The sequence below is a fragment of the Megalobrama amblycephala genome, linkage group LG9 (assembly GCF_018812025.1).
Source record: "Megalobrama amblycephala isolate DHTTF-2021 linkage group LG9, ASM1881202v1, whole genome shotgun sequence".
In the NCBI taxonomy this organism is placed as follows: Eukaryota; Metazoa; Chordata; class Actinopteri; order Cypriniformes; family Xenocyprididae; genus Megalobrama; species Megalobrama amblycephala.
In genome coordinates, this window is record NC_063052.1 from 23575007 (window position 1) to 23647095 (window position 72089).

At 36.7% G+C, this 72089-nt stretch overlaps 1 protein-coding gene across 4 annotated transcripts; it reads left to right on the plus strand.

Moving 5' to 3' along the window:
- Positions 1-8818: 8818 nt before the first annotated feature.
- Positions 8819-60704, plus strand: topaz1 (testis and ovary specific TOPAZ 1). 4 transcript variants are annotated; one of them, XM_048202207.1, is made up of 21 exons: positions 8819-8962; positions 9419-9605; positions 10058-10136; positions 11720-14120; positions 14300-14370; positions 17779-17840; positions 18803-18914; positions 19065-19117; positions 19254-19340; positions 19459-19522; positions 29291-29442; positions 43110-43202; positions 44151-44266; positions 44357-44423; positions 44588-44759; positions 50259-50359; positions 50442-50607; positions 50705-50857; positions 57266-57469; positions 58165-58342; positions 59928-60704. In XM_048202207.1, exons 2-21 carry the CDS (start codon positions 9459-9461, stop codon positions 60136-60138), a joined length of 4689 nt encoding a protein of 1562 aa, XP_048058164.1. In that variant the 5' UTR covers positions 8819-8962; positions 9419-9458; the 3' UTR covers positions 60139-60704. The 4 variants fall into 4 exon arrangements, with proteins under 4 accessions (XP_048058164.1, XP_048058166.1, XP_048058163.1 ...); XM_048202209.1 differs by having other exon boundaries at positions 12221-14120; XM_048202206.1 differs by lacking the exons at positions 8819-8962; positions 10058-10136 and having other exon boundaries at positions 8973-9605.
- The last annotated feature ends 11385 nt before the right edge of the window (positions 60705-72089 follow it).

Consider the following 72089-nt stretch of genomic DNA (forward strand, 5'->3'; position numbering starts at 1 on the left):
AAGTTACAACGTATGTCAATCAAGAAGATAACGTAACGTCTGTGATAAACAACACGAGTATAAAAGACTGATGAGCTGATTGCCTCTTCGGATACTGATACGTCAGTACCCCCGACGCTAGAAGCCCAGAGCTGAGGACAAGAAACCCCAAGCTGAAGATGGGAAGCCCAGCGCTGACTACACCTTTGACTCAAGAGTGATTACTGTATTTTGTACTTTAATGATGAAGTTTTATTTGCCTTTACATTTTTTATTATAAAAGTAACCAATTAAAAGAAATTTAATTGATTACAAAAGCTGCCTACCTTAGCTTGATTTATAGTGTTTTAAGACTTTGAATAAGAACGTACCACAGAGGAGTCTTCTGACCAAATTATAAGTAATTTAAAATGCTTATAATTTAGGCCAGACTCGACTTACTTTACCTAACCTGAGAATAATAAATAATAAGGTTAAAAGGTGTTAAGATCAAAATACACACCGTAAAACAAACTTTAGTGGCCGCTGGCTGATGTCGCGTGTGACGGGTAGGCCGTAAAGGCCTCCTGTGGAGCATGCTGACCTTTGACAGCAAATAACACTGCCACGAGCTGATGCCACGTGCCTGCTGGGATTATAGGCCCACGGGGCCTTTCCTTAGCGCATGATGGCATATGTTGTACTCCTCTTGCTTAAAGAGTAGAAGGTACTTCACCGAGTGCACTGCTCGTTGGTTTGTGTTGGACGGGCTGTCTCGTGGGCACTTGCAGCTGTTATGTCTTGGTGTTTGCTCCACCTTGATATGCAATAGGGTGTGGCCCTACAGGCCATCCTGGGCTACCGCCGTCTGCATTCAGTTCTAGTTCTCTAGTGAACTCTGATTATGTTGTAGGCCCTTTTCCCGGCCTCCATGACTATGTGCCCGCTTTACGGTCTGTCTGTTAGGTTGAGCTTTGTACTTCCCTTCGGGGTTAACTGCGTAATTGTGCTTAGCTCCCTAAGCTGGTATGGTTGTAGACTTCTATGAAGTCTCCCGTTAGACCGGCCCCCAGGCTGGTTTGTGCTCCCCTGGGTCAGGGGTCTTCAGCGCACAGCCTCCTCAGCACCTTGTTAACGGCTGAGTAGATCCTTGGATGAGTGGTTGTACTCCCCTCATACGAGGGTCCAGAGCGTTTAGCTGAGTTCCGCTCTCCAGGATGCCCATCTCTGCGTGTGGGTTTGAGTTGCTTACTGCCCTTTCGCAGTCGCTCTTTCCTGCTCTCCTCTCTGGAGTTTGCGCTTGGAGATTCTGTATATCAGACAAGGTTGGCTGGGCCGGATTTAACTTCGCTGGATCTGGCTAGGCCTCCTTGGTGGCAGCGGGATGGATTTCCCCCCCCGAGTGACTGGCCGAGGTTCCTGTGGTTCCTTGGCCACATTCCCTTAAAGGGACCACCCCTTCTCGGGCTGTTGGTTCCAGATGCTCGAGCAGCCTTGGTAGGCTTTTTTTCGGAAGGCCTCTTTTAGGCTCAGCTTGGGCTGTTGGCTGTAGGGAATGCTGTCACTGACAGCCTTGGAGTTCTGCCCCCGGTTTTTCCCTGGAACTGCCGGATGTGTGTCCAGACATTTGGACTGGCATTCTCCTCTAGCATGGCGGCGTGGGTATATCGTTCCCCTAGCGCAGTCAGCGCAGAGTAGAAGTTCCCTTTCGAAAGGGAACGTCTTGGAGTAACCATGGTTCCCTGAGAACAGGGAACGAGACTCTGCGCTTTCATGCCATGCTGCAGGATGCCTGCTACAGTCGCTCAAAGACAAGAAGATGCCGGCTGTTTCCCCAGGCGCTCCCTTTATACGTCACGGTTCGCGCCGTTTGACGTGATAGGCTGTCGCCGGCCAATAGGATTGGAGTGTGGTGATTTTTGCCATTTCGAGCACGGGTCACGGAGGACGTTCCCCTAGCGCAGTCAGCGCAGTCTCTCGTTCCCTGTTCTCAGGGAACCATGGTTACATACGTAACCTGAGACGTTACCTTCAGTGACACTAAAACTCTGTAAACTTGATTTTTTTCTCACAGTAATTTTAATTTTGGGTGAACTATGCAAACATTTGGATTGAAGCAGCAAACATTCAGTGTAAGAGTAAACAAATGACATAACATTATTTAATATTTGAATCACAGCTTATATAGTGTTTTGACATCGACAACCCAAGTGCATTTTACCTCAAACTTGCGACTAGTTAACTTGCTGCAGTAGCAATCGCTTCTCGGGTCGACATTAACACGCTGACAAAGTTATATTCAGAATTAAAAATATTTTTATACCACTTTTTAATGTGTGTTTGTGTAAAGGTGTTCACGAGATACCAACCTTTAGCGAACTTGCTTTCAAAGTCGAACACTCGTTCTCATGGAGACGCGGTGTGCACTGAGGGGAGGGGCTGTGTGTGTGTGTGTGTGTGTGCGCGTGTATGTGAGAGACACAGGGAAAGGAAACGCAGCTAAACGCTATTTGCTCTATGAAAGACATTGATAAAGACGAAAACTAAGGACATTTAATCTATAATTTTATTTTATTTTAGTTAGTTTTGCAAAACACACATTACAGTTTTAGTTAGTTATCGTTTTTTTGTAATGCCTCGTTTTTATTTTGATTTCAGTTAACGACAATGTTTTTTCCCACCTAGTTTTCGTTTTTTCGTTCGTTTTCGTTAACGATTATAACCTTGATCTGATGATGGCACATACCCCTGCTGGTTTCACATTTTTAGACTTTTTTAGGCCACCAATCTAAATAGTATCTATATTCTTTTAAAAATTGCAATAATTGCAAAGGACACTGCTGAACTGTCAATCCTATGCAAATAGAAAAAATGTGTTGAGTTATCAAAACAACTGTATTTACAATATGTATTTAAATAAATTGTAAAAAATATATATTAAAAAAATAAACTTATTATAATAAATATAAATAGATACAACAGGCAAAGAGGCAGATATTAAACATATGGATAAGACTAATGGTTGTTCTAACAATTAACTCCGGGATGTGTGTCCCTATATGTTTGAAAGCAACTTATTATTAATTAAATGTCGCTATGATTCTAAAATGTGCATTTGATGGACACTTTACTTTCCCATGAGGCCACAGTAGAGGATTTATGAATGGAAGAGAAGCGACGCAACTGATGCTGGTAGGTCACGTGATAATGACAACATATTATATTTATACTAGTACACACATTCATACTATATAGAACATACTTTTTAACAGTCGAGAAGTTCAAATTCATGATTTCAGACGCACAGATGGTCTTATTATTGGGAGATATCAGGGTCCGTGGCTCTACCTTTGGAAAAAGCATAATGGCTAACTTGGACCATGTGTGCCTTGATAACAAACCACATTACAGCATTGACATCATTGAATTTCGAGTTTTGCGACAGTCAATCACTATTTGTGGATACCATAGGAATGAATGAGAAGTGCCGTAAACTGAACCATACCTGCCGCACAATTGTCCATCACTTCTCTTAAAAAACATACAATTATAACAATTTTTTTGGTGTAAACTCTAAAAAATATATTAATTCAAAACAAACATTTAAGAGCAAACATGTTCAAGATTAGCCAATGGGCTGTTGATTCATTAAATAATAAGCAATTTCCTCACAAAAAGTGATTTATTAAGTGTAGTGAGGCCTCTCCTCCATTGACATTCATTTAAAAAAAAGGCTTCTTGTCTCCTTCCCTGTGTACCGCGGTGTTAGCAGGCATACGGTTTCAGGCTTGCCTTCAAGTGGCTTTGCACTCAATGGCTAGACAATCTCAGTCCTTTTAAGACAAGTCAGTTCACTCGGCGGCCATCTTTGAAAAGCCTCTCGGGCATCCAAGTCTTGTCCAAGTGCAGCTCTTAACTTTTTGAATGGGGAAACTCTTCAAACTGTTCACTAAGCTTATTAATAAATTTCATATTTGAAAACACCAATGAAATCTAACAACAGCTATTTTCTTATGTTCAAATATCATTTGAAGAGTCTGAGCTATCTATAGCTTTCTATAGCAACTGGAGCTTCTAATGGCAGTTACACGATGGCATGTCCGAATCCACTTTTGCTAGTTTAACGACGGGAAAAATGGTCATCGTGCCTGGCGCATGGTCTAAAAGGGTTGTCCCTATTCTCTTAATGAGTAATGGGTATGTTTTGGCTGTAACGTGAAATAAACCAATCAGAGTCTCATATCCCATTCCCTTTAAAAGCCAGTTGCACTCACTCCATGGTGTATTCATTATTTACACAGCAGAATTTGCAAGCAGAAAAACTGAATGCTTCTCTAGTGAGGAAATTCATCTAAAAATGTAAATTCAACAGGTATGATATATGACCAGTAAGAGAAAAACACTGTACATGAGAAGACAATCTGGACTGCCGCAGGTTAGTTGGGAAATATATGTATTTATTATTCCTATTGCACATTTGGAAGGGAACATTTCAGCAGGTTGAAGATATGAGATGTAAGCCTAAACATCCTCAGTTACAAAATGCATGCTACACATGAACATACTCCTGCTTATTATTTTAGAAGAAGGATCTTTATCCCACCGTATTTGTCTTAGCCATGCTTCCCTCAATTCTTTTAGTGTCGGGAAATTTGACTGAGGTAAGGGTGCCATTGTTTAGAATTAGAGCAGCTGGATATGCTGCAGTAACACAGTAAACCATAGTAAACATTAGTATTGATTGCGTTGCAATGGGACCTGAAGTAGCGATACGCTTCACTTACCGGATAAGTGTGATAAAGGTCTATCAATTGAAAAACTGAAAATTGGTATTTGAAAAGAAACATACTTTTGTCCAATCTTTAGTTACATTTTCAAAACTCTAAACACAATTACCACAACATCTGTCTGTTGTGACCATACCATTAACAGAATTTATGTCGTTTTCACACAAAATGCACTCAAATAACACATTTCTAAAATGCTTAACCCCTTAAGCCTGTAGTGTCCTGCAGGCGAAAAAAAAAAATCATAATCAAATTACTAAGCAAACAATGACAGGAATAACACAAAATACTGTAGGTATCATTTTAAAGCTTAGAAACTCAGGTTTTTAATGCATCCAACCATTTTGTTCAACTCTTAACGAGTGCTGAGTTATCCCACTAAAATGGAGTGTACCACCAGCGGGCACCACCTAGCTACAAAAAAAAAATTAAAAATCATATTTTTCAAAACTCCTGCCTAAATCACCACAAAATAGGTGTCATTCGAAAGCTTAGAGTCTGAACGGAGAGCCAAGATGGCAGCAAGATAGGAGGTGGTGTTTCTGAAGTGTCGTCAGGAAAGTTTTTAGGTTAGACGGTATTACAACCAACATAGCTCACATATTTTAAATGAATGAACAAATAAACAAGATTGTTGATTAATCTCTCATTTTGAGACAAATTTATAGGCAGAAGAAAAAACAAACAAGCTCCAGTTGCTACCGTGTCAGTACCTGCACCTGAGTCACAAATGGATCCTGTTCAAAGTGCATGTACCTTGTCATCCGAGTACCAAAACACATCGAAGAGTGAAGAGACAACAAACAACTACTCCTCTTCCTGACACCCCCATAAAACCCAGTCTGAAAAAGTCTAAGAGAGAGTATAGTGAGCGTGATGACACTGAAATTTTGGCGGCCATTCGCAATTTTCGCAATGAGATATTCCAGAAAATTTCAACTACTGACAAGACAACTGCGCTACAGCACAGCAAATTGAAACTTCGTACATCAGCTTGTTACTGAGGTGACTACTCAGTAACAAGCTGATGTATTACTAAGCACAGCACTTAAAGCAGTTCCTTCCAATCTAACTCAACTTGTTAAATGTCATCTAACTTTTAGTAAGAGTGACACAAAAGAACCTGATATGATCTTAGATGCAAAAAATTTAATAATAAGCATTCGACAAATTCTTCAAAATAAAACGTGTAAAGGTCCTAAAGGCAAATTTTATTGGGCATCTCTTATTGAATTTATAGACTGGAAGGAAGCCTGGGTGCTACCTCATAAATACTGCATTCCAAATAAGACCAAAGAAGTTCATTTTAAGATATTAAATAAAATATATCCTGTGAATGATACTGTGGCAAAATATATGGAGGTTGACAGTTCTTGCTCATTTTGTGGGAATAAGGATGAAACACTGATCCATTTATTTTTCCAATGCGAAAAAACTCAAAACTTTTGGAATAGTTTATATCTTCATAAAGGTAAGCACCTTGATTCTTCCAAATCCTTTCAGTTTAAAGATATAATTTGTTACTATAAAGGTACAACTAATACTCCAATCAATGAATTACATGTTATTTTTTTTATTTTGTTTGGAATTTTTTTTATTCAGAAGCAAAAATTCTCTAACCCGCAGCCTACTTTTTCACATTTCTTAACTGAAATTGATGCATCTCTCAAATCACTTAGGTTGATTAAAAACAAGAACAGTGGCAGATTTTTGAAATCTTATGACGATTTGTTTGGTAATGTCACTGATGCATAATGTTTACTCTGTATGTGTTTATCATGTTTTTTTTTTTTTCTCTTCCTTCCTCTTATTTAGTTTGTGGAACTTTACATGAAGATTTTATGTTATATTTCATTTCTGTAGAGGTTCTGTCTGTTTTGTCCTTTATGTCTGTTCATTGTTTGATGTTTTATAATAATAATAATAATAATAATAATAAAATGAATGTAGCCAATTTGATTAACTCCTAAGTAGTCTACAGCTCAGTTATTTGCTGAAAAAAAAAATGTAAACATAATGGTTATTGTAGTTCTAGACTAAATGTGAACATGCAGTTACTCATCTTACTTGCACGAAAACATTCAGTATTCCTCAGAATAAATAAAAACAGTGAAATGCAATCTCAGATTTGAATGCAATCTCAGAAATTAAATATATTAAATTAAACAAATATACTTTAAGTATTTAATCTTACTTTATTAACAAATTTCTTTGCTGCTGACCTTCAATGATCCATTTTAACCATAATAATAAGCAAAAATTACTTTAGATTAAATTTAGAAATAAGAGTGTTGAACTTCCTTCTTCAATCCAGAAATGGCAGCACAGCTTCTTTTTTTTTTTCTTTTTTTTGTTATTATTAAACATTACTTTTTGTAAAAAGGAACTAAGTAATACAATTAGTTACTTTTTTAGGGAGTAGCGCAATATTGTAATGCATTACTTTTAAAAGAAACTTTCCCCAACACTGTTTACAAATGCTTAAACATGCATGAAGAAGGAAGAAGAAGGAAGAACAATGTGTGCTGGATTGTGCATCTCTATGCTTTTCTCCCTTACACATGTGGAACCTATGAAAGCTTATTTCTGCTTGAATAGAAAATGAAAAGTTTTTTTCCCTCTCAATTCATAGTTTATATCTCACAATTCTGAGAAAAAAAGTCAGAATTGTGAGACGTAAACTCACAATTGCAAGAAAAAAAAAAAATTTGAATTGTGAGATAAAAAGTCACCTTTATCAATTACAATTAGCTTTTATACTTTTTTATTTTGTGGCAAAAAAAAAGCTTCCTTAGTAACCAACGACCATGTATGTTGGATTTGTTGTTGATCAATGGCAGCAATTTCATGTTTTGATTTCAGTAAAAGATTAATGTAAAGCTTTTACTACAATTCCAGTACCACTGTTCCAGAATGTGGTCTGCATAGGGCACTAACTACCAAGGGAACACCATCCCACCCTCAACTGGGGCATCATCAACACTCCACCCCACCCCCAGAAAGCAATTTCAACCAAGGGGGCAACTGAAGTTCTGCATAGGGGACCCATTTGATCAGTGGCTGCCCTGAGTAATTCTGTTACTTTCTTCTTCTTCTTTTCTACTGTACATTCTATAAAGTAATGCCTCATTTACTTTTAGATAGTATGTTACTATGTTGCCAAGAATGCACACATTCAACACTCCACCAAAAATGTAGAATGGCTTACATGTAAGCATTCTACTTTTACTGCAGTAAAAGGAAACTGAATTATAAAAAAAAATGGATTTCATATTTTCTGCAGGTAGAACTGAAACATGTCAAGTAATGCAGTTTTCGTAATGCCATCAACTGTATTTTGACTCATTGATTGACTATGTTCATGTTGGATAGAAAACTAGTGCTAGTGTTTTGACAGAATGACTTGATTTTAAATCAGGTTTGCTATATGTAGAATAAGGGTTTTAGCATTCTGAAATGTAAAGTTTGTATTCATTTAACAAAATGTGTCCGAATTCGCTCTCTCGTTTTCAGTCACTCTTTCAAGTGGTCTATATTAGAGAAATGTAGGGAAGAGTGAATGAGGTTAATAGGGGATGATTTGTAACACAGCGATTTTTTTTAATTAATTGATTTAACAAATGCTTACAGTACACAAAGGTGAATAAACAAGCCAATAGGAAAAGTCAGGGGTTCAGGGATGGCCAAACATTACATAACATTTGACTCCAGAAAATGGTAAGAAAGAAAGAAAGAAAGAAAGAAAGAAAGAAAGAAAGAAAGAAAGAAAGAAAGAAAGAAAGAAATAGAACACTTACATATAATAAAAAAGTGTGAGCATACATAATGAGTTTTGGTAGCTTTTTTAAAGGAGGTGGATTAAAAAAAATCCAAACATCTTTTTGAAAGTGAGAAAAATGGGGGATAACTTTTATAGTCTTACATTTGTGGATAAAATGTTTTGCAAGCAAAATAATTAAATAACAAAGAAAACAAACATTTTCAAAAGTGGAAATCCTAGACAAAACATCCTTAAAAATAAATCTCAAAGTCTTTATGAAGTTTACAGTTAACTGACAATATCTTGCCACAGCAATGGTTTGCCTGAGCCGCACTAAACCACGCGGTGGCAGTATTCATCGAACACTCTAACATCAATTGCGCATGTCTTAAGTTGGAATTGGAAGTGGGAGGGTGTTTTTATTGTTTTAGTAATAATCGCACAGTGACACGGACAGGTATTGAGGAACATACATTTCATTAATATTGTCTTTTAAAAAAAAAAAAAACAGGTTTTGACGTGCATCTGTTAATAGGTCTCTACCAGCTTTATCGCGATTAATGCACGTCTAGCTGGAAACAGCGAATTTAAAGCGAACAGTCCCCGTGTGCCTTAAATCAACAATTTGAGCTCAGAATAAATTGTAATATGCTGATTTTTAACTGCATTGAGGATATAAAGAATTGAGTTCATTTATGCGTGACAAGTTTAGTTAGCACACAAATGCACGTTTTTTGTTAACCTTAGTTATTCGCAGTTGGCTGTAGTAATGCTTCCATGCAACGGCGTTTCGAGGATCAAATTAAAGAGGGATTCGTTTAAGCAAAATAACAAATTAGAACCGAATAAACGGCGATGGACTGGACCTAAAACTGTGTCTGGTTTAAATCCACTTGCCGATCGTGGCATACAGGTACAAGGCCAAGACAGCTCTCCAGCTCCGGAGGCAGCAGATGTCGTTTCCTCAGAACGAAACGCCCAGGAAATCTGCGCCACCGCCTCTGCCGACCCCGTTCCACCGTCCAATTTTGACGGGCAAGCGAGCTCCAAACAAGACGCTCATGCTGAACATGACGACTGCCGAGGGCGTTATAATCAAGGTACTTTCCCATCCAGAGTCAGTGACTTTAGTAACTGTGGAGGTGGAATCACTAAAGCTCAAGTTACCTGTACAAGGAGTCCGCCAGCGTCCAAAAAAGCGCTGAAAAGATTGTCCGAACATAAAAAAGATTTTTTTTACCGTTTGCGGTTAGCTTTGTGCTTTGCAAGGAAAAAACAGCTAAGTGGCGGGAAGCGTGTGATACACAGGCCAACGGGAACGCCATGTCGCGCGCTGACATTTATAAACAGTGAAGTGTCGGTTGAGTCAGATAATATTTCTATTAAATCCACAGTCTGTGGGGAAGCAGTAGATAAAACTCCACCTGCCCAGCTAAATCCAAAATACGATCAAAAACCTGGCAGTCCAGATTACTTAAGGCAAGAAAAACCTCGTCGAGGAAGGAAACCGAGGAAACTCTTTATTGATCATTTTGGTGGGTCTGATGGACAGGTGAAAACTACCATCAAGACGGAAGTCCGGAGAGCCCATGCAAGTAAAGCCAGACCCACTATATCTGGACGAACACCAAGTAAGGGTCAAGACATCCTTGTACACACAAGTAAAGGTCAATACTGGAAGTAATTTAGTTAAGAATTTCCAGACCTCATGTTTCACAGGCAGAAAAGTCAGTTGGGTTAACTACATCCCTTCAAGAGGCAGAGATAAGCAACAGATTTGTTATAAGTGCATTGATTTATATCCATCTGAAAAAAAAAAAAAAAAAATCAAATTCTCTCACCATTTACTCACCCTCATGATGTCCCAGATGTATATGACTTTGTTTTTCTTTTAAGATGAACACAGTTGAATATTTCTAGCAAAATAATCAGTCTCTGCGAGTTCATATATAGCAAGTGGATATAAACCCAAAAGTTTACACTTAAAAAAACACACTAAGGATCACAACAGTGATCCATATAATCCTAGAGGATTAATCAATGTCTTCTGAAGTGAAACGATAGATGTGTAAGAAAAAAAAATTAAACCTTCACTTCCTTATAGACTATCATATGCATGTTTGAGTTAATGTAAGTTTCAGCACGCTGAGAAGCATTATATAAGCATGTATTAAAGGTCCTCTGCTTCCGTGTTATTTCTCGTGCGAGTTCCACAATGCACTTATATCACCCTTCACAATGTGCTAACATAGCGCTACACGACGCGGTTATGAACCCATGTATGACAGTTATGCTGGGTACACACTAAAAGATTTTTAAAAAGTCTTACAAGATTTTCAAAATGTGAGAGACCACAAACATGAGGACAAAAAAATCCTAGATTTAACCGTTTTGCTCCTATAGTGTGTGGCAAAAGTGACAAAGACAGCACACACCATACACGAACAGATTTTGAACCAAAGTCCCAACTGTGAACACGGGAAATCTCGCAAAATCTCTTGAGACTTCAGAATAAACATAGCGGACAATAGGCAGGAAGAAGTTGCAATTATAGTGTTTGGAATGATTTTGGATGAATTTCTTTCTTCTGTTGAACATAAAAGATATTTTGAAGAATGTGGGTAACCAAACAGTTACTGGTCACCAACTGTCACATTCTTTAAAATATCTTATTTTGTGTTCAGCAGAAGAAAGAAATGAATACAGGTTTGGAACAACAAGAAAGTGAGTAAATAATGACAGAATTTTCATTTTTGGGTGAACTATCCCAAAATCAACCCGATTATCTTGTGGTGTGTATCCAGCATTAGATGGAAGTGATGGTTTATTGTAATAAAATTTTTAAATAATAGTATTTTTAAGTATGTTACCAGACAGTAATTCATCCCCTAGGGCCATATGGGTATTGTCATCATCGCTTTGTGTGGTTTTTGAAGTGTCAGCTTTGGGGTTACAATCCACTTGCATTATATTGACTAAAAAATTTTGGTCATCTGAAGAAAAAGTCATATACATCTTGGACCACATGAGGGTAAGTAAATTATGACAAAATTACCATTTTTGGGTGGAGAATCCCTTTAAGATCATTCTGATTGATATGATTTAATGGATAAATTAGTAAGCATTTTGGGAAAAGGCAGTTATAAGAAGGCCCTTTATATTCATATTGCAATTTTGCTCTCACCCTTCTCACATTCTTTGTCTCTGATTGCAGATATCAGTTCAAAAGTTGAGTTGAGACGTCAACTTAGGTCAGACACGAGGAAACACCACAAACGATTGGTGAAAAATTCGTGCTGTGCTTTGTGTGGTGATGTAAAATACACCCCTCCCCCTAGTAAGAATCTGACCCGTTTACTCAATCAGAGATCGAGAGCTGTCCGCCCCAGCCCGACTGCATGGCAGAAAGGTGCCTGTCATATCTCTGAGTCCCATCTGCTCCCAACCACTCAGATTTTCCGCTTTGAGAAATACCCCTTGGTGAAACTGTGCAATGTAGCCCAAGTGTTTGACATAGCCTCACGTGAATTCTCATGTGTCTTGCCAGCGGTACTAAGACAAAAGAGGAAGTGCAAAAGAGTGAGGTGCTTAAAGAAAGAATTTGGTTTTCTCATGCATCCTCATCTCCATGGCATCAGGAAGCAAAGAAGTAAGATTGCTAACCAATCCTGGGAAGTTTCCACACCAACCCATAGCTGTGCTTCTTTTTCATCAGGTGATTCTCCATCTGGAGCTACAGGCAGCACATACATTTCAGGCACAGCAGAGACTCCAGATGGATCTGTAAAGGAATGGGATGTTTGCCTTGCAAGGAATCCAGACTGCGAGAGGATGAGACAGACCGACGTTGAAGGAACTGCATCGGTACTCCCACGTTGTGATGATAATGGTCCTGTTGTGTGTTTCTGTGAAAAAGACAAGACCTGTCCAATGAAAAACATCTCTGAAAGTCCTTCCAGCCCAGTGCGTCGTGTATCACCTTTAATACTCAGACGAGTTACTGTCAATGGTTTTGCTTTCAGAGATGAAAATGAGAACAGTGGTCTTTCACTGGATGAAGAGGAGGAGGAGGAGGAGGAGGAGGACAACAGTAGAAATGAGGGTTCTGATAGTGAAGTGAACTCACCTGAGAGTTTCTCCTGCCAGCGAACACAAGCCTACATATTTTTCCCTCAATCATCATGCGCTCGCACATGCAAAATCTGGCCCTTCCCCAGAATGGGACCTCCCAACAAACTCAGATCATTGCATCGAACTGGACCCCGGTGGATTGTCACCACTTCATTTCCTGCCACCGTTCAGACTTCTCTCGGAGAAGAACCTGAATGCTTATCAGATACGGATGTTCAAAATAAACTTTCCAAACCCACAAAGCAAAGCAAGAGTACTGATGAAGCTAGAGATGTACTGGAGGGGCAACTACTTTCTTCTGCACCAGGTGAGAAGCCACCCACTGACATGTTAGGAGTGTTGGAAAGGACTTTGGAAGATCGAGCAGAAAGTCTTTACAATCCAAGAGGTACATTGACTCGAGATATATTTCATATTTCAAAACTTTCAGACCACAACACTTGCAGTGCTTTGGGCGAAAAGCCACCCACTTGCACATTGGAAAGGACTTGGAAATGTCTAGTAGACAGTCCAAGAGTCATATTGACTCATGTTTCCAAACCTGCAGAGCTTGAGTCAAACCAAAGTCTGAAGAATGCTTTTGAGGATGCTCTTGAGTACTCTGCATCTGTAGTGACTGAACAGAGTAACAACTACAAACTTAATGGTCATGGCTATGCAGCATCTTTAGAGGGGAACGTTTTTTTAAAAAATCATCCCCTCCTCAAGAAGTCTAATCAAAAAGTGCTTTCAAGTGGGTCCACAAATCAGTCTGATGTTCCTGTCAACAGGCAAGAACAACCAAAATTGCTCAAAGATTCGTTGGATCCCAAACCTGTTATCCAAACCTCAAGAGCACCTTCCTTTGAGGATCAAGAGGGGAAAGAAAATGGTGGTAGACAAACTCTGTATAATCCAGGGTTACTCTCGGAAATATGTCTTAAAGTAAAAATGTTAAAAGCACAGCATTCTTCTTTAGTGACAACCTCTTCCTCTGTGGACCAGGATACCAAAAGTGTTACTCCAAATTCTGTTGCACGTACACCTGACAGCATCCCTGACTGTTCAGGAGAAGGGAAAAGAATGCAAGTATTTGACAGCTACTCAATCACAGACTCTTCTGAAGATGAAAACAAGAATGTCACTAGTCTGTCTTCAGATGAGGAGTCAGTGGAACATCATGCTGCTGAGATCTTGTGGTCTGATGATGATGATGATGGGACATGTCAGATTAAAAATAAAGAACAAGGCTCCACCCCTCCATCATCTCAAATGGTTGCTGACAGCTTTCTGGATGTTTCTCGAGCATATGAAGAAGACGTTCTAATACTGGATGTCATACAGGATGATCCAGAGTTGTTCGGGGCTGTTGTCACTGAAACTGTAAGTAAACAAGATGGGTTGACAAAGGAGAATGAGGAGAATGAAGAGACACAGCTAAAGACAGAGTCGAAACTTCAAACGGGGAATCACTGCAAGATTGTCTGGGATCTAAAGACAGATTGGTAATTCATTTAATAGTTAATACGTAATGATAGATCTTTTTAAATGTTTGAAGAAAGTCTTACTACTGAAAGATTGCTGTTTGCATTTAATTTGAATTTATTCATTCTAGGTGATACATTTAACTTTAGCATTTTTACTGTATTGTTGTTCTGTTTCTTTATCTATCATTAATTTAAAGTATCAGCAAATATCAATCAACTGCTGCAGAAGTCAAGATGGAAAATATGAAAGATGGTGGTTCTGTGACAGGTATGTGACCTTTGATTTGTTTGACAGAAATATTTAAAGGTGCCATTGAACGTTTTTTTACAAGATGTAATATAAGTCTAAGGTGTCCCCTGAATGTGTCTGTGAAGTTTCAGCTCAAAATACCCCATAGATTTTTTTTAAATTCATTTTTTTAACTGCCTATTTTGGGGCATAATTAAATATGAGCCGATTTATGATGCGCGGCCCCTTTAATTCTCGTGCTCTCTGCCCACGGAGCTCGCGCTTGCCTTAAACAGTGCATAAACAAAGTTTACACAGCTAATATAACCCTCAAATGGATCTTTACAAAGTGTTCGTCATGCATGCGGCATGCATGCGTCGGATTATGTGAGTATTGTATTTAATTGGATGTTTACATTTGATTCTGAATGAATTTGAGGCTGTGTTCCGTGGCTAACAGCTAATGCTATACTGTTGGAGAGATTTATTATAAAGAATGAAGTTGTGTTTATGAATTATACAGACTGCAAGTGTTTAAAAATGAAAATAACGACGGCTCTTGTCTCCGTGAATACAGTAAGAAACGATGGTAACTTTAACCACATTTAACAGTACATTAGCAACATGCTAACGAAACATTTAGAAAGACAATTTACAAATATCACTAAAAATATCATGTAATCATGGATCATGTCATTTATTATCGCTCCATCTGCCATTTTTCGCTATTGTTCTTGCTTGCTTACCTAGTATGATGATTCGGCTGTGCTGCTCCAGACGTTACTGCCTGCCCTTGTCTAATGCCTTTCATAATGCTGGGAACATGGGCTGGCATATGCAAATATTGGGGGCGTACACCCCGACTGTTACGTAACAGTCGGTGTTATGTTGAGATTCGCCTGTTCTTCGGAGGTCTTTTAAACAAATGAGATTTATATAAGGAGGAAACAGTGGAGTTTGAGACTCACTGTATGTCATTTCCATGTACTGAACTCTTGTTATTTAACTATGCCAAGATAAATTAAATTTTTAATTCTAGGGCACCTTTAAAGATAAATGTCAAAGTAAATTTGAGTTGTATTTGTGTTCTAATTCTTAATTAAAGGAATAGTTCACCCAAAAATGACAATTCTGTCATAATTTACCTTCAGGTTGTTCCAAACCTGTATGAGTTTCTTTCTTCTGCTGAACAACAAAAGAAGATGATTTTGAAGGATATAGAAAAAATAATACTATGGAAGTCAATGGGGCCCTGGGCCTTTTTGGTTACCCATATTCTTCAAAATATCTTCATTTGTGTTCAGCTGAAGAAAGAAATTCATACAAGTTTGGAACAACTTGTATTTCCACCGGCAACAGTACCCTTACTTTATAGGCGTGATGTATGCCGGAAAGTAGCGATCGACACCATTTTCGCGTGAAGAAGAAAGTGACGCTAAACGACAATGGAGGACATACAGCAGCTTTGTTTGAGCAAATGCAGTGAGTGTAGCTCTACCCTTTTGGAATAGTCCCAAAAAAGTGGTACGGTTCGGAATTAGGGTACAGGGCTCCAGACTGTGACTAAATACTTTTTTTCTGCCAGTGCGACTAAGTTTTGTTAGCGGTCGTACTGGTGCGAGCAGCACATTGCAAAATTGATAAGAGCTGCCATTTCTGTTTCATATGAGACTAACAAAACGAAAGTGAAATGAAACTGTGCTACTTGCTTGAGCTGTGAAGCACGGACCTTTTATCAGCACTGAGAAATAATAGACAGTACGAGCGCTGCGCACGCTGATCTCGAACATGTGATACTCTTTACTACACACCGCTTCAAAGAGTTTGAATTTGCCACAAAATTAATAACACTGTTACAAGATCTAGTGGGAAGCATTAAAATTAAGTGCAAAATTAATTGTTTGCAAATACCCGCCCTCTTTAGTTATTGTTGCTATTTCCAAAACATCATGTTCTCACACAGTGAAAAATACATTGTGGAGCAAGAGAATAGTGATAACATGTCGGCAAACAAGACAGAGCAGGTTTGCCGACATGTTATCAAAAACATGTTAAAAAAGAACACAATTTTTCAAGTTTAAGTCCGTCGACCTTAATCTACTAAATCCCCTGACTGCCTTGTCGGACATAAGTTGATTTGGCATTGTGATTGGTTAGACCGCCTGTCAATCAAACGTCTGGTGAAGGGTAATTTCTCTGCTATAAACCAAAGATATCAAATCATATAGACGTGGAAATTAGGAGAGACACTGTGCCACTGTGCCACAAACCAGTTAAGGCTCTCCAGTCCACAAATCACCATGGATTTAATGTAGTAATGCTAACTAAACCATTGTACTTTTTCCAGCACTTAAAAGCTCTAAAAATAACACTATAATTAGATAATATTTAATGTAATGATTTGTAAACTAAAAGTTTAAAGATGAAGGAAAACTAACACTTCTAGGCAAACAAATACTTAAAAAAGACATGAATATACCACTAGATATGATGGCAAAGAAGCACTTGTTGACCACCTAATATATGGAAAAGTATGAAGTCACAAAGTAAAGAGTGCTCCTTTTACAAACACAGAAGCTGCCGGCCAGTTCAGTATGGTACATTTAAGAAGACTAGAATATTTACTTTTTTTTTTTTTTTCCTATAAAAATGTTTTTGCATGTTACTGTTAATAAGTTAATTTTATCTGCATCTCAATTCAAGCTCAGTGCTTTACTGTCAAATTTCCAATGAATAAACATGTAATATTATTAGTATTAATGCAAAACAACAGTAATATGATTAAATTAGCCATATTATCCATTAATTACCCATAACCATTAATAAAAATTTTTTTTTTTTTAAAACAGCGCCACCAAATTAGGTGCTAGTGCCACCTTCTGTAGAACTTAGTGGCACCAGCGCCACTACTCTCAAATGTTAGCCTGGAGTCCTGGGGTACCATTCATAACAACAGCAAAAATTGCATACTATACTGTAGTTTACTGAACCGTACCGCTCAGTGGAAACGAGCCATAAATTATGACAGGATTTTCATTTTTGTGTGAACTATCCCTTTTAAGGTGTGCATAGGTCCTTATGTGACAGAGAAATGTGTGCAGCCATATTCAGAATTTAGTTTTTGCGGTAGTGCTGTGTATTTCTGTGGCAACACTGTCAAAGAGTAATTAGCTGGTGAAGTGGATTTACTTATTGTAAAGTCAACGAAAGTTATCATGAGCATTGTAATGTTTGAAGCATTTGTCTTAACAAATGTCAGTAGACAGGGAAGATTTTAAAAAGAGCAGTTTATTCATAAATCCGTAAGATCTTACACAACAAGCACAGGGCTGAAAAGGGGGCAGGACTACATAATGTCTGTATGGACAATATTTTGTTGTCCGTCAAATATTAAGGTTTTTCTTATTTTTATTTGAAAGTGAATTAAATTATGTTTCTCACCTACAGTAAAGGAGACACAGAGTTACAGAGCTCAGCCTTCCCAGGGTATGGATACTTTAAAGTCAGAGGTCAGTTTGCATTGCTCCAAAACACTTAAACATTATATTGTGATAATTTTATTTTAATTTGCCCATTATGTTTCCAAAAGGTGTGTCATTACATTAATTGTGTGGTTTCTCCTCAAGCAAAAAAGACACTAGTTTTTTTGGGGAATTCTGCTCCTTAAGTAGTATACTTTGGCCGTCCGCATTCGTGGACCATCCGCATGATGTAATTTTCGTCATGCGGCGGCCTCTCAGCCGGGAAAACACCCCGTCCGCGTGCAGCCCAAATTTCGAGACCGCGCGGACAGTGTACGTGCAACAGTGCATGCGCAAGCAGGACAGAAGAGTCTACTAGGTGGCAATATGCACAATGTGCATAATGTGCAGTCGTTGAAGAGTATGTATGATTACCAGACATCGTGTCATCAACCGGATATTCGCTGGGCAGGATCGGAGAAGAAAAATAGTGCATCCACCATTGCAACATAGTTTAGAAGATACACCAAGAGAAAAGGAATCAAAAATGATGAAGGCATGCTTCTGAGTTTACTCATCTTATTTTTGAATCACTCTTCACACACACTCTTCATCGACGACTACACATTGTGCTAAGTACTGTGCATAATGCCACCTAGTGGACTCTTCTTTCCTGCTTGCGCATGCGCTGTTGCACGCGCACCGTCCACATGGTCTCGAAATTTGGGCTGTACGAGGACAGGGTGTGCGGCCGGTCGCGAGCCCTCCGCATGACGAACATTACGTCATGCGGATGGTGCACGAACACGTACGGCTGAAGTATACCTTGGCGCGGACACGACTGCACGCGAGAAGCGTCTGGGCACGGAAAGTGAATTACACCTGAGCCTTTAGTCTTTCGATTCTGTTTGTTGCTGCTAGTGGCACAAAAAACAAAAAAAAAAAAACACTTATTTGATATTTGTCTCTGAATAAACGGAGGGTTAATATTTAGTGTCCTCATCTTGCAGAATGCCACAGACTGCAATAACAACCGAGAGATGAGAGATACAAACAGTCTGAATGCTCTTACAGTAATAAACACAAGTGCCGCAAGACTTGTGATGGACACTTGCTGTAATGGTAGGTTAAACATCAACATAAGTTCTGAAATGAATCTGCCTGAAATGTTAATAAGTTTGCTTATGAATATAGTGTATCAGAATATATGGTCAATTTAAGCAATTTGTCTAACCAGAAATGTCACATGTAACATTGTGTTTTATGCCCAAGAACGTGAAATGACTGCAAAAGAAACCTCTGCTTTGAGACCTTTAAACAGCAGTGTGAGTATACTCGATTTTTGACATGGATAGATGAGAGAGCAAACTAAATGTTGCTGTTGTATTCATTTTAACATGACGTTTTTTGTATTTTTGATGCATTATCCACATTTTCTACCAAACTTCTCTCTGTCTTCAGTATTGTTGGTACTACTTTAGTGAATATAGCACCTGCCTACGAAGTACCTGCTGGTTCCTGCACATACCAAGAGATGGAGATGAAAAGGTGTGCATTGTAATGTTATACTGGTTCTGTTTTTTTTTTCCTGACCCTTCTGAATAAATTTAAATTGTTTTGAGTATCATCTGAGTCTGTGTTTATGGTTTGCATTGTTTTGTTTCAGTTCTGCATGGATACAGTGAAGAAGTTCTGTCATGTTGGTAAACATGCTCTTATTCTACGAGCAGGTAACTTAACTTATTAATGGAATAGAGGGTATGCATTGACATTGATTTCCTGCTGGTACACACCCCTTCAGTAAGACTGTGTGGCAAAAAACATCCTGCATCATGACTGGCTTTATTAGGGCTTTACTGCTAAAACAGGAGTAAAACAAACAATGATCTGCTTAAATTAAAGGCAGTTTGACTCAACATTGATCCTTACCACTTACCAAAGAACCAGTGGTCCATGAACATTTGACATATGACCAGGAATCAAGTTTCCTGACATGTTTGATTTCGATGCTGGGGAAGTACATAGTGCAAAGTCTGTGTTGAAAATCTCAGAAGTGAAGACCAGGAGACTTGGATGTATCTTCAGCAGATTCTTTATTGAGAACATGTGCTGTCGGTAGCTGCAGTCATCAAGTCTAACTAAGGCAGTGTACATTGTAGTTTATATACATTCAAGGGGGAGGGATACATACAGTAGAGGTGGAGACAATCTAAACAAAGCATGCAAATGTAGTGCAGGAATCAGCCCATTCCCGGCATTTCCCCAGCCCTGATCTAATCAGCATAACAGTGTCATTCAAATGCATAGGTGCTAATCCAATCAATATAACTATTCAATAAATGGGACAGGGGCTCCAAGAGCCATTAAAGACAAAAGGTAAGAATCTCAGTAATCAGACTCATTAGACATGCAATAAAGAGAACATGAACTGGCAGAAAGCTCTTGCTGGAAACTTTGCTTAACAGAATCATTAATCTGATGTCATCTTTACCTTAAAATGCTAAATACAATGTACTTCACCTTAGTATTTCATGTGATGTTATGTCAGGATGTAGGATGATCTGGATGACCTGGATGATCACTTATATCATTGTTGTATGATCATATTGCCCAGCCCTTGTTAAAGCACTAACAATGTGTATTGTGAAGTGCTTTACTACTAAATTGACTTGACGCTTACTCATACTTCAAGATGGGATTTGTTGGCAAAATTAAAGTGATAAGGACATCAATGGATATTCTGGTTGTTTTAATATATTATTTATAAAAGTTTAAAGTTATCTGGATAACTGTCAGCTGTTAAAGTCAAGTAGGGATGTCACTGTGAGGAAATTTTTACACCAGTAAATAAACTTTCGACTACACCAGTATTACTGATAACACCGGGGTGGGGGCTATACCCATGGGTATTGTATATATTTTATGGGTATCAGAAGCCACTATCAATATGCAGGGTATTTAAATATCTGCTTCTTATCAATTTCCGATTCTTATCGATTCCTAGTTTTGATTCCTATAAGGCCAAAAAGAAAAAAAGAAACAGAACATTTTTGCAAAACATTTCGTTGCAGCTGAAAACCATTTAAAAAAATCAGTCTAAAGAACACTTACACAATGAAATTTGCCTATGATTTTAACAAAAATATCATAGCAAAAACAACTATCCTATCTAATATAAATTTTTTTCTAATATAAATTTATTAAAGACAAGTAAACGCTCAGAAATTAAATAAGAACAAATAAATTAGCAGTAGGACAAATAAATACAACTGAAAAAAGATACAAATGAAATAAACAATATTTAAAGATATTTAGGTAAGTCTTAGTATTCAGGTACAAAAACTAATCAAATGTAAAATAACACTGCACTTTATAAATATACATTACAAATCTAGTTACAAAAGTTATTCAGTCAAGATCAGTGAGTGAATTTTCTCTTTGTGTTTTGTTGTCTCATTAAAGTTAATTACATAGATGGCAGCAGGATTATTAGGCTGCCGTCACTGTAAGACCGAATGCACGGATCCAATATATTGTTACACCGTGTCCTAACCAGACGCGCCACGACACACGATAAAATGCATCTTTTCCATGTTAATCAGAGTTTTTGTCCTAACCAGCCGCGACGGCAACACACAACAATTCTACTTTGAAACGGTTTATTTTTCTCTACGACATTGCGGCTGGAACAGCAACACAAAATATGGCAACGATAACATCAAGTACTGTTTATGTGCTTTATTTAATGTTAAAAGCATCTAATGTCAGTTTGAATATTATTCTGTGTTCCCTGCTTTTTAGCTCTAATGAAAACAACACTGGCTAATTCACTTCAGATCTTGAAAATTAATAAATGGGCACAAGAACATTCAAACTGTCAACTCAATGTGAACAAACAAGTGTATTCTATGACAGAGACTGGTTCAGTCATTTGGTATGTATTTAAATAATGTTTAAATGAAGTAATATTTATGAATTTTACTATGTACTTGCCCATTTCATTGTGTCTGCTGTGCTCTTGCCGAGAGAGCCCGCCCACACTGTCTTCTGATTGGCTGTGATTTTTGATTGATTTTATCGCTTCTCATTGTCGCATCATGTCTGGTGTGGACAGTCAAATTGCTCGTCGTTGGAATCTTATCACATCGTGTCTGGTTTAGGACATGGTGTTAGATGTTTTCTTTCTCAACTGTTTACTTTCACTTAAGACGAAACTGACTGTTTATGAGTATACAGTTGAGCTCAAAAGTTTACATACCCCTTGCAGAATCTAGAAAAATGTTAATAATTTTAACAAAATAAGAAGGATCATGAAAATTGTCTTTTTTTATTTAGTACTGTCCTGAATAAACTATTATATAACAGTTGTTTACATAAAGTCCACAAGTCCACAAATGATTAATGCATCGTTTTTCCTTCTGGAGCACCAGTGAATGTTTGAACCTTTTTTAATAGTTGTGTTTGAGTCCCTCAGTTGTCCTCAGAGTGAAAAGATGGATCTCAGAATTATACAGTCACTACTGGAAAGGGTTCAAATATGCAAATATGCTGGAAAACCAAAGAATCTGGAGGACCTGGAGGATTTTTCTGAAGAACAGAGCTCAACTGCTCAGAACAAACAAGGGACTCATGAACAACCATCTAAAAAAAAACAAAAATAAAAACAGTCATGTATCATCCAGGTAACCACACAGTATTGAAGGGATAGTTCACCCAAAAATGAAAATTTGATGTTTATCTGCTTACCCCCAATGTAGGTGACTTTGTTTCTTCAGTAGAACACAAAAGATGATTTTTAACTTCAACCGTTGCGGTCTGTCAGCCATATAATGTGGGTCAATGGGAACTTCTTTTATAAGAGTAAATAAAACATGCTTGGACAAATCCAAATTAAGCCTTGCGGCTCATGACGACACATTGATGTCCTAAGACATGAAACGATCGGTTTGTGCGATTTATATAATTGATGATTTATATATTTATATAATTTTTTACCTCTAAAACACCACTATGTCCAACTACGTTCAGCACTCGCTTAGTGAGGTCTGATTGCGCTCTGACAATGGAAGTAATGTCTAGCACTCACTGAAGTATAATTGATGTCTTAGGACATTAATGTGTCGTCATGAGCCGCAGGGTTTAATTTGGATTTCTCTAAGCATGTTTTAGTTACTCATAAAAGAAGTTCCCATTGACCCACATTATACGGCTGACAGACGGCAAGGGTTGGAGTTAAAAATCATCATTTGTGTTCTACTGAAGAAACAAAGTCACTTACATCTTGGATGCCCTGGGGGTAAGCAGATAAACATCAAATTTTCATTTTTGGGTGAACTATCCCTTTAAGGATCAAGGGTATGTAAACTTTTGAACGGGGTCATTTTTATAAATTCAGCTATTTTTTTGTCTTGTGGACTTTATGTAAACAACTGTTATGTGAAATAGTTTATTCAGGACAGTACTAAATAAAAAATAACATGCAATTTTCATGATCCTTCTTATTATGTTAAAATGATTAACATTTTTCTACATTCTGCAAGGGGTATGTAAACTTTTGAGCTCAACTGTATTTTGACAATTTTGTGTGTTTGTCCGTTCAAGTGCAAGAAGATGCAAAAGAGTACTCAATTCAGTATTTGCAAACTATATGAGAGGCGGCTTTCTGTGCGCATGCTTTGGATGCATGCGTAGCACACAAAACAACTCACGAGTCTCTTTGTGCTTGAATGTTTTAGAATCACATTAAAATGAACACAAAGGAATCTATAAGAGGAATCTGAATTTTAATTTAACAAGTATACGATTCCAGAGTTGTAATTGATTTTCGATTCCCAACCCTAGTGTTTTGTGGGGTTTTTCCATGGCATTGTAGTTGAACCCCAATCTGCCAATCTCAGACTTGCCAACATTTAAGCATTTTGCGTAGCAGGAACACATTTTGACCTCAAAGTACGCTGGTACGATTTTTCACTCTATACTACGCAAAAACCTGGCTCTGTGCACACGTAGTACTCAAATTCAGCAAAAGAAAGAGTTTGACCAATCATAGCGCTGGACTCATTTCCTCAAAAAGCAAGAGGGGATGATTGACAAATGCGTACGGCCTATCAATAAAAAGAGACTGCAAATCGACAGCAACACAAAATCCCGCTCGATCTCCCTCCTTCCACTCCCGCCATCTGACTGAATTCTCAAGCGAGGACAGTAGCCTACACTCGCGCACTTCTAACTTCTTAAGGCAGTGGTTCCCAACCTTTTTTACGCCAAGGCCCACCTCCTCTCTGAATCAATATGATAACCCCCCCCCCTTTTTTTTTTTAATTCACAAAAACACTTGTATTTTAGTATAGGTGTGACGAGATCTTGTGTTACGAGATTAATATGTGACAAGACTTCTCGTCGAGGCGAAAAGCAGTCTTGTGATGTTGCCATGACAGAGTGTTAGGATGATTTGGAAAGAATATGCCACCGCTATGGTTACAGTACGCCTCCACTATGGTTTTGCTTTGTATTTAAATAAAAAACATTTAATTCAGCTGGATAACGGTCGCCGTAGCTCCATATTTAAAGAGTTACGTGCGATCGTGAAAGTAAATGCGAGCGCGCATTCAAACGCGATTTCAATACCCCGCATTTTGAGAGCGGCTCCCTGATGAATGCAAATATCTCTCAATATGAAAGCTATTTTAGGCTGGGCAGTGTAGTTGTAACCATCTCTTAGCTCTGTATCAAATTTGAAGAATTTGAAAAATGTGAAAAATTTGGTCTTATTTGCACTTTGAATATTGAGAGAGTGAGATTAAGGTTGCACTTATTGTAAAGTGTTACCATAAAAAATGAATAACAGTTTTCTCTTAATCTTATTAAGCACAAACAGTAAGGTTTCATTTGTTAACATTAGTTAATGCAGTGAAGTTAAAGATTAATAAATACTGTAGCAAATATATTGCTCATTGTTAGTTGATGTTGGTTAATACATTAATGTTAATAAATGAGACCTTATTGTAAAGTGTTACCATTTTTATTTATGCAGTTTTATTTCTGTGATCAGTTTGTGGAAAGGAGTTCAGTTAGGAGGTCTAAAGTTGTAGAAGCTCATAAATCATGCACTGTAAAGTCTGAAGAGACTGAAATCATACAGAAGAGCAGTCAGTCAGTTGAGTTTGTGGCAAAACCTTTTACAGTACTTGAGTATTGTTGTCTTTTACTGCATATGATAATTCATACTCAGAAAGTAGAACTGAAATGACATTAATTACAAGATGATTAGTTAAAACATTTCAAATATACCTGCAGAATATTTTTTTTAGTCATGTATTTCGCCATTGAGGATTTCTTAAAAATAGTGTGTAAAAATCTTGTCTCGTCTCGTCTCGTGAACTCAATCTCGAGTCTCGTCTCGTTTCGTGAGATACATGTCTCATCAATACTTTTCAACCCCATGTTAATATTTCTTTAAAGAAGAAACTCAAGATAGATTTAAATGGTCTGTGTTCTGTTTTGCAGACATTCTTTACAACTTAAAAGTACTTATTCTGCTCAGTAACTTAAATAAGCAGAAGTCAACCTGCCATACCAAATAAGACCACAGGGGGATACCAAAGGACTGAATTTAAAAACTATGCGGATCCATTCAAAATTATTGACATATAACCAAGCGGCAACCTCCCCCTTTCTCTCATGAAGCCAATACGGAAGTAACTTAAACTGCGATTCATCGACTGGCCGCTAGGGACAGGCTCCAAAAGAGAGCAGAATCTGAGAGTCCCATGTTAAATTGGCCAAGTTTATAGCAGAAAAAAACATGTTTACAAGTTGGTTCAAATTGTGGTTTTGGTCTATACTGCTATTTTTGCCCTTCATGACAACTCTGAGGGGGGTGAATTTTTTTATAACTAATCCGTTTAAATTATATTAAGCCTTAAAGTTCTGCATAATTAAGGGCGTGGTCACTTGAGTGACAGGTAGATTGCGCTGCTGTCTGTGAGCCGTCATGTTACCTCAGCTGCCGCTGAATTTGGCATCTCAGCCGTATTTGTGCTCGATTATTTTATACAATTATAAAATATGGCTTGCTGCATAATATTCGAGACTGATGTGTGTCTGTGTAGATGTGCATGCATGGGGAAGAGACACAGAACACACGTTGTTGGATCGTGGCATTGGCTGAAAGTTTTGGTTGTGAGATTTACTACAATGACAATGGCGGGAGGATATCAAAATCCGACAGCACTGCTTGGATATTATAACTAAAACTGCTGCACTATTTTGAAAAAAATATACTTTGGACATAGGCTCATTTGTTTGTTAGATACGATCGTATACAGTTTTACAACATAAACGCTGCTCAGATTGCATCCTTTCTTGAAGAACGATGACAGAGAGCAGATCATTCAGAAGAAATGTGACATGTTTTTTTGTTTTGCAATGGACACTCATATTTTACCCAAGTGCCACAGAATGGATTCATCTCACGATCTCTATTTCATTATAAAGGTATGAAGTCCCATTTGATTTTCCATGTTGTTATTTGCACAACCAGCACTACTGGTGTTGGAGGATCTATATCTTAAAAAACACCGTAGATTGACAGTAAACCTTTGGAACGTTCTGATGATAAAACTTATCGTCATTAATATTTTAGATCGTATCTAAGATAGATAGATAGCTCCTTTGCTGCTAACATGGTCACGTCGAGCTAGGCGGGCGTGGTTTCAGCAACCAGTCATATCAGCTCAAACCACCTCCCCGCCTCTTTGCCCATTTTCAGTTATCCGGGAGTGACGTGCGGTGACTCGCAGCTAAGATGGCCGCGTCCTCATTTACGCGTCAAAACTGCTGTTCAGAACTCTATGGGTGACGTCACGGATGCTACGTCCATATTTTTTTACAGTCTATGCATATAAAACAACACCACTGATCCTCTCAAACTTCTCTAAAAAAAAAAAAAAAAAAAAAAAAACTGGTTCCGCAAGCATCCATTATAAAATACTCACAGTACATTAATTTTTGACAACTACGCGAATATATTGAACTGTTCATGCAGAAATACAATGTTATATCGATCAGTGAGTCGAGAGCGCATGTGCGGTTTGTTTGCGCATAATAACGGACTTGCGCATGCCTTATGAACGACTCCTGTATGTCACTGTAATCATCTTTACGTTCATTACAATCATCATCTATCAAAACCTTTTTAGCGACACAGGTTTTCTTTTTCCAACTGAGAGAGTTTGCGTTTTGAACCACCGTTCAGTCTGTATTTCACAGCAGCATGATGAGAAACAGACTGGGCTGAACCGAAACAATCACAGAATAGAGAGAGAGCGCATTTAGGCCACACCCACACTGGAGGGGAAAACAATCCAGCTGTCTCCATTGACTTTGTATAGCGTGAGGCTGCCTCCTCGTCATTTCTGGCTTATAACAAAAATTAGAAGAATGTCTAAAAGCTGCTATGTGACATGGTGTAAGGCAAACAAGCTAAAAAACCCAGAACTAAGTTCCACAAAAGTGGATTCAGGCAGTGAGACAGAGCGCAACAGGTCATATTACTATAAGAAATACATTGGAGGGGAACGTAATCGGCAACAGGTTATGCTAAACAAACAAAGAAAAAAAACATTCATTATTTTTAACCATGTCGCCAAATACGTTCCCCTCCCATATATTTCTTATAGTAATATGACCCATTGCGCTCTGTTTCACTGCCTATATCCACTTTTGTGTCCTTAAACATTCGTTTTTTGGGGTCGACAGCTTGTAAAAACTTCTGGGTTTTTTAGCTTGTTTGCTATACACCATGTACAGTTTTTAGCAGCTTTTAGACATTGTTCTGTTTTTTGTTATAAGCCAGAAATGACAAAGAGGCAGCCTCACAGTATATAAAGTCATTGGGGACTGTTGGATTGTTTCCCCCCCTCGGTAGACGTGGTTTTCAGACTATGACGCGTGTCTCGAGAGGTGGTGCCTTGTTTTAAATGTATTTTCTAATTAATTTTATTTAATTTATTAAATGTAACATATTAATAATTAAATTAATGAATTAAATTAAAATGAATTTAAATATATTAATATATCTCGTGGCCCACCTGGAGGATCACTGATGACCTCTAGTGGGCCGTGGCCCACAGGTTGGGAACCACTGCCAGGTATAAAATGCTCAAGTATTGTTGAACAACAAATATAAATAAAATTGAAATCGATTATGAAAATGCTGTGAGAAAATGCAATCACGAGTCTGGAGCGCGAGTATTGTGTTAATGCTAACTAAAGTACCAAATTATGTTATATAGCCTACTTATTTTGTGTGAAATCTAGCACATTAGTTAGGCTACTTACGCATGTAAAATTACCGTTGTCTCAGTGCTGCGAGCGCTCTCTCATACACAAACGCGCGGGCACACAGAGAGAGGGAAGATCATTGTAAAATTAAAATTGCCATGCTTGGTTTAAAATTTGTTCTTGCTTGTGTTATTTTTTTCTGTCAGAAAACATTTTGAATTATCCATCCGTGTTTTTAAGAATCGTTAAATGACGGACGCTTTAGTTAACACAACCCCTCGTTATATGTCGGACTAACTTCTAACGTTACTTGATATTCTTGAATACTCTATACGTTTTGCTCTTATTGGTCCTTTTTATTCATTGTCAACTGTCTTCCATAAATATGTTTGTATTGCCTAACCTTTATTCAGCAAATATTTGTCTTGTTTATAATGTGCAATGATCAAATGCAAGGACAGCACGCTACAAATAGAAACCTTTTTTTTTTCTGTGGGATTTACTATCATATTTGGATATTGGAATAATAAATTAAGTATTTTAAATGAATCACATGTAAACTCAATGTTTTTACTGTTTTCTATGGATTTCTTAATTTTAAACTAGTTTTCATTACAAAACCTGCGTAAACGACTCGACTGTCAGGTTAGTCGAAGTATGTAAATATAGCTTACTTGAAATTGCAAACAAAAAAATATTTTAGTCCATGTTAAATAATTGAATGCAATTCATTTGTGGTTGTCAGTTTTTATAAGCAAACATTATGCAATGCAATATTAATCATGAATTTAGCTGCTTTTGAGCAGGTGTAGTGAAATTTTTCAATTGGGTCAAATTACAAAAACTTTAACAGTCAAAATTAGATTTACGAAGATAGGTGTGTGTGTGTGTGTGTGTGTGTGTGTGTGTGTGTGTGTGTGTTTTGTGTATTGTGTATTGTATCCTCAAAAATGTAAAAAAATATATGACCCCCTTCTCCCTTGTCCCGTCCCATCACACTGGTACTCAAAAAAAGAAAAGTTCCAAGGTTGTCAGGTCTGCAATCTGTCTTTTTGCCACTCAGTGAGTGTAACGACAGTGGCTTCTGCCTGTTATGATGTCATGTGCATACCCTCTATATTTCTCCTCTTTTTTGGGGGTGAATTATGCTGCCATACAAATAAATAATCCCAGTTTGACTAAATGAATTTTCTGTCTATCTTTTCTATGTGAAGTGGAAGTGTTTATGGGATATTACAATAGATGTTCACCCAGCGTGAGTTTCAGCCAGGAGGTAGTCAATTCTCTGCTCTCATCTCTCCTTAATATGTGTTTCCTGAGGGAATTTGAGGCAGTCATTAACTTGCTTCTCACACACAAGAGGCTGGTGAGTGGAATAAGATTTTATGTGTACAGATGGTACTCAACCAGAATGCGTTTTTTGCCTCTGTGGGTACCGGCGCAGTCATGACAACTAATGCTTTTCTGCTCTTGATCGCTAAGTGGTGCTATAAACATTTTCACAAGTTATGGGGTGGATGCATCACAGCTCATTTTCGCGAGTAGCAATCAGCCGTGCCAGTGGAGATTACAAGGAAAAATACCATCAATAAGATTTTTAAAAACATGTGCTTTAAAATACAGCAGGCTACTGATACCCCATATTTTATTAAAAATTAATTCTTTATGTAGGGCTGCATGATATTGAAGAAAAATGAGATACACAATAACTTAAATAATGCAATATTCAATATGCGATACAATATTTATTTTTCTAAAATCAATTTAAATTATATTAAAAAATTTTTTTTTTTAAATGATATAACCAACATATGTTTCACATTATTTCAGGGAAAAGAAAGCATAACTGCAGCTTCTGATAGTGAACAGTCAACATTTTACTGTTGCATAAAACAAATCTGACTTTTTACTAATGTAAACGAACAAAAATCTAAATATCACCAACACTTTGCTCAACTTGATATAGTTATATCAACCTGAAAACATCAATAACATTCAGGTAAACAGAACACTTGAAACAGAGTGGATTTACTTCTTTGCTTTCTTAGTGTCTTCTTTACATTGCTTGCTTGGTTACTTTTCAGCATTCATACAAAAATTGTTACAGATTTTTTTGTTTCCCACAGGTTTTTGTGAAAAGATGAGCGTTGACATGTAACTACATTGCCTGATTTGCTGAATAGCCTTTAGAGCAGTGGTCTCAAACTGCCGGCCCATGGGCCATTTACGGCCCGCCCTCCCCCTCCGCTCAGCCCTCAACTGATCTCAAAAGTAAAACATAATCCGGCCCGCTAAATTATTATTATTTTTATTATTATTCTCTAGTTGTCTCATACCATATTCAACATGCAAAGAAAAAGTCGCCGTTCTAAAGGGCCATTCACAGATATCGCGTCACATAAGTGACCGCGCCACTTTCTCCTTTCCAAAGCGCTTACGCTCCCGTGGTGTCTGTCGTTGCTATGAAAGTGGATGGAGCGTCGATTTAAACCACCGAAACGCGTCCGATGCACGTCAAACGGCATCTTGGACAAATGTGGCTCAGCTGTGTGAGCAGAAGCGTTGCCAGGTGTATAATAGTGAAGAAATATAATAGTGTACAAATGTATTCAGGGATTGCATTTGTTCAGTACAGCGTTGTTCAGTGCAAGATTTTGATGCTATTTAAGCTAAAATAAAGTAAGTGCAAACATTTTCCCTAACAGTTTAAACTGTATGTAACAATGATAGAGACACTGCTGTTTAAATTTAAGTATGGCAAAAATATTTTAGGCAAGGCAAGACAATTTTATTTGTATAGCACATTTCATACACAATGGTAATTCAAAGTGCTTTAGAACCAAATATATAATAATAATGGAATGCATAAGAAATAGAAATAACAGTAAAAACAGGGAATTCCGCTATCTGGATGGAAGAGTTAGGAAGTTTCAGGGAGTTTTTTTGTTGTCCGTTAGAGTGGATCTAAACAGATCTTTCCATTAGTGTGGATCTAAATTTTAGAAATGAAATTTGAAGTAAATGAGAAATAATGCAAAGGAAAGTAAATTTTCAGAAATTTTGCACTTTCTTGTGCTTGAATATTAAAATGGCCCTCCTATGAGGTGTCAATCACAGCAACGGCCCCCAGCCAATTTGAGTTTGAGACCCCTGCTTTAGAGGGTGTGCTAGTGGCAGGCACACAAATATACTTTTGTGCCAGCTTAAGTGGGGAAAATTGACCTTATAAATTTCCACATCAAAGGGTCGTCCTCACTGTGGAGTTTGGGGATCAAAATGTTACATTTTTAGTCTAGTTTTAGTTGACTAAATATCATAAGATTTTAGTCTAAAATCTAATTTAGTTAAATTGTAATGCATTAAGCATTCTCTAACAATACACAGAAAAAAAGTCATACACATCTGATATTCTCCAAACTGTTTGTTCACTTACGACAACCAACTGTACTTTACTCGCCAAAGTGGACTGTTTTTGACCGTTCAAGTGCAAAAAGACACAAAAGAGAGCTCAATTCAGTTCTTGTCAGGGACTTACACACTTATCATTGAGGTACTATTACAGTTTTTGTGTAAATTTTTGATTAGATTTGATTTTTAGTTTTTCTGCTTTCATTGTAATTTTAATTAAAAGTTTTAGTAATTTTATGTGTTTTAGTTTTTGCTTTTAAATGTCGATATAGTTTTTTTTTTTCTTTTTTAGTTATTTTAGTACACCAGGTTAAGCTAAAGCTTGGAAACTAGATGAAATAAAAAAAGTTTATATTTTTTATATATATATATTTTTTAATTTCAGTTAACATTTCTTTCAAGTAATGAAGAATTTGTGGTTTTAAGTTTAGTTAACTATAATAATCCTTATACTTATATTGAATAATGTGTCAAATAATGTTGGTAGTCTTTCCTTCCTATGACAGAAGATACAGTAGTTTACTATGAATTAAATAGAAATTAAATTAAATTAAATACAGTTTGTGTAAACAAAATAACAATAATGACCAGGAAAAAATAACAATTATAAACCAGACTCTTATTCTGATATCTTTGCAGTCTGCACTGTAGCAGGCTGCTCATTTAAGTTCAGATAAGGGAGATAAAATATGCATTCTTACAACCGTCTAAAACATATTACCATATAAACGTGTAGTAAACATTGTCATGAACATTCATCAACATTAGCAATCGCTTGGCATAAATGCTGCTGGGCGAGCCTGTAGATTTTCCCGTGGTTAGAACAGCACGTTACACTTCTGGTGCGTTCAAGTCATGTCGGAAAGATCGTATTTACGAGCAGAACCGACATGAACGCCACCACAATGTCGTAAATACCAGTGGGAAGCTCGTAATTTTCTTTAAGCTCCGATCTGTACGAGTTGGGGGCGTGTCAGTCAGAAACATAGCGAAATACCACAATACTTACAGGTATTTAGCAGTGACATTGTCAGGCTTTTCTATTTACAACGAAGTAAGCTGATTCCCAGCAAAAATACGATAGCATCACAATATAAAAATGTAATATGTACCTAACAATACATTTTAAAATGGCTTCATAAATTAATTAAAAACATAAAAAAGCAACATACAGCTAATGCACATTCTTTGCTCTACATTTTCTAGAAGCAGAAGTGTTGTTATTTTGTGTAATTAATTTAGAGAAGGCACACCGCCATCTTACTCCGACGAAAGTGACTTGAAGGCACCTACTGTCGTACACACGACTTCCCACCTCGTACATACGAACTTCCCAGGAAGACTTGAACGCACCATTCAAATGTGTGAATCTTCCACATAGGACAGCAGTCCTGATTGGATATCTTCCCAAATCATCCCTCTCTATCATTTTTGTCTCGTTTTTATTCGTTGATGAAAATTAGAGTACTTTTTAGTCATTCAAATGCATTTTTATTTAGTTGTCTCGTTTTCATCCGTGAAAACGACACAAATTATTCGTCAACGAAATTACCACTGCTGTAGATAGGAAATGCTCATGTAGTCCTCCCTGGACATAGCATCTTTAAGTGGCCTCAATGCCATGTTTACTGACTCAAGGACCTTAATGTCCTGCCAAGATGGAACCAAATGTCATGTACTATGATTTTCAGAGAGAATTTGTGACCGAGCTCTCTGCTACATTTGCTGCCTAGTGCCCCATCATATTGGGTACTCTTTGATCAGACTATGTTCTGGCAGGTTAAGTTCTCTCTGTGCTTTCTTCAGTGCTTCTTTCTTTTTCCAGCTATGGGAGAAATGTCCCACCAGCTTTTTGCAAATATGAGTAATGCTTGTCACCTCTAATGGCATTTTCTGGATAAATTAAAAAGAAAAATTAACATTAACAAATAATTAACAAATGGTTTCATAAAATTTAAAATTGTATTAAATAATTTTATTTTGATAAAACTGTTACATCTATGATTTAACTTATCTATAATGCTTTATTATTTATATAATATCAACACTAGAATAGATGTGAAAGAATATTCAATAAAACATTTTTAATGAAAAATTATTATATCTTAAAATAACTATTAAAGGGGTCAAGAACTGCATTGTTTTATTGTTTTATAATGTTTCCTGGGGTGCACTTATAATCTTCATATGTTTTTTTTACATCAAAAATTGTCATAATTTTTAAATAAAAGGCATTTTCCTACCCTGATTTTAGCCCTCTGGTTTGAACACTCTGTTTTAAAGGGATACTCCACCGTTTTTTCATATTAAACTATGTTATTCCCTTAACTAAGACGAGTTGATACATACCTCTCTCGTCTCAGTGCGTGCACTAAATTGCTCTGTCTTGCGGCGAAACTTTGTTAGCACTTAGCTTAGCCCAGTTCATTCAATAGGGGCCAAGCAGAGAAGCTACCAAACACCTCCACGTTTTCCCTATTTAAATACAGTTACTCGAGTAGTGTAACTCGACCTAGGACGGTGACACAAAACAAAACGTTACGCTTTTCTAAGCGTGTAAAATGGATAACTATATTGTATGGCGGAATACCATAGCAAGTGCTCGGGAGCACTTTGACTTGGCGCAGTAATATCTTCACTCGTGAAAAGTCCTCTCACCGGCCCCCGCTCCCTCTCCTCCTCCCTCTCATTTCCGTCAATAGAACCAACGTGACTTTTACCACCTGTGCTATTAGCAAACTGCAAGAGATCATTTGCAATGGCGGACTTTGTAGATGATTATGACTTGTTTGTAGCAGACCCAGAGCCATATCTGTTTGAACCCGAGTACACGGAGGAGGAATTAGCTCTTATGGTCCGTGAGAGGGAAAAAAGATACGAACCAGAACAGACCGGAGCCGGAGCGTTGGTTAACACGCAGCTGACGTTATTGCCTGTGCCACTGGTAACAAAAAAGATCGGCTCGGAATCGGTAAAAGTGAGACTGATCCCTGGCCGATCAATCGGTGCATCTCTAGTCTTGACACTATACTAGGGGGGGTCTGGTTCAACCCCTGTGAACCCCAGGGGAGCTGAAAAGACATGATCAACCCTGCCTTACTCAAAGTCAGCATCTCTGAGCCAAACTAAAGAGCCTGAGACAGGTTAAAAGACAGTTTACCAATGTGACCTAAAGAGGGCCAACACTTGATGTCACCGTCCCACCGTTTGACAGTTATGACAGTTTATCAAAGTGGCTTCCCGGAGGGGCAAACTCTTAATGACACTGCCTAACTATAGCTCAGGTGAACGGAGGCCTCAGTAGAATGACTCTCAAGAGTGAGGGGAGGCCTGCCAAATTCAGCCTGGAGGACATTTGATCAAGGCGGCCTTCCAGAGGGCTGAACACTTGATTTCACTGTTTAAGCTCAGGTGAGTGGAGGCCTCAGCGGAATGACTCTATATAGTGAGAGGAGGCCAAACACACTCAATTCCAAAGACAGTTTACCAAGGCAGCCTCACAGAAGGCTGAACACTTGATGTTGCTGTCTGACTTGAGCCCAGATGAGCAGAGGTCTCAGTCGACATGTTCAACATCATAGACAACTTACCCAAGGTAGTCAACAGAAGGCTGAACACTTGACAACAATGTCTAACTGGGGTTACATGAGCAGAGGCCTCAGCAGAAAGATTCTCTATAGCGAGTGGAGGCCAAACATACTAATTTTCAAAGGCAGTTTAACAGTTTACCAAAGACAGTTTACCTCACAAAAGGCAGAACACTTGATGTTGCTGTCTGACTTGAGCCCAGATGAGCAGAGGCCTCAGCTATACATTAGCTTCCAGACATAATTAAAAATTGCACATTAAAGGTCCTCTAAGCGATGTCACGTGTTTTTAGGCCAAAACATTTTTTGTCACATACAGCAAACATCTCCTCACTATCCGCTAGCTGCCTGTCCCCTGAACACACTGTAAAAAAACGCGGTCTCTGTAGTCGCCACAAGCTCCAAAAACGGCAACAAAAACAAACTGGTGCAGCCTGGACCACGAATCATAATAAACATGCTCCAGCCAATAACCGACAAGAATGATTTTAAATGCGCGTTCATGACTGTTTCAGGAAGCACGGATGGGAGGGGAGGAGGAGGCGGAGGGAGGGTCTAGCTAGCCTCTGTTTTGTTTGACAACACTTCGAATGTCAACAGGATCGCTTAGAGAACCTTTAATGCCATAGGTTATCAGTCCAGGCATCCAGAGCTCCGGCTATCCTAAGTCTGTATAAAAATATAATGAGAACTATGCAAGGTTTTTTTTTTTTTTTTTTCTTTTGAATTAAATGTAAAAATATTTGGTATAGTATGTTTTGCCTTATTACATCCTTTCCTAGTCCCATGGTGAAACTTTCAGTTTGAAATAAGTTTGCCTTTAACAATAAATGGTTTAAAAACTAGCATTTATGAAACTAATTAAAGTTAAGAAAATGTTATATTTCAAGTCAAGTCATGCATGGCATAGCAATAGCAACAGTAATAAAAATAGCATGGGCATAACTTACAAGGGATGTCACGATTTTCGAATATTCGATTAGTTGATTTTCTTCTTTAAAAAATCATGTTTTTAATGGTGATACGTTCATGTAACCAGAGGGTGGCGTGCACTGGCAATAACGCATCTACAAGCTGTCAATCAGCTCTTAGACAACAGAAGAACACGCTGTCTCACACACAAACTGTAGACTAGCTTGGCATGTAACAGAGACGTTAAAATCAATGTTCATACAAGTACCCATCATTCAGGCTGTTGACAATGTTATAACGCGTTTAGGCAGCCTAAAATCATTATGGCTTGAGGTAGGATTTCTGCAATAGCGGTGTTGTTGGTGTTCAGGAACAACACCGTTATCATCACTTGCCCAACGCGCCTCCACCGTCGTTTTGATTTTTTTTATATATAGTAATAAAAAACATTTAGTTTGTACAATTACAAACTGAATGTGTGCTCAATTCAGCATGACTCCAGTTGTATTTCCACTTGAGCCTGGTACTGCTAGAATGCGTGTAGTGACGTCGTCACTCAGGATTGGTCACTTGTCCTTTGTCTGGCTGTCAGTTTCTCCATAGCTTGCTAAACATGATATTTGAGCAACATGAACACAAATTAATCATAGAATTAAAAGAAATAACTGATCGTCCTCCATAACACAGTCACTATTTACATCGCATATCATGTGTAAATTGTTGCGTTACTAAGACAACAACTGAAGAGCTCCGTTATCAGCCCCACAGTGGAAACGAAACCATATCAGTACCGGCCGGATCGGCACGGAATGGAACGGTAAAGCAAAGGGAACGGTTTGACCCTGTGGTAGAAAAGCAGCTAACAAGAAGTATGAAAGATACACGTGACGCCAGAGTTGCACTTGTCTTGGATTTCAAAGGTAAAATGCATAGTCAACAAAACCTTTTTGCCAAATGAATGACAGAAATGTATGCACTTAATTATGTTCTTATACATTTTTAAAAATAGTATTTTTCATGGTAATATGTGGATGTGGATCATGGTAATGCCATATGGAACAACTATTTTTTAAATAACACTTTTCAACAAAGTAGAGTTGAAAATGTTCTCTAGGCTTGGAATCAAAAATAGGACATCTGTACATTTGTTTGTTGCAAATTTACAGACAATGCAATCAAGATGTTTACATTTGCTTGATGGGGTAATATTGCTTGTCAGCTGAAAACAAAGTTTCCCATTCCCAAGTTTTACAGTTCATAAAATCTTAAAAAAACAAATTATATTATTTATACATTGATTTCCCTTAATAGAAAGTAAATTGAGTAAGACAAGGTGCGAGTGTGGATTAGTAACCTGGCCCCCTGGTATTAAGAAGAAAAAATGTTGGCCCTTGTCACTATCGAAGTTGCCCATCCCTGATCTAGAGAGAAATCTAGTCTTTCAACCAATACCGATGGCAAAATGTTATTAAATGCAGAAGAAAAGTCAGCAAAGATAATTCTTACATGATTTCTGGAACCCTCAAGTTGTGAATAAACAATATGCAACAGTGTTAAAATAGAATTGTGTACTCCCTTATTGGGGTCTGGGCTGATAATCAAATTGAAACTGATCCAATAAATGCTGTGTGTTTTCCACTATATAACTTTTAACAAGCCTTTCTCAACATTTAAATACCAAAGAAGTTAAAGGTGTTACAGAGGATGTTTTCGACGACTGAGAAACCAAAGACTGTTAGTGAGTTTTTGAAATGAGCGCATGCGTAAGAACAACCCCCCTTCTTCACAGCACATTTCGAGGGAACGCCTCCCAAAACTCGTGCACGCGTATTGGAACACGAGTGTTTGTTTACCACCGGCATTCGCTGTGTCGTTTAGTGGATTTATTATGTCGGACTCACCGCAGGTAACTCATAATCTGCAGTTGTTACTCCTGACAAAAACATTGCATGTGGTGCCTGTGGAAAGTTACTGGAGCACGCACGTCTCTCACAAGGAATGTAAGGGCAGTGATTAACAAGCCAGGGGGCCATTCATTTACGTGTTGATCGCATAAACGATTGGCTGATGTTTTTAAGACCCTACCTCGTGCACAGATGATATATATTGATATTCCTTTCAGTGCACCTAATAAATAGTCTTTTATCATTTAGTAAAGACTAGGGGTGTGACGAGACGGGTATGTCATTTCAGTTCTACTTTAAGTAGACAACAGTACTCAAGTACTGTAAAAGGTCAACTAACTCAACTGACTGACTTCTCTTCTGTATGATTTCAGTCTCTTCAGACCTTGCTGTATATGATTTATGAGCTTCTACAACTTTTGACCTCTTAACTGAACTCCTTTCCACAAACTTATAGAAATAAACACAGTATAAATAAAAATGGTAACACTTTACAATAAGGTCTCATTTATTAACATTAATATATTAACCAACATCAATTAGCTAACAATGAGCAATATATTTGCTACAGTATTTATTAGTCTTTGTTTATGTTAGTTAATAAAAATAGTCATTCATTGTTAGTTCATGATAGTTCACAGTGCATTAACTAATGTTAACAAATGAAACCTTACTGTTTGTGCTTAATAAGATTAAGAGAAAACTGTTATTCATTTTTATGGCAACACTTTACAATAAGTGCAACCATAATCGCACTCTCTCAATATTCAAAGTGCAAATAAGACCAAATTTTTCTTTGATACAGAGCTAAAAGATGGTTACAACTACACTGCCCAGCCTAAGACAGCTTTCATACTGAGAGATATCTGTATTCATCAGGGAGCCGCTTTCAAAATGCAGGTATTGAAATCGCGTTTTGAATGCACGCTCGCGTTTACTTTCACTTTCACGGTCACGCGTAACTCTGTAAATATGGAGCGGCGGTGGCAACCGTTATCCAACTAAATTAAATGTTTTTTTTATTTAAATACAAAGCAAAACCATAGTGGAGGCGTAATGTAAACGTAGCGGTGGCATATTCTTTCCTAATCATCCTAACACTCTGTCATGGCAACATCATGAGACTACTTTTCACCTCGACAAGAAATCTTGTCACATGTTAGTCTCACGAGATCTCTCACACCCCGAGTAAAGATGGTTTCAAGTAATATTGCAAAAAATGTATGATACAAAACATCCTCTGTAACACCTTTAATGCAATTGGACGATAATCACCAAGTTCTACTGGTTTGTTAAAGGTGCTAAGGAGGATGTTTTGTTTTATACATTTTTGCAATATTACTTGAAACTGTCTTTACTAACTGATAAAAGACTATTTATTAGGTGCACTGAAAGGAATAATATTAATATACATCATCTGTGCACGAGGTAGGGCCTTAAAAACATCAGCCAATGGTTTACACGATCATCGTGTAAACGATTGGCCCTCTGGCTTGTCAATCACTGCCATGACGTTCCTTGTGAGAGACGTGCGCTGCTGCGCGCTCCAGTTACTTTCCACACTATACAGGCGCCGCACGCAATGTTTTTGTCAGGAGACAGGAGTAACAACTGCAGATTATGAGTTACCTGCGGTGAGTCCGACATAATGAATCCACTAACACGACACAGCGAATACCGGTGGTAAACACTCGTGTTCCAATACTCATGCACGAGTTTTGGGAGGCGTTCCCTCGAAATGAGCTTTGAAGGAGGGGGGTTGTTCTTACGCATGAGCTCATTTCAAAAACTCAGTAAGTCTTTGGTTTCTCAGTCGATGAAAAGATCCTCTTTAACACCTTTAGTTTTCCATAAGGTTGGCACTACATGCTGGTCAAGAGACTTTTGAAACAATAAAGCAAAAACTGGATAATTGCTCAGCACAGGTTTTTAATACATAACCACTAATATTGTCCGGCCCAGGACTCTTGTGTATTACATTTTTGGAACATTATTTTGACATCAGCTTCTGTAATAGAAAAATTATTAGTCAATGTCAAAGTATTTTCTTCATTTTTTTTCCCCCTCTCTTCATTATTCCCCTCAAAACGAGAAAAGAACAAATTTAACCTGTTTGCTAGTTCAAAATTCTTCCCTATACTCTTACATGGGATATTAATCATCATCCTAATTCCCTCCCAGGCCTGTTTAAAATTTCCTTGTGACATTTTAGCCTCAATTTGTTGTTTGTATAGGGCCTTGTCTACTTTAGTTTGTCTTTTGATTTCTCTTAGATTGTCTCTCTTCGCTAAGACATCATTATTATAAGCTATTTTCTTCTTAATTAATATTTGTTTTAATTTCTTTTTGTAAATAAAGCTTTTGAATATAGGGAATATATAGGGAAAACGTAAATTAATAAATGAAGCATTTGTAATCTTGCATTTTGTGTTTTGTTGCCATTTTTCCATACGTAAGCATATATAACTTTTGCCTATTGTGTCACCTACTGGATGTACCAGGTCACAACAAACATAATTCAATAGCAAGGAGTAGCGCAACGATACGAAAAAGAGCAGTACTCAGCGAAGTTGGGAAATAATCTTAATTGTATGCCACAAATCACATATTCTTTAAACACAAAATGCAAAAATCAGCTGCATGAATGAGGATTGCTGATGTTAGAATTTTCACGTAAGATTCTTAATTTTGTTGCCTATGCCCTCAGGTAAAATGTTAAGTGACTAAGCGTAGCAATCATTGTATTTAATTGTACAGTACAATCGTAACAACGCATTGTGTAGACATGATCATAATTTTATAGTGTCTTTAAACATAACAATATTGTTGACCATAAACTGACAATAGAATGTGCGCATCCGGTGTACAGTACCTCTAAATGCGAAGCCGCGTAGCACTTCTCGTCTGGTGTATGACCACTTGCAACTTATCTGAAGAGTAGTTGTTTTAATTTGTTTGCTGTCATGTGTGCGAGAGTTGCGGAACCAGTCATGTGCTGCACGCAGCTCTACAATGAAGTACCCATTTTAAATAGTAAAATAAAATAAAAAAACGTAAAGGTAAAATAAAAATCTATTTGTGGCGGTCAACATTGATAATGTGGCGTGCCACCGCAAATACATTAATGTAGGCGAAACACTGATCGTGTAGCCCTACACATGAGCCTCCTTTTATATAATGTGATGCTTCTTAAAGTCTTCTATGTCTATGGCGCTTCTTGCAATAAGCACTGTTAGAATTGAGTGAAGAAATTCAGCATTTCTTTGCCACCTGTATGGATGCGTTAAATCCGACAAAGTGGTTTAATAAAGGGTTTATTGATCTTGTAAAATACAAATTTTTTGCTCATTTTACATTTTAAAGTTTTATATGGGCCAATATAAGTCCATCAGCCCATTTTACAGAGGATTTGTTAAACTGGACATAAGGCCTTAATATTAGAGGTACTGCCTTAAAGAAAGCCACATTTTCAGTGAATAGATCTGTTAATTCATGCACGTCCGTGCTCTTGTTTTCTTCATTGTATGATGGCAGAGAGGAACAAAGGAAATGGCTTATAGTATACATAAAACAGAAATTGTAATGCGTGATCACATAAAATTGGGATGGATTTATAATGCATATCTCATTAAATGAAATGTTCGCAATAAATATTGACAATAAAACAAAGATAAAAATGAAATAAACAGTGCTTTAAGTTTTTCAGGTAGGCCTACATTAGATCTATTTAACTGTTGCATTCAAGAACAAGAAACAAAACAGAAACTGAATATTCAAATGTAAAAATAAAACACTGCATAGTCTTCACATGAATTACATATGCACTGATTCATATTAAATCTACAAAAGTTATTCAGTCAAGAGCAGTGAGTGATTTTCTTCTTTTTTTTTTTTTTTGCTATTTGACACACAGCAGCAGGTATACTGTATTAGGCTGCTGTCACTATAAGACCTAATGCACATATCCTATTGACACACATCCGATTTCTTTCCCAGCTGTTTTTATTTAACTTTTATTTAACCAGGAAAGACTCACTGAGATTAAAAATCTTATTCACAGGCGTGACCTGGCCAAAATGAGCAGCAATACAATTAGTTTCAACACATACTTACACAGTACCAGTACAAACAAAATTAAAAACAATTACATTTCACTGAATCATCTTCCATTTTCCCGAATGACTACTTTAAATTGATCCAAAGACAGCTAATTTTTGAACCTAAATTTTGAAAAGGTGATTCCAGTCAAATGGGGCTGCATACACAAAAGCCTTCTGCCTAATTCAGATCTAGCAAAAGGAACAGAAAGAGTATACATTCACGAGTTTATGTTCACTTAAGATATAACTGACTGTGTTTACATGAATACTCACCAAGACAGGCATTTTGAGTGCAATAAGCCGGGAAAGAGAACTGAATTTGGGATTTCACGCTGTCCTGGAGGCAGCATTCTGTATGCACGCTTCAGGTGTGTCTCAGCGTGAGTACTGCAGTTGTTTTCCACAGCTTATTGAGCTTAATAACTATTTTTCACATCAAGTCACACTTAAGTAAGCCGTTTCGATATGCATATCCCAATATGTGTATTTACGATATTTCAATAATTTTGATATATCATGCAGCCCTACTCTACAATATTTTCCCTCATGTTATGTGCAGTACTCTGTGTTGTACGGGAATAGATGTGTCAAAAAGGATAGATAACGAATAAGTATGTACATCCATGACCTGTTGAAATACATCAGTGAATTATATCAGAGTAATCCACCTTTTTTATTGTTTTATTTATTTTATGGCATAATGCACACCTAGTGTAATCTAAAATACTGTCTAGTAGGCATACTGTACTGTACAAAGTAAGCACACTTCATGCACTACCATCACTGAAATATTTCACTATAACAGTAGTCAAATAACTGGAACATTAATAATTGATGTAATAAACTGTTAGCTGAGATTAAATGTTATAATGTCATATTGTTGTTATTATTGCTACCTGTAATTTATTTTAATTTACAAGTAAAATGTCACAAATCCAAGTCCAAATCCTTACTGAGCGGTGATTTCATTTGTCAAACATGACTGTGTTGTATTTAACGCTGTGGCCTTGCGGCAGTGGTAATAGGCATTTTGGTTGACTACGTACTGCATATAAAATGCATAAATATATACTTTGTTTTTCTTATGTCGTATATATTTTCTTACATTTTTTGTTGTGTCAGCCTCCACCAGAGTTTATGTTGGCTGTTTTTAAACTTGTGAGAGAAAGAGGTCTGATCAACACTGTACCTCAGCTAATTCACCTCACCTCAAAGGTAATGATGACATTCAAAGCATTAGATCGGGGTGCCCACTCCTGTTCCTGGAGATCTACCTAGAGCCCAGGTTACACTGCATGATTTTTGGTTGTCCCAGATGAAAGATTGCCATTGTGAAACAATCGTAGATTTCTGTGATTGTGGCTCTTAAAGGTGCTTTAAGCGATCCTGGGTGGAGTAACTTCCTGTTGACGTTCGAAGTGTTGTCAAACAAACCAGAGGCTAGCTAGACCCTCCCTCCTCCTCCTCCTCCCCCTCCCCTCCGTGCTTCCTGAAACAGTCATGAACGCGCATTTAAAATCATTCTTGTCGGTTATTGGCTGGAGCATGTTTATTATGTTTTGTGGTCCAGGCTGCACCAGGTAGTTTTTGTAGCTACAGAGACCGCGTTTTTTTACAGTGTGTTCAGGGGACAGGCATCTAGCGGATAGTGAGGAGATGTTTGCTGTGTGTGACAAAAATGTTTGGCCTAAAAACGCGTAACATCGCTTAGAGCACCTTTAATCGGTGGTCCTATGTCGTACAGTGAGAGAGGTTCAAAGACAGCCATTTTCCCCGTCTTGCGACCAAAGATAGCCTACGATCATTTTCTGACGGTTTCAGAAATTCAGCATGATCAACAGACAGTTTGTTTGCTGCTACAACCTACGTCTAATGTCTAGCCAATGAAAGAAAATCGCCTGATGGAGAAAATTGCATTGGGCTATTTTTTTTTTAATATTTGATCAGCGTTGGAGCTGAAGTTTGCAGGAAAGTAGTTCTCCAAAACAGGATAGGGCACCCCTGTATTAGATCATTATATAATATAATGGAGAAAAGTGATGGTGTGTGTGTGTGTGTGTGTGTGTGTGTGTGTGTGTGTGTGTGTGTGTGTGTGCGTGTGCTCTGCAATTACAGTTTCAGATTAGCCATAATGCCACATTTAATGTGTGTTTATGTTTTTAGATTGTTGAGGCAGGATGTGTATTCAGTGTGGATCAGTGTGAGGTCATGCAGAGTCATCTCCAAATGATGCAGGTTCCTAGACAGCAGATGGACATTTTCCTTGCTGTTAAATGCAGGTATGCTCCCTCCGACAGTAGAACAGTAATAGTTTTATTATGTTACATTACCAAAAAACCATCATATGATTTCACACTCTGTTTTTGTAGAGCCCTTGTGACTAACCCTCATACCTCTGAGCAGTCAGATCTGGCCCAGGCTGTTGTTAGAGTTGAGGTAAGCTCACTACCTCATTTCCATAGTACTTGTTTACACTTTTACATTTGCTCACTCTCATTTTTTTCCCCCATTCTTTTTTCTTTATGATGCCATGTCTTTTTCATTTTCACTAATTTGTGGACAGGTTTTACATATATGTGTGTGTTTGTGTGTGTGTCCAGATGCTGAAGCATCAGGATGACTGGACTGGACTGGCACTAGTATTCTGCAGTGTTTGTGTGGGTTCACACAGTCCCACTGAACTTCTTAGGTTCTGTTGCTGCGTTACCATGGCACTGCTGAATGAGTCCAAAGACAAACTCGCCCTACCATATGAGCTGTTTGCTGAATCAGGTACACACATACTCAATTTCATTGATTTCAAATCTTTAGTTTTGTTAAGTAATTCATTTGTACACTTTAAAAGTTTGGGGTTGATAAAATCATATGGTTTTATTGAACAACACTGTTCAAATACATGTAATATACATAATATAGTCATAATCAACTTGTACATTATTATATATATTGTAACAAATACCTGCAGAGGGCGTCAATGGCCTGGTGATTGTTATTGTTACACTTTACAGTATAATCAAATCCTTCTTTAATATTAGCAAAACAACATTTATGTATCTTCTTAAATTCTTCATGATAGAAATGCTACAGCCACTGTAATTTCTTGAACAAAAACATGTGAAAATTAGGCTTGCTGCGATATTTGGTGTTACCAGTGTTACACAATGTTTGGCCGTACACTAATCACATGATGAGAATAAAGACAGATGAGATAACTGACGGGATGATGGCGGAGGATTTGGTGCGCGACATATCCTGAGCATCATTGACAGATATCTCAGGGTTATATGGGATAGAAAATTTTCCAAGGAACCCCCTCATAATAATAGGCTACAGCTCATTTTTATTATTTACCATATTTTCCAGAAAATAAGTTGCTTTTCTGTAAGTCAAAGCAGGTTAAACTTGGTTGAGAGAAAATACACAGATAAGTTGCAACTGTGAATAAGTCCCATTTTATTATTTGTTTCATTCAGAAATAATGTAAAATACTGGTAAATAAAACGAAATGTTAACAAACTCTAAACACTGTAAACATTTTACTTCCCCTCACTCTAGATCCTTTAAAGGTGCCCTAGAATTAAAAATTGAATTTATCTTGGCATAGTTAAATAATAAGAGTTCAGTACATGGAAATGACATACAGTGAGTCTCAAACACAGTTGTTTCCTCCTCCTTATATAAATCTCATTTGTTTAAAAGACCTCCGACGAACAGGCGAATCTCAACATAATACCGACTGTTACGTAACAGTCGGGGTGTACACCCCCAATATTTGCATATGCCAGCTCATGTTCAAGCATTAGACAAGGGCAGGACGTCTAGATGTGCACAGCTGAATCATCAGACTAGGTAAGCAAGCAAGGACAACAGCGAAAAATGGCAGATGGAGCAATAATAACTGACATGATCCATGATAACATGATATTTTAGTGATATTTGTAAATTGTCTTTCTAAATGTTTCGTTAGCATGTTGCTAATGTACTGTTAAATGTGGTTAAAGTTACCATCGTTTCTTACTGTATTCATGGAGACAAGACTGTCGTTATTTTCATTTTTTAAACACTTGCAGTCTGTATAATTCATAAACACAACTTCATTCTTTATAAATCTCTCCAACAGTGTGTAATGTTAGCTTTAGCCAAGGAGCACCATCAAACTCATTCAGAATCAAATGTAAACATCCAAATAAATACCATACTTACACGATTAGACATGCTGCATGATGAACACTTTGTAAAGAACAATTTTGAGGGTTATATTAGCTGTGTGAACTTTATGCTGTTAAAGGCAAGCGCGAGCTCCGTGGGCGGGGAGCGTGAGCATTTAAAGGGGCCGCAGCCTAAATCGGCTCATATTTAATGATGCCCCAAAATAGGCAGTTAAAAAAATGAATAAAAAAAATCTATGGGGTATATTGAGCTGAAACTTCACAGACACATTCAGGGGACACCTTAGACTTATATTACATCTTTTAAAAAGACGTTCTACGGCACCTTTAAATTTAATGGTATGCCTATTCAACAGAGAAAAATACTACAGCCACTACAGAACAGAGAAAAAATATATATGTATAAAATAAAAATAAATTATAGTGCTATTCATTACAAACATTTATTTTAAATGCCAAGCCTATAACAAACTTACTTAAAACAAAACAAACTAAAATGGTGTAACATTTAATTGCTAAACTATTATTTATGTAAAGAAGGCTTTGTACTTCTGTCATGTTCCAATATCCACTCAAAATAGCATCCTTCACATAGACCTACTCAAAAAATGTGTTTGGAATAATACCACGGCATGCTCATGCTGACCGACACAGCCTAATTATTGTACAACAGATAAATTAAATTGAGTAACCGAATAACTTTTCTATGTTGTCTCATAAGAGGCTGCAATGTCAAGTTCAGATTTCAAGTTCAAGGAACGGTTCAGATTTCTCACGGTTCGGTTTGTTTCACTGTTTTAGTCTCACTGTTTCTGTACAGTTCGATATGTGCTATGTTCAGTAAAAAATAGGACAACTGTCAAATTAAGATAAAGAAAATAAAAACAAATAATCTAACTACGAGACACAGCACAAATAAATACATGAGAGCTGAGATCAAATTAAAATAAACAATGCTTTACAGGTTTTTCAGGTATCTTACAGCTTTCAGGTACAGAAAATGAATAGAGTAATCAAATATAAAATTAAAGCAGCATTTACCAGGGTTCAAGCATTTAAGGCCTTTAAGCACATAAAAAGGTATTCGTAGCATGATTTAAAACCTGACATTTCAACGTTTCTTTAGACAGTCTCATTTTGTGTCATTAGTATTCACTAAGTTACATTTTCAGTACACTTTTCAACTGTTTTACAGTTCAGAGGGAGATGACAGATCATGCATCATGTTAGTTTTCATTATTTTGAAAAAAACACAACATTTTGTTTTTACTCTGTGTACACAAATAGAAGACATTCTATAGTTTCAATTGATATATTACTTCTGTCTCTGTTACAAAAAATGACAGCGTATTTTAAGTCTGTGTTGCTGCAATGTGAAAAAAATCCTGCAAATCGCATTTCCCGACTGCAGAGGGTTAAAGGTTTTTTGACAGTTATAGCACCACCTATTGCCTGATCTCCACCACTTTTTTGTGAGTGTGCCCATACATATGCGTGTTAATTTTGGTGAAAATATCTCATTTTGTTTTGAGTTATAGATGCTTATGAATATGAGAGCATAAAAAATGACCCATGAGCGATTTGATTTGATTTTTTTTTGCCATTTCCTATCAAAATTTTGACATTTGGGCAGTGACATTTAGTTAACTAACTTAGGTTCCACGTTTCCTACGCTGGTTTCTCCTCAATCGGACTAACAGTTTTGAAGATATTCATAAAAAGGTTTTCAAGCGCTAAATCACAGTGTTGCACAAACCATAAGCCGAAACCTCTCTGGTATCATTAGACTCTGCAAGGTTTCAGGAGTCTAAGGATGTGACTCCCGTGAAAATAAGTTGACCACACCCAAAGTTATATACATTTTCAGCCAAAACCATTGAAAATATATGAAGAGTTCATTTGCAAAAACAGTTAACTCAGTTGGGTTGCTTTGATTAAGTAATAATAACTCTAAAAAATACAGGTAAATTAAAAAATTAAAGTTAAGTATGTTTTTTTTATATATATATTAAAAGTTTGTTTTTGGCAAAAGCAGATAACTCCACATTTCATGTTTCAGAGTTAAACAAAACCCAAGTAATTGCTTTGTAATTGCATTTAAAACACTCAAACACACATGTGCACACAAACGCATACACACACTAACAGATCGACAGACACACTAACGGATCGGCACACGTACACTCACACACACACACACACACACACGTGCGCACGCATACACACGCGTACGCGCAAAAGGACAATCAAGGTTTCAGCATATAAGTTGTGTATGTTGTACAAGGACTTACAGGAGTCAAAATTATAAATTCTCGATCACTTTTAGTCAGCTTTGACAAAACTTCCCTCAGCTAGCGCGTCTTTTTGAAGTGACTAGAAGCCTTGTCACCTTACCTGAATACTGTGCGTTGATTCGCTAAAACGGACTTATCGGTTTCTGTACACAAACAACAAGGGCGCTTGTCAGCTTCTGCTGTAAAACGTGAACCTGCGATGCCTGACAGTGGACAAAACCGGCTTTTCTGACAAAACGGATTTAGGGTACAGAACATGCTATATGTGGAGAATAATGCACAGCACTTGGTTCATTTTTATTTTTATTTTTTTTTTTAAGTGGTTTATCGGTTTTTGCAAATGAACTCTTCATATGGATTTTAAAGCTTTTTAACAGTTATAGCTCCATCTATGGTCCGATCTTCATAAAAGTTAGCATGCTCCTTTGCTGTCATGTGCTGCATGTGCTCACTTAATTTCGTGAAGTTTTCGTTTAGGATTTATAGGCTTTAGGATTTAGACATTATTAGACAGTATTTTTGCCACGCCCATTTTCTAAATAGCCTGTTTCTAAATACCCCAAAGGGTGAAGTTCAACTAATTTTTTGATAATTATTGATCTAGCGAGTCCAGAGAATTGTCCTGCGCTGGTTTTGTTCCGATCGGGCGAAAAACCTAGGACTAGTTCGCAAAAGTAGGTTTTTCAGATATTCATGAATAATTAATGATTTGATTGACAGCATTGATTCTTGAGGCAAAGTTGTTCAGCATGAGATCTATCAAATGATATGCATATTGTGTGGATCTGTGAAACTGCATGTGATTACAGAGGCGTAAAACTTATTAGCGCCAACTAGTGGACGATTTCTTTCAAAATTCTTACAGACCTCTAGGACCATTGCATAGTAGTGACAAAGTACATGTAGCACCTTGGGATCATCAGAGTTGGAATCATCACCGAACATCTAAATCTCATACTTGAAAAACTCCTAACGAGTGCTGAGAAGTGCCTTTTAAACCTGAGTTTACAGTCTGTGGGCGCCATCTAGCTGCGAAAAAATGAATAACACTTTATTTTAACTATACTTCATGCTACAAAATTTTAACCAGTTGCAGCTCACATGTAGGAGAGCATCACCAAAAAATATTTTTTCTCTGATCTTATTGCTTTCCTGAGTTATTCCATGTCAAAAAAAAAAAAAAAAAAATTATAAAAATATATATTATTTTTTTTTTTTTTTTTTGTCTTTTATCAGCAGTTTTTCAGCATGAAAATGTCTAAACGTAATGTAATTTATATTTTCTAAAAAATTAAAAAGTGTTCTATCAAATGATACCTACCTTTTGACTCTCCTTGCTATAGTTTTGGAGTTATGAGTCTTTACTTTTGTGTTTGTCGCTCAGAAGAAAAAAAAAACACTCTAAAAAAGCCTTCAGGTCTTAAAGGGTTCAGAGAATTGCATTACTAAAAAGAGACTAAAATACAATTTTCATTGACTAAAATTAGACTAAATGTCATCAGTTTTCGTCGACTAAAACTAGACGAAAATAGTCATGGATAATTCTGACTAAAATAAGACTAAAATGCTCAGACTTTTATTTGACTGAAACTTAACTAGACTAAAAAGAGTATGAACGTGACTAAAACTAATACAAACTAAAATGACCGCTTGACACAAAGACTAGACTAAAACTAAAATTAAAACAGGCCGCCAAAAACAACACTACTAGTAAAGACATATTTAAAACAGTTCATGTGACTACAGTGGTTCAACCGTCATGTTTTATAACTCATTTTGGGTGGATTGTCATGTCTTTATTCTGTCAGTGTGTCAGCAAGCCTCGTCTAATGAAATGATCAAAACCTTCCTGGGTAGAATTGGAGTCTCTCTGATCTTCAGGTACCACAGGACACAAGAGTGGAATAAGGTGGGTGTGTATTCTGTTTGTTGAAGCTCGCTATACAGTAGTAAATCTTTGACTGAATACTGTATGTCTTGCATGTGCTTAGGGAGTAAAGCTGGTCAGTGTGATGTTCAGACTGCACATTGAGTTCATCACTCAAAAGGGGATTATGGGGAATGAACACAGGGTGTCTCGCTGTCAGCTGGTCACTGTGGCAACAGAGCTCTTCCTTCACAGTGGGAGTATTGAGGGAGCTTTGAAAATGCTGAGAGGTAAAAAGATATGCAACTTTTGATATGTAACTTTTGAGCATGGTGTTCTGAATCTGGAAATAAGGGATTACTTGTGTATGTGTTTCTTTTCCTTCAGCTGATGGTTGGTTTGTGAGCTCAAGCATGTGGCCTTGTGAGCAGGCTGACATAGAAAGTCGAAAACACATCATGACTCTCTTAGCTGGGAAGACATCACACAGAGACACCTTTGAGATTCTTACCAACTTACCTGGACTCAGACAACCAATAAGCAAGTTATTTCATCTTTCATCATATCTCATTGTGATAAGCCAATGCTAAAAACCTCCAAGTCCGTCAGACATTTTTTTTTTCTTTTAAATAAGCATTTTTATCAGGCTCTTATTGTTAGGTTCAGTAACTTCACTTTAAAGCAGAGGTCTTCAAACTTGGTCCTAGATGGCCGCTGTCCTGCTCCAACTCCAATTAAACACCTGAACCAGCTAATCAAGGTCTCAATAGGCATACAAGAAATAAGCAGTTGTGTTGGAGCTGGTTGGAGCTAAACTCTGCAGGACAGCGGCCCTCCAAGACCGAGGTTTGAGACCTCTGCTTTAAAGGGATAGCTCACCCAAAAATGAAAATGCTATCACTTACTCACCCTCAAGTTGTTCCAAACCTGTATGAGTTTCTTTCTTCTGGTGAACACAACAGAAGATATTTTAAAGGGCACCTATTATGTACTTTTACATGGTGTTTGACCATAAATGTGTGTTGGCAGTGTGTGAGCAAAACCACCCTAGAATGAGAAAAATCCACCCAGTGGTTTTTTTACAATCTCAATAATTCATAAGCACTGTCTCAGAACGCCCTGTTCTAAGATTGCTCTCACTGTGACGTTGAATTGCGCTAAGCCCCACCCACGTGGTTTGATTGACCGTCTGGTTTTGGCATAGACCCTGCCGTCGGTGATCTGTCAACCATCCTCCATTGTTTCAACGACAGCCGGTAATGTCTCCTAAGAAACATAAGTGTTCTGTTGTGGGATGTAATAATGAACATAGTAGTTTTCACTTACTTCCGACATCAGAGCCACTGAAAACGCAGTGGATGGATTTTATTTACGAAGGAAAGGCGCCACTCAAAATTCCAAAATACGTTTATGTTTGCGCGAATCATTTTTTGACTGACTGTTTTGAGAACGAGGGTCAATTCAAAGCAGGTCTTGCTTCAAAGTTAATCCTCAAGTGTGGATCGTTGCCTACTGTTCGCGATCCAACGTCACCTCCAGAAGAAGTAAGTGTATTTAATGTTTTTTGAGCAAATAGTCATTTCAGTCGATGTCAGCCAATTCAATAACAAATGCGTCTAAAGTTGTTGTCGTTGTCGTAGAATGTCTGTGTATATAATTTAAACCTTGTTTGTATAGTGTGTATCCACACGTGTATATATATATATATATATTTTTTTTTAAAGATATTGTATTAAAAACGGTGTATGTTTTCTGTATGTTTTCATCCATTCCGGGATGGTCTACCATACATGATGGAGTGACTTGAAGTTGTTTCATCCGTCTTGTAACCTTTGATACAACAAATAGCGTCAGACAGTTTTATGTCACGTATTATTTTTTGCAACAATTACAAATGTAAATAAATTAATACCTGTTCTATCTCCCTGCAGCATATATTTTCTGGTTCTGTAGCCATCTTCTCACATTTGCCACATAAGCACCTGTACGACAAGTAATGTCAACATGACGCAACCGTTCCCTCGCATAAATATAATTTCGTTTGTACTTAGCAAACGTTATCACAGTATTTGTGTTTGTAGTTTCAAAAAATTGCGCGAACGTTATCACAGTGTGTGTGTGTGTGTGTGTTGCACATCCATAATTGCAAAGGGGACGCGATTAAAACTCTATAAGTACATAAATGTAACAAATAACCATTCAGAGACGTCCTGCTCCATTCTCAATTGTGTTTCTTCTGCCGGAGTCTCTTCATCATCTGGGTCTGATTCCGGTTCAAACATGTACGGCTGAATGCCATACAAAACAGCGGGTCTCTCACTCTCAGCCATTCTGCTTCTACCGACTGTTTATTGCCATAGGTATGCAAGTTACGCCCTCATCCAAAGGCAGGGCGGGGATATGCAGCTCATTTATATTTAAGGTGGTACACACCAAAACAGCTCTTTTTAAAACAGGCCTCAAAAATGACATTTTCAAATGGTTATAATAAATTAACTGTGGGGTATTTTGTGCTGAAACTTCACAAATACATTCTGGGGACACCCAAGACCAATATTACATCTTGTAAAAAGGGGCACAATAGGTGCCCTTTAAACAATGATGGTAATTAAAAAGTTGACTGTAGCCATTGACTTCCATAGTAGGGAAAAAAAAATACTATAAAAGTCAATGCCTAATGTCAACTGGCAGGTTATTTAATGAACGTATACTATGTGTGGAGAGCATTCAGTAGTATCTTTATCACATTTTTTACTTGGGTGACATTTAGTGGCTTTTGCATCTGAAGTGTATGTGTGTGTAAATAAATAAATATGTGTGTATATATATATATATATATATATATATATATATATTAGGGCTGTCAATAGATACAAATTTTCAATAATAATTAATAATTCTGTAATAATAAAAATAATTCACTTATTGTGAAATGAATGGGTTAGTTCACCCAAAAATGAAATTCTGTTAAGTACTCATGTCGTAAGACCTTCGTTTGTCTTCAGAACACAAATCAAGATATTTTTGGTGAAATCCGAGGGTATCTCAGAACGTCAGTGGAGAAAGGCATATAGTTCATCATAACATCGTAATAGACTCGCTATATTGCTAAATCTACACAATTTTTCATATCAACAGATAATATAACCAGAAAAAATAACTTACAGAAACCTATAATGCTTAAGATCACTTTAAATGTTTAAGCAGCTTGAGCAACGATAAACATCCATTTTCAATGACACATTAAACATATTATAACTCTAAAATTAGCAGTTCTATGCATCGATCAGACAGCTTCTTAATCTCAGTATCAAAACATTTTGAAACACTTTCTAATTTAAGAAAAAGGCAACCCAACTTATTGTTGATTATTTTGACAAAATCTTGTTCTTCTTCAATAACAGGTTCACATAAATTACTTTCATCAACAATCAATTTAGTATCTTCAGGTGTTCATATCAAAATGATCGACTCAATATAAAAATCAACTGTACCCCTGTGTGGACTTAAAGGGTTAGTTCACCCAAAAATGAAAATTCTGTCATTAATTACTCAACCACATATTGTTCCACACCCATAAGGCCTTTGTTCATCAATGTCTTTAGTACCTTTCTGGACCTTGAAAGTGTTGGTTAAGTTGCTGTCTATTGAGAAGTCAGACAGTAATTTGTGTTCCGAAGATGAATGAAGGTCTTACGGGTATGGAACGACATGAGGGTGAGTAATAAATGACACAATTTTCATTTTTGGGTGAACTAACCCTTTAAGGTCAACAATTCATTGTGTTCGGTCTCTTCTCTCTCTTCTGTCCCTCTCAACCGGTTTACAGCAAAGAAGGCACAAAGGATTCTGAAATTAAGAAAACAGACAACAACAACACAGGGCTCCAGACTGCACCTAAAACGGTCGCATTTGCGACTTAAAATATTAATTTGCGAATGATATTTCTGCTGAGGTCGCGACCATGCAAATTCACACGTTATGACTGTAAAATTAGCATTTTATTTGTGTGTTCTGTGACCAGTAGCCTATCACATAATTTGTTGTGTTGACGTAATTAAATGAGATGCTGTGTGTGAAAGTTTCAAAATATTAATGGGTAGGGAAAATATCACATATCAAACAGACGCTAAAGAACTAGCATTGATAAAAGTCGACTGTGTTGTCACCTCGTTTCGCCTGCCTCGGTGCAAAAAAGCTGCATTTGAACACACCGTTCTACTCCTGTGTAAATGAGACAACTGCCTATTTCTTCATATAAATTCGTCTATATTCGTCATTCAAAAGGGGAAACCGGCTCCCTTTTAATATACACGGATCAAAGAATATGCAAATTAGCCCCACCTCCACTCACTTACGCCAGCTCGGAGAGTCTACTGTTGCTATAGTGACGAGCAATTTGTTGTTTGTGTTGTGGATATTTAAGAAAAAAGCTTGCTTCGCTTTGTATATTCAGTATTTCTGATGCTTAAATTGTGTTTTAAATTATGAATTGGTAAAACGCCTTTGCAAAACAGTCTGAATGCACTTGCATTTGTTTGGACTGCTCTCTCACTGAATCACCTGAAGCGATTTCTCAGTAAAACAGACAGTATCGAGAGAACAAGCAGCCGTTTTCTTCTGTGAACATGCGTTAAATGGATGTTTGACAATTTCGTTGCTTTTTGGAGTTTTAAGTTTAAAAAAAAAAAAAATCTGATGAAATCCTGCAGGTGCCCGTGCATTCTCCGTACATGAAATAAATGCACATCCTTGAATGAGCGTGGATTTCCAGCGTATTTACTTGAACTTATCAGGTAGGCTAATATCTATGGTTTGATCCATTCGAGAGGTGGCCAAAATCAGAATTTATAATGGACTGAATAAAGTTCTCTCAGACCTTGCCGTACGATGCCACACTGACTGACATATGCACATGAATCACAGTCACACGCACACGCTCAGAGCAATATTGTTTTAGCTATGTTTTATAGTATTAAAATATTTCTAAGGACAAAAACATGAACTTTATTGGCTTTACTTCAAGTCAATTGTCACTTTACTTTGGCGCGAGCCCCTATGCGCTCGCACACTTGGCACAGCCCTTGCGACGGTTCTGTCATTAATTAAAATGAATTAATATGATTAGCCTTTTGCTTGACTACATTCTCAAACAGCTAATAATGTTGCTAATGTTACACACACCGTTCCTGTTCTTTATCTCAGAGTCAGACAGCTGCCTTCTAACAATCAGTATCCTTACAAACGCTTTGAACATCTCAGAACGTCAGTGGAGAAAGGCATATAGTTCATCATAACATCGTAATAGACTCGCTATATTGTTAAATCTACACAATTTTTCATATCAACAGAAAATATACCAGGATAACCTTCTCTCGAGACTTCCCTGCTTCAGAGCAGTCATAGTTAATGATATGCTAAAGCCTGCCAGCACGTTGTTGTGATTGGTTACAAGGTAGTCTGTGACGTCACAAACACCCACGATTTCAAACCGCAGGTTTTAGACTGTCTTTGGTTTACTGCAGTTTCAAACATAAAATACTTAGCAATGGTGCTGACTTATGAATTTGCACATGGTTTGTCTTAAAGCATATTAAAAACACCACATAGACATAAACAACATTTAAAAACTTGATTTTCACCACAGGGGGTCTTTAAAAATGTCTAAAATACAAGGAAGGAAAATATTGAACAAGGAAGAGATGGAGATAAATATGAAGCATTATATCAAGGAGTGTTAATTTTGACAGCAAATTTTGATTTAGTTTTAGTCATAGTCTTTTGACTAAAATGCCATTTAGTTTGTCATATTGTAAACTTTTGTCAAATGTAAACTTATGAAATACATTTACATTTTTTATATATATTTATTTTTTATTTCAGTTAACGTTTATTGCAAGCAATGAGAATTTCTTTGGTTTTAGGTTTATTTTACTATAATAACCCTTACACTTGTAAAATATTTTGAATAATGTGTCAAATAATGTTCTTAGTCTTTCCTTCCTGTGACAGAAGATACAGTAGTTTAATTAAATAGAAATTAAATTAAATACAGTTTGTGTAAACAAAATAACAGTAATGACCAGGAAAAAATAATAATTATAAACCATCCCGAAATACACGACTCTTATTCTGAAATGTCTGCAGTCTGCACTGTAGCCTGTTGCAGGCTGCTTATGAGGGTTATAAAATATATAATATTCTTACAACCGTCTAAATCATACTACCATATAAACATTGTGTACTAAACATTGTCATAATTCATCAACATTAGCTTATAATCAATCGCTTGGCATAAATGTGTGCTATTCGTTAATTGTGAAGCAGTCTGAAGTGCTGCTGCGCGAGCCTGTTGAGCGTGCAACAGCGCCGTGTTTCCCGCAGTTAGATCAGCACATTAAACTTAAAATGTCCCTCTCTATTATTTTCGTCTCGTTTTTATTCGTTGGCGAAAATTAGAGTAGATTTTAGTCATAGTTTTAGTCATTCAGAACGCATTTTTATTTAGTCATCGTCTCTTTTTCGTCCGTGACAAATTATTCGTCAACGAAATTAACACTGGTATCAAGGCTTAAGTATTGTTATGGTATTGTATCATGGGGCCATTATTAATCTATATACTGTTTCTTTTTATCAATTTAATGCATCTTGCTAATGAATATTTTATGTATATATACACTATATATACACTGTTCAAAAGTTTGTGGTCAGTAAAAAATTTTTTTTTTTAGAGAAATTAAGTTAATCAGCAAGGACGCATTAAATTAACATTGTGAGGATTTGCGTGTATGTGTTGACAGAAACATTCATTGTAGTTTAGTCTATTACAGTTAGGACTGATAGTTGATTGTAAACTTATTTTGATTAATGATATGTGAATTAATTAATTTCTTTAATTGCATATATGAATATTTCTCCTGACATTTCAACTGTAATTCACATTTCCAGATGGTGTGCAGATAAACGACTATACTGAAATGTTCAGTGCTCATCTGCGTCTGTGTGTGATAAAGCAGACATTGCCAGTTGCAGCAGATATTGTCGACTTTATGCTAATACAGGGTATGGTGCCTGAAACTCTTCAGCTACAGAACCTCATCCATAAACTCGGCAAGCAGAACAACTGGAGCCGTGCCAGGGCCCTTTTTAAACGTGAGTCAGATAACTTCTCAATATCTCAAATTCAGTCAAACTTAAGTTTTTAAAGGCCCCAATATACTCATAGCGAAGTTCTTTTTTGTTCTTCATTTAGGGGTTAAAAAAAAGTTTAAATACCTTTAAGCTCTGCAATTCAGCACTCCAGTCAAGTAATATCATGTCACATTTATTTATATAGTAGATTGCTTTAAACCAAACAGCTTTACAATATTAAACATGAAAAAAAAACATGTCAGTGTTACAGTTTCTACTATAAAGCAGCTCTCCAGTGATTTCCCACTCACGTACGTCTGACCTCAACAGACTCAACCAAGGAAATGAACCAGAGAAGATTGCCACATCAAAAAAGGCATAATCTCAGTGCCACTAATTACATCATCGCCACAGACCAATGGTAGTTTGATGGTGTTTACCAGCCAAAACTTTTCCAGAAAGTTTGCTTTGGCATACTGTTTTGGACTCCCGAAAGTAACATAAAACAAACTTCTTTTTGGCCTGATTTTGTTCTAAATGACGTCACACCAGTTCATTTTTAGATTTTGCTTGAAGTTCTTCGATTTCGCTTTATATCGGGGCCTTGAAGATGAACTTTTTTTGGTCATCTAGCATTTGATGTTGCCCACCCGCTTTTAAATACCACAGTGTCATTAATGCACTGCATATCCTGTATGTTTGTGTATGTGTTCCAGGTGCACGGTCAGCAGGGTTTTACTCTGCAGTGGTATGTGAAAGAGACGGTTTGTTTCTGCCATGTAGTCTCAGTGAAATTGAGATGACGCTGGCCTTTGAGATGTTCATCACCATTATTAATACCAACCCACTGGCCCCTGCTGGATCCTCCCAGCCACTTCTCATTACACTCAGACGGTAAGTGTGTGTGAGATAGAAGCACCTTTAAGGTTCAAAGGCAAAACAGCAACACAACTTTTTTTTTAGTATGTAAGTAGGGTTGGGTATCGTTTGAGATTTAGCGATTTTGAATTTGATTCTGCTTATCGATTCCCAGTTTCGATTCTAATAAGGTAAAAAAAAAAAAAAATGAAGTGTCTTTTTGCAAAACATTTCTTTGCAGATAAATACACAAGACACAAAAAACGTTTACCTATAGTTTTAACAAAAATACCTCGGAGAAATAACTAGCCCAAGTAATATAAATTTCAAACATTATTAAAGACAAATAAACAGTCAGTAATAGAATAAATTAACAAATTAGCAATAGCACAAATAAATACAACTGATCAAATATACAAACGCAATTTAACAGTGTTTTAAGTTTTTCAGGTAGGTCTAGAATTCAGGTACAGAAATTGAATTCAAATGTAAAATAACACTGCATAGTCTTCACTTTATAAATAAAATATAGATGAATCCTTATTAAAGTTACAAAAGGTATTCAAGAGCAGTAAGTGATTTTCTCTTTTTCATTTGTTCTTTAATTAAGATTGACAACAGCCTAATATACCTTTTGCTGCCTGTCACTTTAAGAGCTAATGCACATATCCAATATTACTGATACACATGATTTTTCTTTCTCAACTGTTTTCTTTCAGTTGAGAGAAAAACTATAGTACTGTGCAAAAGTCTTAGGCCACCACCACCAACATTTAGCAAAGTTTTAATGACCATCCATATTTATTTTTGGTATTTATTACGATACATACAGGAAATATGTACACAAAATGTAAAAAAAAAAAAAAAAAAAAAAAAAAAAAAAAATCTGAAAAAATGGCTTCTTTAAGCAAAAATCAGTATTTAGTGTGACAACCTGGACTTCTTCCAGTTTATTAAAGAAGAAAATCTGAGATACTTCTCAGATTTTGAAAGTTTTCTTGGCCTTCCATTTCCTCTTCCATTCCATTTAGGTTTAAGATAGCCAAGTTCCTGCTATTGCTCAAGTGTAAGAGGAGGTCACTAAATACTTGCCACTTTAGCATATAGAAGTAATTTTTTTTCAGATTTTTTTTTTTCTTCCTGTTTTTTAATACTGCATACAAATTTCATGTATTTTCTGGTTATATTTTAATAAAGAGACTGAGAAATAATTATATATGGTCGTTATATCATTGCTAAAACAACATCCAATGCTGGCCTAAGACTTGTGCATTTTTAATTCAAGTGCAAGAAGATGCAAAAGAACTCAATTCAGGATTCACGCACTATATGAGAGGCGGCTTCCTGTGCGCACTTCAGATGTGTGTGCACAGTAAACAACTGAATGCCAAATTGAGTTCTTTCACGTGCTCTTGCACTTGAATGGTTTAAAATCACATTGAAACGTGCACACATAAATCAGTAAGAGGAATCTAAATTTTTATTTTATTCCAAGTATCTTATTCCAGACCTAAAGTATCCAATTACAGATTTGGAATCCATTTTTGATTCCCAACCCCAATTGTAAGTGCTTGAATATTGTATGGTCATGATTTGTGAGCATGTAAGTTGTTTGATTTAGGCATGCTGGTGTCGAGGATGTAACGGAGAGTGTGTACTTGGCGGCCGGTTGTAGGCTCCTCTCTGCGGCTCTCATACCAAACCCCAAACTGAGCATCCGCTACACAGCTGTCAATCAAATCCAAGAGCAACTGTTTCAACTGGACCGTGCATCTGCCCACAAATGGTTTTTACAGAATGAGCGGTGGGCACAAGAGATTTGGGCAAGCTAGCACACACACACGCTTGCGAACAGTCCCAGATGTAACAGACGTCTCAAAGTCTAATCAAAGGTTAATTCATGTGTTCCGGACTGTTGACAACTGAGACTTTTTGAAACTGGTTGCACAATTTTTTTTGTTTGTTTTTTTTTTTTTTTGTGGTGATTGTGTATATATTTCATTGTTTAAGACATTGTGAAACAAGACTGTTTTGTTTTTGAAAAAAAAGAAAGAAAAAAAGATTTCATAATTTTTTAGTTTTCATGTTCTTAACAATTTATTAATTACTAATACTTAAATCCAGAGATTTACATCTGAAGCTACAAACTCCTGTGAAAAGAACAAACAGATTTGACAAAACAGTTACTTTCACTGTTACCATTTGTCTTGCCAATTAGAAATTGTCAAATACATTTTGTGATTAGTGTAAAAACATTTGACCGCAGTAGCTCAGAAAGGCAATAATATGAAAGACGTTTCATCATTGGATACAATTTTGTCTAGTTCTGTGATGTACATGTTTAAGTTTGTTTAGTTAAACTGAAAAATTATTACAAATAAATAGAAAATGAATAAAATATCTAAAGTCAGTTGCTTTTTATTATATTTTCCCCACATTTTTGCACGCAGACAAATCAATGTTTATTTTGTTTTTCGAAATCTTCAATGAGAATGTTGCTGTAAAAGGCAAAGTACAACACTTTATTTGATGGAATTTAACCATGACCCATGTGTGTCTGTGTGGAACTTTTCTTTCTTTTTGCAAATAAGTGAAAAAAAAATGTATAAATAGGAAACATTTGTTGTGTGGAATCATGCTGAAATTTTTTTTTTATTATTATTTATTTATTTTTTTACAACTGTCCATAGTTCCAACTGTTCCAATCCATATTGGCTCGGTCTCAACAAATTTCCATTTAAAAGCAACTATAATCCCTTCTTTTTTCCACTCAAAAAATAATGAATGGGGTAAACTGCAGGGAAAGTACATTCAAATTCCGTTTTCTAATATTGTCTATTTCTATTTTCTGAATTAAAAAAAAAAAAAAAAAACTTAAACCAAACACTGAAGATAACAGCAGGTGAAGAAGCCTCTTAAAAGTATAGTTTTATACTTTTATGGACTTTCTGAATTAACCATTTATAGGCCTACTAATGATTTTGTACTTTGGGTGTCCTATGATGTTAATATTTCATAACCATAAATCATGAAAATTACCCCAAACATATTTCCTGCACAAGAAAAAAATTTGTATGCGCCTTTAAGTTTGAAATGAAATAATTCTATTAATTATTTTATTTTTCCTAAGAAAATTCAAGTGACTAAATGCATAAAATCCTGTATATGCAATGTGTTCAAAACATATTTTGGCTCCTTAAAGGTTTTAGGTCACCAGGGTTTAGATGGGCTCATACTCATACTCCAGATGTGAACTCCACAGTAGTCCCCTCCCATTCCTCATCATGAACATCCTCTTAGATATCAAACTCTTCCACTTAGAAAATAGGGGTCCTTTCCTGTAGATAGTACAAGAAATACTATATATGAGCTGTATCTGGATCAAATTTTGTGGTGATTGCATAAAGAAATCAAAGGTTACAGCATTTGGAACAAAGTTAGGCAGTTTTAATTTTTTATTTTTTTTTTTGGTTTTGTTTATGTTTTTTTGGTTTTTTTGTTGTAATGACTCGTAACTCCAAATCTCTAGCAAGTAGAGTCAAAAGGTTATCGTTTGAAAGAAAACTTTTTACATTTTTAAAAATAAAGTAAATTTGGACATTCTCATGCTGAGAAACTGCTGATAAAAGAAAAAAATAAAAGTTTGTTCGAGAAATTTTACATATCTTTCTTATTTGACATGCAATAACTCAGGAAGGAAACAAGGTAGGAGGAGAATTCTTTTTTGGTGATGTACCTCTATATGTGAGATGTATCTGCATCAAATTTTCTGGTGATCGCATAAAGAAATCAAAAGTTACAGCATTTGGAACCAAGGTAGCCTTTTTTGTTTAGCCCTTGTCGCCCCCTAATGGGCATTTTTAAAATCGTTCTTTCAAGTGGAGTAACTTGTGATCGACGCATGCGATTATATTGATCTTGGACTAATTTTAATCGGGAGCATCCACCATTTCTACAATCTATGCATGTTTCATGAAGTTATAATCGAAAATGCCATGTGATAGCTACATTTTAGTTTTATTTAGCATCTGTTCACCTGTGGGGTTTTATGCTGTAATTGCGTGAGCAATATCTTGTGATCGACTATTTTTTAGATCGACTGAATTTTAGTCTTGAGAATCTGCTGTAAATAATGAATAAATCAATTTTCCAAAGCATGTTTCATGAAGTTACAAGTCAAAACATGGCATAAATGCTGCATCGGTTTATTATTATCATATGGGTCTTGCGGGGCTTCACGTACAAAAACTCGCTCAAATTTAGTCAAAGCCCAAAACAATTATGCTCTTTGTATTCTACCTTCAAATGACATATAACACATGATTATCTGAGCTGTATGATGCTTTTGACACATTGGAGTACATAGTACAAAAAAATTTCATAAATTGTTTTTTTTTATTATTAGTATTATTAATTTTCAGCAAATAACTCAGCAGTACTTAGGAGTTAATCAAAGTGGCTAAATTCATTGTAAAGTTCAAATGGCACCTATTTTGTGATGATCATGGCAGGAGTTTTGAAAAAATATGATTATTAATTTTTTTTTTGTAGCTAGGTGGCGTCCGAGGGTGGTACACTCCGTTTTAGAGTGATGACTCAGAGATAATGTATCCAAATACCTGACTTTCACAATCTATGACTTATATTGTTCATCTCTGCCATCACTACCACTGCTTCTAGGGCTGTCCCAAGCATGGGGTGGGGCCCATTGTGAGGTAGCGGAAGTGGGGGCCTCCGCAGTCGTTCGCGATCACATTCCAGAGGGGGATCCACCCTCAGTCCGTTCACCGTGGGGGCCCCCACAAGCATGGGGCCCGGTGCGATCGTACCGGGTTGCACCGCGCTAAGGACGGCCCTGACTGCTTCAATTATCCTTGATTGTCAACTTCTTTCTTTCTCACTACAACCTTATTTTCTGATGCACTGCCGTCACTGTCATCAATACTTTCTAGATAAGGTAGCCTTTCCTCTGTCTTCTGTAAAACTTACTAACATAAACCTAAAACACAGGCAAAAAAGGCTATTATTCTGCATGCCAGTAATAAAAAATAGTGCAGCCATACAGAAAATAAATCTATCCCCTAATAAGACTTTTGTCATTTATGTATAACACTAGGGGTGCAACGGTTCAAATTGCTCATGGTTCGGTTCGTATCACGGTTTTAGGGTCACGGTTTCGGTATGTGCTATGTTCAGGGAAAGCAGGACTACTGTCAAATAAAAATAAAGAAAATAAGAACAAATAATCAAACTACAAGCAACATCACAAATAAATACAATATAGCAGATATTCAAATAAAATAAACAGTGCTTTTCAGGTATCTAACAGTAGTTTTCAGGTACAGAAAATGGATAAAGTAATCAAATATAAAATAACACTGCATATTATCTTCACTGTATAAATTAAATAAAGATTAATCATTAGTTACATAAGTTAATTCAAAATTACAAAAGCTATTCAGTCAGTGAGTGATTTCTTTGTTCTTTGTTGTTTCTGGTTTTATTTTGTAGAAACCATGGAAACACCAAAGACGCTTTAATATATTACGTTTTAATAGACAAGGGAACAACTGTTTTGATATAATTATAGACAGAAAACGAATTATTGTTATATAGCTCAGCACGTTTATTCTTATTATTTAAATCTAATTTTCTTGATTTTTTTTTTTTTTTTTTTTTTTTTTTTTTTTTTTACGAGTACCATGCCTCAGAGAAAAACACTGTTTTCTCAAGTAGCTAACATAGCATAATCAGATGCAGCTTCATTTTTAGTAACAGTAATACAGCATTTTCTCCATCATACAATACATTTTAAAATTAATTCCATGCCATTTATCAACACAATCCATCCAGCATTTAATATGATGTTCTAAAAGTGATCTAGCTTACTGCAGTGTGCAACAAGTGTCTCACAGCAGCCGCAGAGCGAACACACAGAGTAACTTTATAACTGTAGCGTCTGGACCAATCAGGCACACAAAATTACTCATTATATTTAAGGAATTACCCATAAACTTACTCTATCTGTGAACCCATCCCCCTAAAACTGCAACCAGCATCCCAAATGTAGCTAGCACACAGGCACAACTAGGTGTCCTGTTACAGATATATGGTCATTTTATGATCAGAAAGAATGCTATAGAGACTAGTGACTCATTCTTTCTGAGAAGGACAAATAAACTCTCTTAATTCTATGTATTCTCTATATAACCACTTGGGAAATGTATAAACATGTATCCAAGTTTCCCATCTTATGACTTTTCTTTCATGGGCTTTATTCTATGTATTCATGTTCTCTTTTGAACTAGTTTGGTATTAATATTCCAGAGCTGCAATGTATAGTTAACTGGAATCACATGGGTAGCATGTTTGGTATCTACGGACTCCAACTTTCGATTCCTATTTGGTAATTTATGTTATGTCCATACCTGTGCTACACATCAGTATTACAAGAATCTTTAATAGTTCTTATTCAGGAACTGAATAAGAACTATTATTCTTTCTTGGTCATAAAAGCCCTGACAGGAGGTGTGTTGTCACCCGGAAATACAACACCTTCATTGGCTGCATCAACCTTAAGAGGTTGGGCTTTGACCAGAGGTTAAAAGCTAGAGAACAATGCCACTCCTTCTCTTCTTCCTTGCTTCTGGACGACCGAACGGGTCTCCTTGCGGCCGGCCTCTCTAGGCCTGGCCTGCAAGGCCTGCCGCCCTCGGCCTACAAACTAGCCATGTGCTCATCATCCAACATGAAAAGACTGGCAACAACTTCGGACTGAATCCTCAAGATCTCTCCTCAGATGGCTGAGCTGATGCTCCTCAGCCTAAGGGCATCTTGCAAGTATCGTACATTTTAACACTAAACAGCGATTTAGTATTAATTTGTAAGACTTACCTTTGCTATTGCAGAAGAAACTGATGATTCCTTTCCAGACTGTCTTTGACTTTTTTTCCTATAGCTCTAGTAACAGTAACTCCTCCGGTTCAACTATATCATTACTCATTCTTACCTACAATACGTATGTGTGTGTGACCTTTGTTGTATGTTATGTGTTTGTTAGTTTAGTTATGTGTTTGTGAGTTAGTTAATAAAGATTGTGCACAATACATGTTTGGTTCTGACTCCGTCTGCTGATAAATTGCCTCTGAAGTGATTTAGATCCCGAACCTATGCTCTAAGTAGCACGGTGCGATAAGAATGTTATTTTTCCTTAACCTGGAAATGAACATTTCTTAGAATTATTAAACAATCAACATGGTTGTTCCCTGGACAACAGGTTAATTGATTGTAATATTAAGATTAATGTAGCTATATCCAGTAAATCTGATTAACATATTTACATATTCATAATTAATCATAATTAATACATCATATTGAGTTATGAATAATTATTAATATTTCCCCTTTGAGTTAATTCGCTACATAACATCATTTTCAACACACTCAAATGTATCTAATATGATAAACCGAGCTGTTACCTTATACTCATGACCGGAAAAGCGGAAGCGGCGCTGGCGACTGTGGCATAATAAAAGTTCCGCTGCTCGTGGCATGTGTTGTGCAGTCACTCCAGTGGCCTCGTTCAGCTCCCACAACACTCGGTCCTGCTCTGCTTCATACTACAGAAATGTTAATAATCACATCCATGAACATGATTTCTGTCCGAGTCCTATCCCGTTTATTTTCCACTGGCTGTGAGGTGAATACCACATGTCCCAAGATTCCGCGCTCAAACTTGGCGTCATCAAGCTACGCCTTTGTTTTGAATAGGCCTCTAGCGACAACTGGCGGGGGTAATTTTACATATTGCACCTTTAAGACATAACCGACTATGTTTGCTAGGATACTCGCCAAGACAAGCATGTTGATTTACATTTTTTTGGCTGAAGGGGATGTCATATGATAATACTAAAAAGTATTTTTTGGTTGAATATTATTACTGTATTTTAAATGTGATTTTCTCTGCGTCGTTTATAAATGACGAAACACCATAGAGGGTTAACCCTTTGATGTGTACAATCACACCAGTGTGATCAATATGTTTAGTGCGTCACGTGATGAACCGCTAATTTCAAATGTGCTTTCAAGCTTTGGCTGGTGCTGAGACAGATGTGCTTAGTGCTTGTCATATATCCCAAATATGCATTTATTATTATTTATTTTAGGTTACAGACATTTAAATACACTAGTACTAACAAAATAATAATCCTTTCCATTATAATTAGACGCCGTGTTTTTTTTTCATATCAGATACACATAGCGTAAGTAACTGTAAAGTTTACTCTATTCTTCTTCCAGTTCACCGGCCACTTTCATGCATTTCAAGTGAAGTGGATGAATTCATGTGTTGTAAATCCAACAAATGCAATTCTCTGAACTGTGGCACAAACTAAAATGGCGGCGCCCATTATGCATATAGCTTGACTAACGTGATCATTATAAAGGTGTTTAAACAACAAAACACATCCACATAGGTATTTGACAATTGGAATATCACATTTCATGTTATAGTTAACAATTTTGTGAATATTTTGAATAAATATTATATAATATCCAATTATAATAAATAAAGGAAAAATTAAATAAAAGAAAAACATCAGTCATATAGCACTATTGTGGTTGTGGTGTGTCACATGACAAGCAATGACGCATCACCATGGAAACAAAGTGATACGTTCTAAATAACGGTCGCCATAAAAAAAACTTATGCTGGGATCTCAACCAGAATATTTTAACCTTATGTGTAAAAGGGTTAAGGCTGGCCACACACTTAAAGATTTTAAGCCCGAATTTGAGCCCGTTTTGCGACGATCAGGGGGGTGTGGCCCAATTCGAGGCTTGTCGCAACCAACTTTTTGTCCAAAAAGTCCCCAATTGTGTGGTGTCATTACGATTATTTTACTGCTCCCGATTGTATCAGAGCAAATCTAAATTAACTTCACCAGGAAAAGATCAGATCTGTTATGTTGTGTTAAAGCATTTAACTCAAGGTAAACTTTTATCGTTTGTATCAGGGGCGTTTCCTCCGAGGATACAAGGGAGGCAGTGCCTCCTCAAATCATAGGATGAGAAAATAAAACAAATATATAAATAAAAAAAACTGTGAGGACTTCGCCTCCCCATTTCAGAACACCACTGCACGCCACTGATTGTATGATAAAGTATGAGAAGAAGGTACAAGTTGGAAAGATGCAGTCATTATTTCTATAATAAAAACGGATAAGGATCCAACAAATCCAGCAAACTACGGGACAATTGATCTTACATCACATGTTGGGAAAATAATGGAAAGGATGATTGTTGAGAGACATTTTATGCAGAAAGTAAAGAAATGTTATCTTATCAGAATGGCTTTAGGAAAGGTCGAGGAACTATGGATCCAGTAGTTTTTTTTTTAGTTTTTTTGGAAACAAATTAAGCCCAAATTAACAAGGAATCAGTCATGGCGATATTTTTAGATGTAAAAAAAAGCTTATGATTTGGTGTGGAAAGATGGACTGTTGATGAAAAGATACAGTATATCCAGGTTAAAATTGGAACAACGCTGTCCAGTATACAGAGTAGAAAATGGGACTCCACAGGGTAGCTTGATCAGCCCATTACTTTTTTCTATTATGATATTATGATTAAAGATGTGTTCTATGAATTAAAATTTGATATTGGTAAATCATTGTTTGCTGATGATATTGCTCTTTGGAAAAATGGGAAGAATTTAATATTAATGCATAAGAAGATGCAAGAAGCAATCAGAATGATTGAAAAATAGTATTCATGATGATGGTTTTTAGTAGAAAAAGGTTAAAGAAGCAAAGATTTTGATGTATGGTTCCTTTTGGTTCTTTGGGGTTTTATTTGACTCTAAAATGACTTGGAGTGATCATATAAAGAAAATAAAGAAAAAATGCAAGGTGATTTTAAATATAATGAAATGTTTAACAGATTCGGATTGGGGTGCTAGTAAAAGAGCCTTGAGAGAAATATACATTGCTTTAATAAGACCAGTGATAGAGTATGGAAGTGTAGTGTATAGAGCAGCTGCAAAGACACTGCTAAAGAAATTGGAAATAATACAAAATCAAGCTCTCAGAATCTGCTGTGGGGCTATAAAGTCATCTCCAACTTTTGCAATTCAGGTAGAGATGGGTGAATTGCCTCTGTATTTAAGATACAAGCAGCTGCTGATGAATTATTGGGTAAATTTAAAAGGACGTAATAGAGAAAAACACCCTGTAAATGCCCTTAGCCCATGTTGGGAAAGTATGAAAGCAAAGGGAGAATATTTTGTTTGGTCATCAAATAATATGGCTAAAGAAATGGGATTACAAGAGAAAAAGTATAGTCCTAAAGTTCCTTATCCAGTGACAACACCTTTGTAATTGTCTTTGTAGTCTTGTCTCCCAAGCGCTATTTTAATCCTGGCCAGTAGGGGTCGCTCTTTGGGCCCTCTATTCCATGCTCCCACCATGTCATGCTCCCTCCAGAACTGCTTACATCATGAACTCTAGTCTCTCCACTCCTGAAGGAGGCGCCATTGCCCCAACCATGTTCATTATCCTACTTATATTTAACCCTTTATAAGTCTGTTTGTTCCATGCCATTGTGTTCAGTCTTGAGCCAGTCATCCAGAGTTTCCTGCTGTCTAACTTCAACTTAAGAGTATCTCTTGTTAAATATTTTGGACCCTCGAGTCTGTTTTTGTTTTCACTGTTTTATGGAAGCTCAGCTTTCCTAGTTTATTTGTATTTTGTATCTTTTCTATCGTTTTTCTACTAAAGATTACTTTTATTTTCTGAACACTCAAGTCTCCTGGCTCTTTTGATCTTCTGCTATTAGGTTTAACTGTGAAGATTTAGCTCAGTGAGTAACCACTTAACCTTAAAGCTCTAGAGACCCAGGTTCAATTCGCACCAAGGGCAACTTCTTACAATCTTGATGTTTCCCCCACTGATTTTAGATTTACATATACAAGATGAAAGGGAAAGGAAATTGGGCAGATATAGTTGATGAAAGATTGAGAACAATGCAGTCTTTTGAAAAGTCTTTTATTGCGTATAAGTCTTTTATAAGTCTTTTATTTATATTTTCTGATGAATCAAATGAACCTAAGAGTGGAAATACTGGATTTGCATTTGTTATTCCAGGTTTAAAGATAAATATTAGGGAAAGAACACCTGACCATTTAATAGTATTTACAGTTGAGCTGTTAGCTATTTTAAATGCAGTATAACATGGTAGAACATAATAAGATTAAAATGGCAGTAATATGCTCAGAGAGTTTATCAGCATTGGTTTCTTTGCAGTCTTTGTCATCTCATAACAGACCTGATATTATTTATGAAATATATGAAACTCTGTACAGACTAAATAATATAGAAATATAGATAGTGGTTTCCAGCCCATAGGGGAACTGAGGGGAATGAGATGGCAGATGTTTTAGCAAAGCAAGCTTTAAAACAAGACAGAGTAATGGAGGTATCATATAGTAAATTAAAACAATAATACACATTAATATAATGAATGCATGCAAAAACAATGGGATGAAGAAAGTAAAGGACATCATTTATATAAGATAAATCAAGTAGTAGGAACAATTAAATCAACAAGAAGAACTCCCAGAGAGCAAACCATTATATCAAGGACAAGGTTAGGACATACTGGGTTAAATAAATAATGCATTTATATAATGTAATGTATAATAATGTATTTGAGAAAGCATCCTTCAGGTATATGTGATTGTGGAATGGAAGAAGAGTCGGTGGAGCATGTTTGTCACTGCATTAAATATGGGACACAACAAATAAAAGATGAGTTAAAGAAATATGGGGTGAGTGTGTTGAACCTTAAGAATATATTAAATGAAGAACAGATCAATAAAGCTGTATTTATTTTTCTGAAAGCTAGATTAATGGAAAGAATTTAAATTATTAATTTATTTATATTATGTTTATCTATCCTTTTTTTTTTTAAAACCATCTGTGCCCAAATTTTTCTGAATGGTTTCATGCATATTGTGTTAACAGATTTATTATGTATAAAAGTTGAAGAACATGTGATGTGAACCCATCTAGCTTATAATCTCTTGAATATGAAAAAACAACAAATCCATTTGTCTTAAAGTGGTGGAACATAGTGCAGAACAAAGTGCAGCCATTAAGTTGCCCCATCAGGGCACTGTGTATCAAAAAGTTAAATGAAAATAAATGAATCGAAAATAAATAGAATGAAGAAAAAACATGGACGTGGGGGTGGGACAGTAGAGCTGTGGAAAGATTGCTCTCTCATCTCCTCCTTTTGACAGATTTATTCATTTTATTCCATTTATAGAGATGTCAGTTAAAGGGTGAAATTACACTCTAAAAATGCTGGGTTAAAAACAACCCAAAAAGTTGGGTTTAAAATAGACAAACCCAGCAATTGGGTTAAATGTATGCCCAACCTGCTGGGTAGTTTTATTAAACTCAACAATTGTTTATAAATTACTATATTGCTTGCTTAAAATGAACCCAAAGTATGTTGGAAATTAACCTTTATTTAATGTTTAATAAATGAGCATTTATTAATAAGTGTAATGAATAATAATTAAACAATAGACATTTATTAAATTGCCTATTAATAAATGTTCACCTATTGATTATTATTGTTGCCTCTAGTAATTATGTCTGATTTTTAATTTCCAACCTATTTTAGGTTTATTTCAAGCCATCCATGTACTAATTTTTAAACAATTGTTAAAATAAAACTGACCAGAACGTTGGGCAAACATTTAACCCAACTGCTGGGTTTGTCCATTTTCAACCCAAATTGAGTTGTTTTTAACCCATAATGTTTTAGAGTGTATGTTTTAGGTGGGATATTATGAAAGCAAAAAGCACTAAACAAGACCAATAACCTTGATTTATTAACCTATCCACAGTATACCCCATTTCCCCATGATATATGTACTTACAAGTCATTTGCCCACCGGCAACTATAGTTGCCACTTGGACTTTTGACTAAGTATGCCAAAAACTATAGATCTCTTGTAAGATTTGCCTTGTTTGGATGATTCCAGAGACCTACATGATTATGTAGATATATACAGTGCTCAGCATAAATGAGTACACCCCCTTTGAAAAGTAACATTTTAAACAATATCTCAATGAACACAAAAACTATTTGTTGACAAAACTAAGTTTTATATAACATCTGTTTAATTTATAACATGAAAGTAAGGTTAATAACATAACTTAGATTACACATTTTTCAGTTTTACTCAAATTAGGGTGATGCAAAGATGAGTACACCCCCACTGAAAGTCTTTGGAGCAAAGCTAAATTTTAGACTACAAATGTCTAATTTAACAAGAATTCAATCACAGGTGAGTCTAATTATTCATTACACAGGTGTCCAGCAGACAGTTGACTATAAAAGGGTGTTAAAACCCCTTCCCATTTCATGCTCTCAGCAATGACACCACATGGAAGAGAAATGTCACAAGATCTGAGAAAGAAAATAATTTCTTACACCAGAAAGGTGAAGGCTACAAGAAGATCAGCAAAGCTTTACTTAGTCAGAATACTGTAGCAAAAGTGGTACAAAAATGTAAAAAAGATGGAACTGCAGCCATCTCACAAAGACGTCCAGGTCATCCACAGAAGTTAACACCTCGACAGGAGCGTCTTCTGATGAGAAGGGTTGAAGAAAATTGGCATGCAAGTTCACTGCAGTTATCTAGTAGAAAACCAAACTGGGGTGACTATTTCCCGTGACACAATACAGCGTACACTGCAGAGGAATGGCATGC

What these genes read in the sequence shown, in the direction of transcription:
- topaz1 (XM_048202206.1), top strand. Translation starts at nt 9,275, where the DNA reads ATGCTTCCATGCAACGGCGTTTCGAGGATCAAATTAAAGAGGGATTCG. An exon ending in CAAGAGATGGAGATGAAAAG is followed by an intron (nt 19,341 to 19,458) that starts GTGTGCATTGTA and finishes GTTTTGTTTCAG; the next exon opens with TTCTGCATGGATACAGTGAA. An exon ending in GGACACAAGAGTGGAATAAG is followed by an intron (nt 50,360 to 50,441) that starts GTGGGTGTGTAT and finishes GCATGTGCTTAG; the next exon opens with GGAGTAAAGCTGGTCAGTGT.